General features: G+C 36.1%; 4 protein-coding genes across 4 annotated transcripts; 3 read left to right on the forward strand and 1 right to left on the reverse strand.

The window, feature by feature from the left end:
• Window positions 1-43,008: 43,008 nt before the first annotated feature.
• Window positions 43,009-45,754, forward strand: K441DRAFT_680957 (cysteine proteinase; the record flags this gene model as incomplete). The annotated part of the gene is made up of 5 exons (XM_067651421.1): window positions 43,009-43,086; window positions 43,327-43,407; window positions 43,464-43,832; window positions 43,884-44,517; window positions 44,574-45,754. 5 exons carry the CDS (start codon window positions 43,009-43,011, stop codon window positions 45,752-45,754), a joined length of 2,343 nt encoding a protein of 780 aa, XP_067499218.1.
• Window positions 45,755-46,595: 841 nt separating this feature from the next.
• K441DRAFT_667335 (uncharacterized protein) lies at window positions 46,596-47,406 on the forward strand. Its single transcript, XM_067649819.1, has one exon. It carries the CDS (start codon window positions 47,062-47,064, stop codon window positions 47,281-47,283), a length of 222 nt encoding a protein of 73 aa, XP_067499219.1. The 5' UTR covers window positions 46,596-47,061; the 3' UTR covers window positions 47,284-47,406.
• A 1,090-nt stretch (window positions 47,407-48,496) lies between these two features.
• K441DRAFT_708177 (uncharacterized protein) lies at window positions 48,497-52,562 on the forward strand. The gene is made up of 5 exons (XM_067653760.1): window positions 48,497-48,796; window positions 48,860-48,933; window positions 49,022-51,045; window positions 51,100-51,872; window positions 51,963-52,562. The coding sequence occupies exons 2-5, from the start codon at window positions 48,885-48,887 to the stop codon at window positions 52,189-52,191; spliced, it is 3,075 nt and encodes a 1,024-aa protein (XP_067499220.1). The 5' UTR covers window positions 48,497-48,796; window positions 48,860-48,884; the 3' UTR covers window positions 52,192-52,562.
• Window positions 52,563-53,737: 1,175 nt separating this feature from the next.
• Window positions 53,738-55,142, reverse strand: K441DRAFT_583090 (uncharacterized protein; the record flags this gene model as incomplete). Its single annotated transcript, XM_067644485.1, has 4 exons — window positions 53,738-54,268; window positions 54,324-54,501; window positions 54,556-54,666; window positions 54,721-55,142. The coding sequence occupies 4 exons, from the start codon at window positions 55,140-55,142 to the stop codon at window positions 53,738-53,740; spliced, it is 1,242 nt and encodes a 413-aa protein (XP_067499221.1).
• Window positions 55,143-69,764: the final 14,622 nt, after the last annotated feature.

Consider the following 69,764-nt stretch of genomic DNA (forward strand, 5'->3'; position numbering starts at 1 on the left):
CTTATATAGTTTATATATATAGCTTAATAATATCTACTTTGCTATATATTACCGTCGCTTATGCTTACTCCGTAATACTACATTACGTTAACTACCTATACTACTATTGACATGCAGAACGAACCTAAAACTCCTATAACGGCCGCCGGCATTATATCCGTACTTTAAGAATAATTAGAAGGGATACAGAAGTCTTTTATAAACGCCCTTATATAGAATTAAGCTATTTTAAATTAATAAGAAGCTAAATAAGAAGCACGATACTAGCAATTAATTAAGGACCTCCAAGAAGAAATCCGTATACTTAAGATGCCTATATTAGGGCCTTAAGACCAAATACTATCTCTAGAGATGAACACGCGGAACGTAAGCCCTAAACCTATAGCAGCTGTCCACCCCAAACTAACTACTGTACTATAATAATCCGAAAAGCTATCTAACCCTCTAGTATTTACTAATAAACGGCGAGAGCTCTAACTATTCCTAAGCCAGCTTAAGAATAAACTAACTAGTAATGCTAACCGTTACCCAACTAAAGCTAACCGACTCTATTACGCCCTAAGTTAACTAGGAAAAGAGGTAGCTGACCTTATTAAACCCCTTTAACTAAACTTAGTATAAAGCCTAGTTGTACTTCTTAAAGCTATATACGGTAATCTAAACCACCAAGCTATTGCTTAGAGAAAGATAAACTATATAGCTTAAGGAACAAAAAGTTTCCTAGTATACTTCTCTGAATTTAACCGTTACATAAGGGAGACTGGCTAGAATAACTCTGCACTGGTTAATAGCCTTATTAAATCCTTAAGCCCTAAGCTAAAAACCTCCTTAATAGGCGTAGACCTACCGGGAGCCCTTAATGCCTGCGTAAACGTTATTAATAAACGGTATAATAATATACTACGCCTAATACTAAAGCCTACTCCCTAATATAATACGGCAACCCCACGAATATTTACTAAGTTATTATTTTAGCCTAAGCACCCTAACGCTATAGATATTAACACTAGAACCCTAGAGTACGCCCTACTAGGGTCCCCTAAATAAGAAAGACGCATTAAACTAGGCCTTTGCTTTAAGTGTGGAAGTAAGAACCATATCTTAAAATACTATCTCGTCCCCTTACCTATGCCCTAAAACGACTTATAAATGGCTAATGTTGGCAACTATTTATCGCGTATAACCTTAAGCTATTAATTACGGCCCTTCTTATTTAGTTCCACCCCTTTATTTAGTAAGCACCGTTTATAAGGACGAAGCTCTAACCGACGTCCTATAAGAATCCCGTCCTAATTACCTCTAAAAGAAAGGTTTTGGAGCTAAGTCGCTCTCTAGGACGGCTCTGCTATAGGATCTTATTAAACGTATTTAACGTCATAAACTCTAACTCTTGGGACCGCAGTATAACTATTAACTGCCGCCTCTGGCAGAATAGTTAATAGGCTAATACTTAAATCCTAATTAATATAGGAGCTAGCGGTATAGGATTTATTAACAAAATCTTTATATAAGATAATAGTTTTACCCTAACCCCCCTCGACCGGTATATTAACGTATTTGGATTTAATAGCAAACGCACTATCTTAGGCCGTATTACCTACGTAGTAGCCCTAAGACTCTAATACCTAAACTACAAAGAATTAATTAAGCTTTTTGTTACTACCCTAGGTCACTTAATAATCTTTAGACAACCCTGGATAAAGCTATATAAAATAACTATTAATTGGGACAACCTTAAGCTTCTATTTACCGCTTCCCGTTGCAAGCAGAAGTGCCTTATAACTCGCTGCTTAGACCTAGAACTAAAATCTGAAAAATCTACTAGGATCTACCAGTTTAAAATCTCCATAACTGTCTACCCTATACCTAAGGAATCTACCAGATTCTATTAATATGAGAATTTCACTAACATCCACTAAGGATCTAAAAACCCTACTAAATTCCATGAGTTAGTACTAAGTACTATACCGCCCTAAGCCAAGCAGAAGCTTAAGCTTAATACATAAAAATACCAGAAGGACTGGCGTTCTACTATAAAAAGGATTTTTAAAGAACTCGAACCTAAATCTAATACTAACTCTATACCTAATACTAAACCTAAACCCGAATAAGAAACTATAGACAATCTAAAGAAGCTCGGCACCCTAGATATCCGCATAATTAGAGCTACCCCACTAGCGTAACTTGCTAAGAAACCCGAATATACAATCTTCGCTATTACTATAGCTAATATTAAGAAGGCCTTAGCACCAAAAAAGCACACCGACCCTACTATAAAGGTACTAGTAAAGTACTATAACCGCCTAGAGGTATTTTTATAGAAGGAAGCCGATAAGCTACCGGAACACCAATTATACAACCATAAGATTATACTTAAAGAAGGAAAGCAGCTTAGATTTAGACCCCTATACGGGATATCCTAAAACGAACTTTAAGTACTATAAAAATATTTAGATAAGAACCTAAGTAAAGGATTTATTAGAGTAAGCTCGTCGCCTATAACCGTATTAGTAATCTTTATTAAGAAACCCAGTGGCGGTTTACGCTTCTATATAGACTACCAAGCTCTTAATGCCGTTACTATTAAGAACTAATATCCGATCCCGTTAATATAGGAGCTACTAAACCGACTAAGTAAGGCTCGCTACTATACAAAGCTTAATATTATCTCTGCATTTAACCGCCTCTATATAGTAAAAGGAGATACATAGCTTATTGCATTTCGTACTCGGTATAGATTATTTAAATACTTAGTAATGCTATTTAGCCTCGCAAATGCTCCGAGCTTGTTTTAATATTACGTAAATAATACCTTGCATCCCTACCTAAATATCTTTTATACTGCTTATATTAACGACACCCTAATATATAGTAATAACCTGACCAAATATTAGAAATACGTTAACTTTATTTTATAAGCCCTATACGGAGCTAGTCTATAATTAGATATAGATAAATATAAGTTCTATAAAACGGAAGTCCTATACCTTAGACTCCTTATTTCTATAAACGGTATATAAATGGACCTAAAGAAAGTTAAAGTAATTATAAACTGGCAAGAATCTGAGAATATTAAGGATGTAAGAGCCTTTATAGGATTTGCTAATTTTTACTAACGGTTTACTAATAACTTCTTCGCCCTAGTTTTACCCCTTATTACTCTAACCTAAAAGAATAAAGCTTTTATCTTCGATAAGGAATGTAAAAAGGCCTTTGCTTATCTAAAGGTTATATTTACTACTGTACCTATACTTTAATACTTTAACCTAGAATAAATAAGTGTTATAGAAGCCGACTTATCTAATTATATTATTAGAGGTATTCTGTCTTAATATAATAAAGAAGGAGTATTATACCCCGTAGCATACTTCTTAAAATAACTAAGCCCTACCGAATATAATTACGAGATCTATAATAAAGAATTGCTAGCTATTATTAGATGCTTTAAGCAACAGCGACCCAAACTAGAAGGCGCCGGATTTCCAATTAAGGTCCTTAGCGACTATAAGAACCTACAGTACTTTACAACCACGAAACAACTAAGTTATCGTTAGGCCCGCTAGTTAAAATATCTATTACGCTTCTAATTCTTAACTACGTACTACCTAGGCGTTTAAGGTTAGAAGCCTAATGCCCTAACCTAACGCTTATAAGACATGCTAGCCCTAAAAGAAGCGCGCTCTTACTAAAATTAGACCCTACTTCGCCTTAAACTATTTAACCCTTCTACCAAAGACCTTATAGTATACGTCCTTAAAATAACTAATTAACTAATTAAATAAATTATAGTTAATGAATACCCAAATAACGAGTTTATCTAAAAAACGCTTAAGCTAATTTAAGATGGCGTTAGACGCTCTAGAAAGATTTCTTTAAGTAAATATAAAGCTTACGGAAGCCGCTTATATTACTAAAACCGTTTAGTTATCCCTAATTATAATAAGCTTAAGCTTAAGCTCCTTAAACACGTATATAATTTACCTATCGCCGGCTACCCGGGCTAAGGAAAACCCTTAGAACTACTCTAATAGGAGTATTACTAGCCGAATATATATAACACGACACGAAGGTACGTCTTTAGCTACTATACCTGCCAATAAGCTAAAGCCTCGCATAAGACGTATAACGGTCTTTTAAAGCCACTACCTATTCTAAACCAAAGATGGAAGGATATCTTAATTAACTTTATTATTAACCTCCCTAAAAGTAGAGGCTGTATAAACATTATAGTAGTTATAAACTAACTATCTAAGATAAGACACTTAAGCGCCTGTCCTAATATATTAACACCTACCATCGCCTAACTATTCCTAGATTATATATAGAAACTCCACGGACTTCTTAAAACGATTATCTCCAATAGAGGTAGCTAGTTTATCTTAGTATTTTAGAAAGAACTAACTACCCAACTTTATATTAAAGCACTATTATCTACCGCGTACTACCTAGGAACGGATGGTTAAATAAAACGCGTAAATACTATAATGGAATAGTATATTCGGATATATATGTTATATTTATAAGATAACTAAATTAACTGGCTCGCATTTACTAAGTTTACTATAAATAATTCCGTCTTAGAAACTACAAAAGTCTCCCCGCTCCTAGCTAATTATAGTTAGTACCTATAAATATGTTTTAAACCCTTTAGTAATATTCCTTACCCCGCTTATTACGCCTTATAAGTTATAAAAGTAAATAATTTTATAGAAAAGATGGAGGAACTATAATAGTTTCTTACTAATAAAATAATATAGACTTAATCTATCTATAAATCTGTAGCGAATAAGAAACAAACACTAGTACTAGCCTACTAAATTAGTAATTTTATCTGGCTAGATATAAGGAATCTAAATATAAAACGACCTACTAAGAAACTTAATTAGAAGAATGCTAGCCCTTATAAGGTTAAAAAGGTTATCTCCCCTTATACCTATCGACTGAAGCTCCCTAATACGGTTAAAATCCACCCCGTATTCTATACGTCAGTCCTTCGCCCTACTACCCCCGTATTAGACGCCCTGCCTAAATAGATATAGGACCCTCCTCTACCAGTTAAGGTAGATAGTAAGGATAAGTACTTTATTTAAAGAATTAATAATATTAAGTATAATAAACGGAAACGCTAATATATATATCTTATAAAGTGGAGAGGCTATACTAAGCCCTTATAGGAACCCGTTAACTCTATAGGACTTATATAAGCTATAGAAGACTTTTATAAACTCTACCCAGAACTACTATAGCCCTATCTCGCAGAAGCTTAAGTTTAAAGGGGGGGTACTATTATAGGACACCCCGTAACACCTTACACACGTCTACCTATTTTTACTAACTTAGCAATTAGAAACTAACCGTAAAATAGCAACCTAATAGCAATCTAATAGCAATCTAACAGCAATTTACGGCATTTTGCTATATTCTGCTAAGTTTTACTAGGACTATAACCTAAACCCTATTCTGCCCTATGTATATATTAACTAAGTAACTAAGTTAATAATATATGCCCTTTCTTCCCGTTTTCCTACCTTCTCTCCTTATGTAACGTCTTAACTTCTTATATAGTTTATGTACATAGCTTAATAATATCTACTTTACTACATATTACCATCGCTTATGCTTACTCCGTAATAGGCTCCTATTTTAAAGTATATCTTAAAATCTACTTCTATAAGCTAAGGGTATCTAAAAATAAGGTTATAACCTATAAAGTTAGCCACCTAAAAGGGTTATAGGCTAACTACCTTAGTACGGTTATATATGTCGGCCACTAATACTATAAGCTTATAGGTATTATATAGTTTAATCCAATACTTATCTAGAAAGCCTATAATAGGTTTCCGCCACCTTTACAATAGGATAAGTTTATACTCTTTTACTAAATTATATTATATAAGATTAATTTTAGCGCCGCTATTATATAGTACTTAGAATTAATATATCTTGCCTATAGGGTGTACCGTTTCTAGCTTAATAGTAATATAAAAAATCTCTCCTTCCGTATCTTACCCTAGTTATAGCTAAAAAGAGGTCCGCAACTAGGGCTTTTCTTTTTTTAGATTATTAGTGCGGTTATTACCTTACTTATTTTTCTAATAGAATCTACCCTTAGAGTTTTCTCTTAACTTTTTAAAGTGTTTCTATAAAGGTGCTAAATAGGTGTTAAGTTAGCCTTTAAAGTCTTTTCTATTACTTAAGGCCCCTAACTTTAACCCTTTTAAAGTTCTCTTTAAGAACGGCTTCTTTAAAGATTAGATCTGCCCTATATTACTATTAGAGTACCTATACTTCTAGTAACCCCTTAGCTTTTTACTAAAAGAGGTCTGGTTTCTTACTATATCTTTAGTATTTAAAACTACTCGTTTAAAATCCGTATATATAGTAATCCGCAATAGGGCTTCTACACGCTTTATTTTATTATAAATTACTAGCTTATTATAACCTAGATAAACCTAATCTTCTCCTTTTTATAAATACTACCATCTTTATTTTTAAAGGGCTTTAGATCTATCTATTAAGTATAAGTTTCTATAAAGTTTATAAACTAGCGAAAGCTATAGCGGTTAAGCTATATCCTATTTTAGAATAGCTCTATATTATTATATTATATAATATATGGATCTTAAGTCCAGTTCTTTAAAAAGGGTTATAGCTATGGCTATATAGTAATTTGCTCTTCATTAAGCTAATTAAGTGTAATCTAGTTTAGTAATTAGTCTTTAATCTTGCTAATAATCTAGCGTATATACTCTTTAGTATTATCTCGTATTATTAGCATCTTAAAGAAGTTATTTACCTTATAAACCTAATCGTCTAGCTGCTAGGCGTTAGGTCTATAGCGAAGTTCTAAACTACTAAAGGTTTTAGCCAGTTAGTCTATATTCTTTTTCCATTTATAGCGTAAATAACTCTCTAAGTCTTCTGTACCTCTTTAGGTAAGTACTAAATAGCCCCTAAAAAGCCCTTAGCCTTAGCTAGATTATAAAAGATTTTATTTAGCCTAGATTAAGTTCTATTAGATTTAAACCTGCCCTTAAAGGTTTCTAATATATTTATTAATAGCTTCTTTCTATATAACTTCTAAAAGCCTTACAGCAGCTTCCTAATATCTATCTTAAAGAGAATTAGTTTGGGGCTCTTAACTTTCTAACCTTAGCCTTAGGGAAGCTCCGGCTATAAAGGTAGTATTAGTATTAATAGCTAGTATAGATTTCCTAACGAGGCTTAGGTCTTAAGTTAGTAATTAGGTTAAATTACCTAAAGGGGTAGGCCCGCTTATCTTATAAGCAGTCTATATACCACTACTATACTAATTATAGGCCGGTAGTCTTCTGGGAGGGTTCTGGTTAGGTCCTTAGTTAAATATACTAGTGTATTCCTTTAGTATTTCTAGCTTAGGGGAAGGTCTTAGAGTTACCCCTAGCACTTAACCTTTTAATTAGCCTAGGTAGGGCTAAAGGGGTTTTAGTTACTTTTTAGTAGCGTTATAACCGTTATAAAGGGTATCTACGCTTTCCTTAGCGGTAACTATAGATATGCGAAAGTCTTTAAGCTTCTAGCGTATCTAAGTATTAGGGCTTATTTAGCCGTCTTATCTAGAGGTTTATATTATTACAATCTCTTACTATTAAAGAGACCTTCCTATTTTAGCGCAACGGCTTTTTATAAGGTGCTCGCGGAGTTTCCATTTAAGTTATTATAAGATTTTTAAGGGAGGACGGTGGTTATAAATAAAAGATATAAATAAACAATCTGATTCTTAAAGCTGACTATCCTTCTAAGAAAGAGTAGAAAGTAGTTAAATATAAGAAGACTTTATAGATAGGGGGCTATAAGGACACAGTTGTAAAATAGGGTAGATTAGTAAGAGAGACAAATCCTTAAGAAGGTAAGGCCTCTAGGATTGTAGAGACTATATACTATAAGTATATACCTCCGGCACGTAACTAGTAATTATCTAAGGGGCGTTTAGGGATTGTCCTAAGGGCAACCTAAAGTGTCTGCAATAATATCCCTTATACTAATATTATAGATTCTAATTCTAATTTAAAGCCTTTTATACTAAATATTTTTAATACCTAATAACTAAATCGCTATATAGCTAGAATTAAAGTCTACTACCCTAACTTAATTAAATACACGTATAAGAAGAGGTATAACTATATATTAAAACCCCTCCCCTAATAGGCGGAGGTGGTGCGGCTATAGTAGCGACGTCTAATATAATTAATTAACTGCGTTATTGCCTACTTGGTTTGGACGTATAATAACGCAATAGCTTAGCGTTAAGTAAAAGGAGGGAGGGGAGAAAGGGGAGGATATTAGGGGTGGCTTAGCCACTATAAGAAGGTTATAATATTAGTATAGTATTAAACTTTAAAAATTATATCCTGGGAGCTTAATTAATAACCCCTATATAAAATGTTAACAATATTTAATTATAGAGCTTTAAACTAGTAGATCTTTTAGGAATACCTATTATAAGTAGCTCTAAGTATAAAATCTAGAATATTTAGTAGTAGTATAAGTATAAAATAGGGTATATATTTGCGCTTCTAAATATTATTATATAACGCAATTTTTAGGTAATAAAAACTTGCTATTAATATTGCTTAACTAATATCTACTAGAGGTTCCTCTATCTTTTCTATCTTCTCTCTTACTAGTCTCCTTATCCAATACTATTTATATTACTACGTTAGCTAATAAATCCCTTAGTAGAGACTAAGGAGTATTAAAGTATATCTAGCTCCTATAAAAAGAAAAGAAAAGAGGGAGGTATAAAGGAGGGAGTATTTACAAATAAGAGGAGGCCTATAAGTATAAAAGATTAGGCAGCTATAATATAGCTATTAACGTTACTCGACTAATACCTACTAAAGGCTCCTCTGTCTATCGGCAAAATATAGTCCCCTCTCAATGGCCTCAATGGTCGGTCGTTGGCGCAATTGGTGCGCAGTTAAGGGCATTTGGCAACTCGGCCGACAAGCCTATGTCGTGTTTTTTTGACACGCAATTGACGCGCAATCGGCGCGCAATCTGCGCAATTTGCAATTTCATTATTTTACCTCTTACTTATAAAAATATTAAAGTCTTTTAAATAAGACTCCCCTTAGGTAAACTTTTTATAAAAAAAAAATTATTACGTAATTATTTTTTTATAGCGTTGCTAAGGGGCTTACTAGAGCCTAAGCGAAAATAAGCGAAAATTAGAAAATTAAAAAATCTGTTAAGTTACGCGCAGGTTAACTGTCAAATGCGCTAATTGCACAGGTTGGGTAGGCTCTATGCAGGCTGCGCGTCAAAAACGTCAAATACGTCAACGACGTACGCGACGTCGACTGCAACCATTTGGCGCCCAATTGACCTATTTGGCAGTATTTGATTTCACTTGACGGGTAGTGTGAATCTCAGCCTGCGGATATTTTCCCGATGTCCTTTTTATCTTCCCTCTTACCTATCTCCTTATCTAATACCGTCTATATTATTATATTAACTAATAAATCCCTTAGTGGAGACTAAGGAGTATTAAAGTACATTTAGCTCCTATAAGAGAGAAAAGAAGGAAAAAGGAAGATATAGAGGAGGGAGTATTATAGAGAAGTTGTTACGACCTTGCGCTACCTATACGGCAGGTATAGGTTAAAGAGCTTATAAGGTATTCTAACCGGCAGCCCGTCCAGTCGCAAGACACTACTACTACCTTTTTAGTAATTTGTATGGTTAAGTGGGTTAGGCTTAGGCATAATATAGGAGGAGACCTATAAGTATAGGAGATTAGGTAGCTATAATATAGCCATTAATATTACTTAACTAATACCTACTAAAGGCCCTTCCGTCCTTCCTATCTTCTCCCTCGCCTATCCCCTCATCTAATACTATCTATATTACTATATTGACTAATAAATCCCTTAGTAGAGACTAAGGAAAAGTATTAAGGCACCTTTAGCTTCTATAAGGAAGAAAAAAAGAAGAAGAAAAGGTATAAAGGAGGGAGTATTTATAGACGGAAGGAGGCCTTGTAAGTATATAATTTAGTAAATACTAATAGTATAAGATTCTTATATAAGATAGGCTTAATTACTTACCAAAATATAGGGTATCTCTATTACTATAGTGGCTATTATAATAGTAAAGACGCCTTAAATATTTAATAATCTAGACTTTAAATTACTAAAATCTAAATTTTTATTATAGGGCGTGTAATTAATAATCCTTAATAATAGCTGTAACTATATCTAATTTTTAATTTATAAATTAGCAGATCTATAAGTAATAGTTATTACAAGTAGCTCTAGGTATGGTATATATATAAAATCTTAACCATAGTATAAAGAAGTCGTGGCTGCTAATATATAGTCCTAAGTAGCATTATATAATAGAATTAGTTAGTACAGTTATATAGAAAGAAAACTAGAAATTAATTAGGGAAAAAGGACTTAAAAATTAACCACCCCTTACTAATCTTATTAATATTAGAGGTATAGCCAAGCCTGCTTATAGAGGGCTTCACTAAATATATATTAAACACCTTATATAGCCGCTATGGTAACTAAGTAAGGCTATAAGGCTAAAAAGAGTGTTCTTAATTAGGAATTATTATAATTATCTATATATTCTTAAAGGTTATATAACTTATTATATAAGTAACATTTCCGCCCTTTAAAAAAACTTATAAATTTTTAAAAATTAATTAACGCTATAGACAGTAGTGATATTAATCTAGTAATACTGACAATTCTCCCTATATACTATTATATATATATAACAGCTCTAAAAGCGGTAAGAAGGTAGAATATATAAGGTGGGTTAAATTTTAGAAAATTGGATTTCGTGGTTAAGCCGTTTAAAAGTTAGAAAACCAAGATAATTACTATATTCTCCGCTTGCCTCTAAGCTAGTATATAATTTCCTATTTAGGAAAAGTCATTTATAAATAGTTACTACTGTCTCTATATAAAATCTCCTTATTATATCTCTTTAGTCTTACTTATAGATAATTAAAATTATTCTATATTAAACCCATATTTAAATATAAGCCCTAAAAGCTTTTTAACTTATAAGATTACTATATAGGTTAGCCCAGCTATCTTATCCTTTCCCTTAATATTTAAAACTACCTAGTTAAGTATTAGGCCCTAGCTTTTATATATAGTAAAAGTAAAAGCTAAAGTAAAAAGAAATTAACGCCGTAAGCAAAAACCTTTTATATCCTCCTATTTATAAAATATAGAAAATATAGAAATAACTTTCTTATTATCCTACTAAGTAAATAGGGTAGGTTTATTATATCTATCTACCGTGACTAGTAATAACTAAGGCTGATCCTTTTTAATATCTATATATCCCTTCTATATAATATCTTTAACTATACTAGTAATACCATTTAATAAGCCTAGTTTAATCCAAATATTATATATTGGTATTACTTTTATATTAATACATAGGGCTAGATTCTCTATAGTATTACACTAATTAGGCGTAACTTCCCACGCACCTATAATAGTGCTAACTAACTTAATAGCTATTACTGGCTATAAAAGGTTATAAAGCTAAATAGTATTATACTTATCTATTATAGCGCGTATACTATATAGCCAAATTATATTATTAAAGTCCGTAACCTTATTAGTAGATAGGCCTTACTTATATTTAGTTAAAAAAAGCTTTTAGGTTGAATTACTTATAGAATTACTACATAGCTTTATAAGGGCGGTCCTAAATATAAAGCTCTTAGTATTATTACCACCCTACCACATAACTTAATCTAGGACGGCTACTTAGTTAATCGCCTTATAGGCTCTCTTTTTATAGCTAGCAAGCTCTAATAGCCTAGTAGGCAAATTGCTATATAAGGCCGCCTAACCTATAGGGGGGAGCTAATAGAAATCGCCTACTAGCAAGATATTTAAGCCTCTAAAGTAGTTATTATTACGCGTATAGTAGATTTAATAGGGGCGATAATTAATCTAGGCTAGATATACTTGCCTAATTATAGATTTCTTATTAAGAATAAAATAGTAAATATCCTTAAAAGCTTATTATAGATGCATAAGGCTAGTAGTAGGCAATTCTTTAAATGGATAATTTACTAGTAACCTTAATAGATTATATATAGTTCTGCCATCAATACTAAAGGCGGCTACTCTAGTAGGGGCGGCTTAAGCTAATAGTAACGGCTTACTATTAGCCCTTACTATATTATAGAACGTAGTAAAAAAGATAGTAATAAGATGCGATTTACCAGTTCCTACCTCTCTATTAACGTTAATCTATATTAGGGGGGGTGCTAAGGCCCACTTAAATCTGCCTACAGTAATTAACTATAATATTATAAATATAACGTATAAGGTAAGGATATGGATAGGGAGTCCAATAATAGAACAATAGGTATATTATATAGACAGAGACGAATCCTTAAGGGAAAAGGAGAAGTCTGTGTGCGAGGTAGGAAGGGTTTTCCCTAGGTATATATAGAGCACGTGCCTTATGGGTAAGTCACCCCTAGGTTGCCCTAGGGTCGCCTATACCTTGCGGCTATATAACTATCTACTTAGGTTTTACCTAATAATGCCCCCCCTTTTAAAAAGGGTCGTTCCCAATCCTTTATATACTTAAGCCTTAATAAAACCCCATAAAAAACCTTAGTAAGGAAAAAATTTAGAGGAAAAAGAGCGTTTTAATTTTGCGTATAGAGAGACGGGTAGTATATATGCGCGGCGCGAAGATATTAAAAAACTTTAACCACCAGTCAAAGTTGTCTAATTAGTTAGATTTACCTTGCTAAAACTCCCCCGCATTTAACTAAGCTAGTAGCGATTTTATATACCCGGTATAGAAAATCCTAATTAGTCTATTTAATAGGTAGAGCTAGTAAAGCTTAATACTGTTACCTAAATTTAGTAGACTAGAAATATTCTAAAGCTCGCTTATATAGGTAGGTCGCTAGTACCTTATAGGTAAGTTATAGGTTATTTATATACAGCCAGATTAGGACGGTAAGGCTATATACCTATTAGACCCGCTACTAACCTATACTTTAGCCTTATGCGTTATCTATATAGCATATATATAGAATAGTATATAAGTTATTAATACAGGTTACTACCAGTAGGTCACTAGCAGGTTATAAACCCCGGTTAAATAGACCCTAGTTATAGACGGGCCTATTCTCTAATATATAAACAATCTACTTAGCTAGCATAGAGTAACGGACTAGGTCTAAAAAGGGTACTTTCTAAATTAAAGTTGCAGTTCTTATAGCAATTGTTACTTGTTCTTTAATCTCTTAGGATATCCTTTACTCCACTTTAATACAGGTTATATTTTAATAGCGGCGCTTACTTTTCGCCTACGCTTTAGCTATAAGGCTAGGGTATCCCACTTGCGGTACTTATCTAGCAGTTATTAACAATTCTTAAGTTCTATCTTATATTTCCATTTATTATACTTATTTAACTATCCTAGCCATTTAATAAGGTACTGTAGTTATCTAGCATAATCCTAGTAGGCAACAATTACTTCTACTTCCTAACTACCTTCCTTAAGCTCTTTTACTACCGGGGGTTAAAACCTAGGGCGTAACCTATAGGGCTCTAGTAGGGAGATATAGAAGACTAGGTAGAGCTATATTATAGTAAGTAGGAGCTCTAGCTTATATACTTACTACCCTATACGCTTTAGAATCTAAAACGGTCCTATAAACTTATAGTTAAGCTTTTTATAGAGACGTTTTATATAGATGTTCTTAGAGAAAAGCAGGACTTATTTACTAATAGTAAAGTGTTTAGCTAGGTGGTAACAATTATAGTATTTTATTTAAAGCTTTTAGGCGTGCATTATTAACGCCGCCGCTACCTTATATATAAGGCGCAGGCATTATAAATACGTCTTTATAAGTTAGACATTCGTTAACTTAGATCCCTCTCTACCTTACTAGGCGTCTTAGATGCTATCTAGAACTCTATTTAGGATATTTAGTAGCTAGCTATAGGCGAGCTTAATAGGGGAACGCTTTATTATAGTATAGACCTTAGAGTTATAGGCAAAGGCTGCTTCTTTAAGTAGGGAGGCCTAATTAGACTGTTCCCAGTTTATAAATATATATAGGTATACCTTAAGCTCCTAGTTCTAACGCTTTATCTAACTATCTATCTATAAATAAAATATAGTACTAAGTTTACGTTAAACGCGGAGATAGTAGCATATAGTGCTCTAGTACTCGCTTATAAATACACTACCCCTATTAACGATAATATTGTTTAGAGGTCCTATTTACGCAAAAACTCTAAATAAGAGTTCTACAAGTTGCGTAGCATTAATTATCTTACGCACTAAATAATAGCGTACTAGCTTTGTAAAATAGTCTATAAGGACAAAAATAAAGTTATACTCTGCACTATTAGAAGTCTTAAACTCTAGGAGATCTATAATAAAGTTAAGTAAATAATACCGCTAGGCTTAAGTAGGGGCCTAAAGAGGCTATAGCTTACTATAGGGTTTATAGCGGAGCGATTTAGAGCGTTAACAGGCATTATAATTATCTAGATATTTATAAAGGTCCTAGGTAAGGCCGTTCTAAATATACTTTTGCGCAATTACCTTAAAGGTATAGTTAAAACTATAATGGCCGCCTATAGGATTGTTATAATTCCACTTAAGGATCTCCTATTATAATAGTATGCAATTCGGCACCTAGACCTTATTATTTTACCTTAAAAGTCCTTAATTATTAAGGGTATAGTCCTTATTACCAGTAGAAACTTATTTCTAAGTTAACTAATTATATATAGAGCGTATAAAGGCGTCCCTTTTTTATACTCCATAAATAAAATTAACTAATAACTTAGGGGGGTATTCTATAAATGCCGTTTCGGCTAAAGCAGCTACTATTACCTCTTACTATAGCACGAGACTCTGCGTAAAGTTAGTGCTAGTAAAGTAACGTATAATATATAGGTAACTTACTAAGTTGTTATAGGGGACCGTAGCCTAGGCCAAGGGGTCTTCCCTAGGGTTAAGCGCTATTAAGTTAGTTAAAGTAGTCTTAGAAAGAATAGTAGGACGCTCTAGTTCGCCGGCGCTAAGTTTATAAGAGTCACTTATATACTACACGTATACTACTTACTAGTTTAGTATAGTAGCACTAGGGCCGCCTACAAGGCCTATAACCTATAACTTTTACTATAATATAGGCAGTATAGCATTAAGGAGTGTCCTCTTACTACTATCTTTAAAGCCTTTAGCATAATCCAGGCGCCAAAATAGTATATTAGCGGGATTTGCTTTACCTAGCTTATATTTAATCTTAAAATTAAACTTAACTAGTTCCTTAGCGTACCGGGCCTAGTAAGTAAATAAGCTTTTAGTAGTTATAAAGTACCTAAGATTATTATAATCGCAGAGCACGCGCGTTATATACACGGCGTATTTAAGGTAATAACGCCACGTCTTAAAGCACTACACTATAGTAAGTAGTTCCTTATTATATGTATTATACTATACTTCTAGGCCAGTAAGCTTTTAACTACAATAAGCAATTAGGTACTAGTAGAGTTAATCTCCCTACCCTAAAGGCTATAGAAGTATACTACTATAAGCGTAATTAAAAGCGTTAGTAATTACCATTAGGGTTAAAGTGGCGAAGTAGAGGAGCCTATATAAACGTAACGCATAGCTTATAAAACGCCTACTGCGCGTCATTAGGCTAGGACTAAGGTTAATACTATTTAGTAGGCCCTTTTAACTTACGCTTTTACTTCTTCTCCCCATCTAACGTTAGGTTATAATTTACCTATATAAAATATGCGTATAGGGGGTATATGGTATCTAAGTAGTTCTAAATAAATCGCCTATAAAAGTTAGTAAAGCTAAGGAAAACCTAGATATCCCTATAGGACTTAGGCTTAGGCCATTCCTTAATAGCTTTTATATGGTTAGGGTCCATTATAATACCCCTAGGGGTAATAATAAAGCCTAGGAACTTAATATTCTTAATATAAAAGATATATTTTAATAGTTTGGCGTATAGGCCCTAAGCGCGGAGCTATTGCAGTACCTACTTAACGTGCTTAACGCGCTTATCCTTATTATTTAAGTTAATAAAAATATTATCTAGGTAAACTATATAGATAGTATCCACTAAGGTTCCTAGAGCTTTATAAATATAGCTCTAAAATATTATAGGGGTATTAGTAAGACTAAAGGGCATTACTAAGTACTTAAAGTAACTATAGCATGTCTTAAATGCGGTCTTCTATTTATCTCCCTTTTTAATATAAATCTTATAGTACGTATTACGAAGATCTAGCTTTATAAATATCTTTATATAACTAAGCCTATTAAAGAGTTCGCTAACTAGTAGTAGAGGGTACTGGTTCTTAATCGTGATCTTATTTAGGCGTCTATAGTCAACATATAGCCGCATTATACCGTCTACTTTCAGCATAAAGAGGATGGGCGCTTTAGTAGGTAACTTGCTAGGCCTAATCTAGCCCTTTTTAAGAGCACTATTTAGGTACTCTTATAAGATCTACAACTCTTTCTATAAGAGGTTATAGAGGGGCATTTATAGTAGCATCCTGCCTTCTTCTAAATCAATCGCGTGGTTATACTTAGAGTTCTGCAGTAATATGCTTACTAGCTTATTAAAAAAACATTAATTTCCTCCTTATATATATCTAGTAGGCTAGGGGCTACGGAGGTTAAAGTAACTATTATATAGTAGTGTGTTTCCGGGAGCTAGTAAAGAAAAGGGTGTATCCAATATACGTTTCGTAGGTATACTCGCACTAAGAGTATATATAGCTCTACTATAGTATACTTAATAGTTTCGGGTTTTTAATTACCTCCCCCTTACGTATAGGTAATCTGCGCTAGTACTAGAGGGTCTTTACAGGTACTTACTGCTAGTAACGGCAGGTCCTCTACTATATTTATAACCGGTATCTCTATATCTAGAGGGTCTGTATAGGTACTTACTGCTAGTAATAGCAGGTCCTCTATTATATTTATAACCGGCGTAAAAAAGGAGTCTTCTAGCTATAGCAAATAAACTATTTTACTAGCCTTAATATCTGCTAGGAGAGCGTTAAGGGTAACTATTTAAAGGCGTTTAGGGTTTAAAGTACCCTAGATAAACTATCTAGAACGAAAACTAATTAATAAATCTGCTTCCACGAGCTAATCCTATTTAAGAACTATATTATAACTATTAAATAAGCCGCCCTAAAAGGTCTGCGGGCTAATAGTGCAAGGGGTACCCTAGAAGTCACTAGTAGTGACTATTAGATTATAAGCATCCTAAATTATTATCTAGTTGCTATTAAGGAAATATATAATAGGTTTATATAAATATAGCACGTAGTATATAGGTAGGTTAAACCTATAGACAACATCTTAATTAATAAGGTTAATTTAGTACCCATTGTCGTATAAAGCATATAGGCGGACTTCGCCCTAGGGTATATTTATCGCAATATATACCATAATACGTTTCTTTTCTCCCTCTATATTAGGCCCTAGTTATAATTAAAAGAAATATACTACTAGGGCTTTAGGTTTTCCAAAGCCTAAGCTAACTTCTCTTTATTAGCCTACTTCTAGTATTCCTTATAGTAGCCGCCTATAGTCCTTTAACTTGCCTACGTAGTATCAGCGTTTAAGGGGTCCCCTAAGCTATCTAGCTTTTAGGTAGTCTCCCCGGGAGTTTACTTAAAAAAGCGTTGCCCTTTTTAGGTTCTGTTCCCTAAGCCTAACTCTATAAAGCCTATACTGCGACCGCGCTTTATACGTAATAATTTACCGCTGCTACTTATATAATCTTCCGTAAGCTTTATAGTATTAAGCAATTACTCTACACAGTAGATTTCGTTAAAGAGGTCTTTAACGGTTCTTACCCATTAGGCGAAGTTCTGGCGGAAGAGCTCTGCTTATAGGTAGGCTGGGAGATATAAGAACTAAAAGTCTACCTATTATTTAGGATTAACAAAAGGGGTATATAAAAAGAGGTCCTTTAAGCTACGTATATAGGCTAAGAAGACGTTAAACCTCTAGTTCTCCTTTATAACAGCCGTATAGTACATTATAGCGTTATTAAAGCGTCTTACTATAGGGTTCTTAATCTGGTCTTAAACCATAGTCTTAAATTTATCCCATAGTAAAGGACCCTTATCCTTAGTGCCTAACCGGCAATAAACTAGTTAGGTAATTGTCTTCTCTTTTATAAGACCTTTAATGGCCTAGCGCGTGCGTCGCTTACAGTCGTTGTCAGCGTTATTAACCTTAAATTGGTTCTTAACTGCGGTAATCTACCGGTTAAAATGCTATTAAGTAGTACCGCTAATATTAGGTAGTAACTTCTTAACTAGGGCGTTAAGATTTATTTGGCGTATACGTTTACTATATAACTTATACTCTTTACTAAAGAGGCAACAGGAGGGCTTTATTAAATCAATAATGCTCTATAAGTTAGCTATTTTCTTAGCCAGCTTATNTAGCTCCTTTATATTANNNGTATTANGTANNACGCTANTAACCTTACTAAGCTCCTATTAAGCCTAGGTATATAAGTTAAACTAATCTTTAGCGTTCGTAAATGTCTAATCGTTTTAAGATTTAGAAAATGGCTTAGATGCTACTGGTGTGCTTTTAGCGGTTTTGTCTACACTAGATCCCAAGGCGTTTTGCGGTTATATTGCTAGTGTATTACCATTAGGTATAGGCGTTAGTTTTCTTTTTAGAGGTATTATAGAAAAATTAAACCAGCTATCCTCCTAAGGGGATTAGTAAGGATTTAAATATAAGGTAAAGATATAGATAGAGAGTCCAATAATAGAACAATAGGTATATTGTATAGATAAATCCTTAAGGGAAAAGGAGGAGTCTGTGTACAAGGTAGGAAGGGTTTTCCCTAGGTATATATAGAGCATATGCCTTACGGGCGAGTCACCCCTAGGTTACCCTAGGGTCGCCTATACCTTGCGGCTATATAACTATCTACTTAGGTTTTACCTAATATAACGCTAACCTAATTATAAGGAGAACGGAGTTGCTATTTAGGATAGGCGGCTCTATAGTAAAGGCTATAGCTATACTTCCTATTAATAAGTCCTCTTATTAAGCTACGGGTATATACTCTAATATATACCTCAGTTATAGTTATAATTAAGCTCCCTATTACTAAGCCTATTAAAATCCTTAATTTTAACTCTATTAGTATTTTTAACATGGGTATATAGGGCCTTAAAGAACTAGTATAGTTCTAAGTTATCTATAAAATCGCCCTTAAACTCATTAATATTATTAGTAGTTTCGTAGCCTTCCTTTAGTTTTTAATTATATAAGTAGTTAGGCGGGTGCTAATAAGAGTTAATATAAGCCTAATAGGAAGCTATATAATTAGGGGCCCTAAATTTATTAGGATAAGTAGCTACTTCCTTATACCCCCTTTATAGGTAATAAAGAATAAGCTTTATATAGTAGAACTTAGGATACTATAAATAAGAACGATCGCCTTTATATTATAGAAAGTATAATATAACTTAAGGCCTTACTCTTAGCCGGCGCTTATAAGTAAAGTAATTAAAATAGAGTAGAAAATTAAGAAAAGTAATATCCTCTATCCTATCTAGGCGACGCTTATATTTCTTATAGTTAGACAGTCTGTGCCCTCTTAGTTACCTATCCTTAAGCTTATATATAGCGCCTTAATTATCCTCCTAGTAGCAGTTTAAAGTTACTATATTCCTTAAGCCCTTAAAAGGGGTAATATTAAAAAGTAGATGGTATACCTCCTATGCTAACTAATCGCGTTTAGCAATAAGCTTATTTATAAACTTAGTCACTACTAAACTAAAGGCATAAAGACTATTAGCGTATAGCTATATTAATTAGAGTAACTTTTAATAAGAAGTTAACTTCTTCTCCTCTTTACTGCAATATTTGCCTATATAGTTAACTATTACTAATATGCTTATAGCGGGCGATATATTAATAATTGCTATCCACGCTAGTATTATAGCTATATTATAGCTATTAAGAAGCTTATTATTACGTTATAAACAAAACGTCTAGTAATATAGATTTTAATTCTCTAATACAGCAGCCTTATTACGGAGAGAGCGTAGAAAGTAGAAGTAATACTTCTTTACTCTAGCGGATCCTTTCTCTAATCTTAAGTAGTAAGATTTAGTGCAATTATAGTGCTATTAAAATCGATTAAAGTAGGCAGTAAGAAGCTTACTAGTATTAAGTTATTCTTTATAGCTAAGAGCAGAAGGATATTAAAGATTAGGTTATCTAAATTAATTAGGATTTATTATAGATATAAAAGTAGCCTAGTACTTAGTAAAAGCCGCCCTTAATTTACTAGTTAACGGATCTAGCCTTAGGGCTATTAAACGCTATAAGAAACTATATATATAGCTACTACCTTACGTCTACCACTTATATTAGAACTAAAAGTTAGTGCTATTAAATAGACCTATAAGCACGTACTTCCTAAATAGATTAAAGCGGTAATATAGCCAGTAAGCAGCAATATATAAATTATTATTAAGGTTCTAAGAAGCAATCTAGTAGCGCTAAGCCTTATTAGTAGCCTTATATTTATTAAATAGAGGTATATAAGAGTATAGATTAGTAGCGCTAAGTATAAAGAATATAAACCCGCCCTTAGTAGCTTTAGTATAAGCTATAAGCTTATTTCTCTTTTACTTCTAGTAAGACCTAGTGCCCTTAAGCTCCTACACATACCATATTATCTTATTTAAAACCTAGTTACCCCTACTACTATTTATAAAATTACTAAGCTTATTTAAAGATAGACTATTCTTATTTAATTAGCCGTAAAGAAAGTGGGTAGCGTTAAGGGCTTACTCTCTTATAATCCGATTAAATATATAGTAGCGAAATAAGGGGTAGTGGCTAAACCGACTATCTTAATACTTAAGCATATACTTGGCGTACGCAGCTAGAGTAACTATATAGCTTTACTATAAAGAAATAGAGTAAAAAAGGCGCTGCGCATAATAAAGCTAGCTAATTACTTAGAGAGAAGTATTTATCGCATAGTAGGAACTTCTAGGGCCGCTTATAGATCTTATTAGTATTAAACCTTACGACCTAAAAGCTCCAATTTATTAAGGTAGCCACTAGATTAGGAATAAAAGCATTTAGTATATTACTGCTAAGCTTAGTAGCCCTTAGCACCTTCCCTTCTTATTAGTTCGTCTCTATACTAGGGTATTACTATACCTATTCTTTACTATATCGTCCTCTTCCATTAACTCTTTTATAACTTATACTTAGCTTATCTACTCCCTACTATATACCTAGGCAATATGCCTTATAATAGCGTGATAGGTAAGGCCTATTACTATTAAGGCTGTAAGGCTATAAAGAATAGACTTAAGAAGATAATATAAAAGAAGAATAGAAATAACTAGTGCTAGTTTTTAGAAGATATTACCTTAGACCCTACTAAACTATATAATTAGAGCCTTTAGCGTATATTAAAGTAGTATAGAAAAGCTATAAGGGAAACGTTAAGAGACCCTTATTTACTTATACTCCGCTAAATAGAGTAAAACTAGTATATAAGCTGTTGGTAGGGGGGTCTCTTTAAGCTTAGCGACGTGTCACGTGATAACGCGCGGGCCATTATGTAGATACCTTCTCGGGGCCTTTAAGCCCCTTAGATTCTTCCTTATAGAGTATTAAATATATTATTTCCATTAGCCTACTTAGTGTCTAATAGATTATAAGCCCTTTTACAGCTTTAATTAAAGCTTTATTAGCTGCTATTTTATTATCTAATTAACTAAGTTAATACGAACCTATAAATCCTTATATTTAAAGCCGGGTATAGTATAGTAGAAATTTATAATAAACTAATACGGATTGACGCTATACACAATATGGTTAAACTAATTAATTTTATAGTATGGCGGATACAGTATTAAAAAAAGGAATACTATAGCTCCCTTAGGGCTGTTCCTATATTAAAAGGGGAGGGTAACTACAAAGAATGGTATTGTTAAATTATATAACGACTTAAACTTTAAGGCCTCCTACTGCTAATACAAGGTACGGCTATAGAGCCACTTTTAGGGACGGATAAGTATAGAGACTGGTGTTATAAATAGATAATAGGACTTAAGATAATTAAGGGCGTAGTATTAGAATTAATTCGCGATTAACTTGCAGTATTAGGCAAGCTGCGCGACTCTATTAAGGACTTACTTAATTTAATTTAATTACTATGCACTATATAAGGTCTTATTTATAACTATTAAATATAAAACTAATATCTTAATCTTAACCGTAAAGATTATACCTTACTTAAAGCCTATATAGAAGCCTTTATCTTAGGTATAAGGGAATTAAATATAGCGTTAATACCAATATTAAAGACGTAGGCGTGCGCCCGATTGCTTTACGCAGTAGAAAAGGATTTTTCTATTTAGACAGCTAATTGTTAAAAGGTAGCTAGGAAAGTTATAAAAGAGGACAACCTTATAGATAAGAGTTGTACTTAACTAGCTACCTCTGCCGCGATATTCTTAGTTAGCAAGAAGCCACCTAAAGAAGATTAGTTAAGACCTAATATAGAAGGTTCGATATTGTTAAAGAAGCCTAAGTTCTGCGTATATTGTAAGAATAAATATCTTAGTAATAAAGATAAGTGCTTCTATCTCTAACTAAACCTTTAACCCCTAATATAAAAGCCTTCTAATAAGGTTATACTATGCGTAGATCTATCCTAGGAATTAGAAGCGACTGTACTAAATCTAAATCTATAAGTTAGGACGATAGGCAAAGGCTTAGTAGGAGGCCTATTTATTAGCAGTATAGCTATAGTTAATAACTCGGATAACTTAGATAATAGTAACTAAAACGAATGGTTTCTTAACTTCTATTCTAATATTACAATAAGCAATAATTAAAGCGAGTTTATTAACTATAAGACTCTATTAATACCTATCGCGATAGGAATATTAGAAGGGACTATCCATTATATAATTGGCAAAGGAACGGTGTATATACCCTTACTAATGGACGATAGTAGCACCTATATAGTGGCTACTAAGGCCTTTTTTTATATCTAAATTACCTTATAAACTCCTCCCAGAGTTAGCCCTTAAGAAGCGTAAGCAGCTTTATATTAGGCCTAATAAGGAAATAAGTGGCTATATAATTTAGAGGTACTTAAATAACTTAATTATAGGTAGAGCGACTTATACAAACGGCCTATACATAGTTTAATTGGCTTTAAAGCCTTAATATATTGCTCACGCTACTGTATAGCAGCTTAATATTAATATACTATATTAGCGACTAGGATATATAGGCAAGGATATATTACGGAAGGTAGCTAAGATAGGCGACTTTAACCTTATAGGCACGCTAACTTAATATAAGGCCTGTTACCTAGCAATGGTAAAGCGCTATGTCTCTTAAACTATACCTATACCACCTTAGCGGCCGTTTAAACGCGTTTATACTAATACTTTCTGCCTTACCCTAAAGGGAGTTGGGGGTAATAAGTATATAGCAATCTTTGTTAAAGCGCACGCTAGATATATATACGCCTACTTTGGAACTAAGAAGATAATCGCTGTAGAAGGGCTTTAAGAGCTTAATAATCTAGTGTATAATTAAACTTAACGATATATCGGCTTACTGGTAATTAATAGCGGTAGAGAGTTTAGTATAGCGGAGCTTACTAACTACGTTAAATTAGTAGGTATAAATGCACTGCGTATAGCTCCTTATCCCTCTAAATAGAATTAAACGCCTAAACTCATTAGAGGCATTATATTAGGCATAGCTAGATTAATAACGATTAAGGCTAATTTATTAGAATACCTATAGGACAAAGCTTATAAAATAGCGATTTAAATTTGGAATAGAATACCTTATAGAAAAGAGACTAGATTACCGTTTTAAATTAACGCTAAATACTACAACTAGCTATTTAAAATGCGTATACCAAATATATTATATCTATAACATTATAGTACTACTACCTATGTCTATATTAAAGGACTAGAGAGCGTATAGTTAAGGAAGCTGGCTCTATAAGCTAAAAAAGGACGTTTAGTTGGTTATAAAGGCAATAACGGTTATATCTATTGCGTTCGGATACCGACTAAGAATAAGATTATATAATTACGCGATATAATATTTAATAAGGCTCTAGATCTATTAATTGCTACACTAAAAGATAAGCTTATTGTATAGGAGCTAGAGCTAAAACTACTACTAGAACTATAAGGTTTAACTACTACTATAATTACTATAGTTACCTACCCTACTATAAAAGCACTAGAAGAAAAGGAATACCGTATAAATAAACTAGAAGGACTCTATACTTCTAACTTAGTACTAGAAGAACTAGGTCTAAGAGAGGCGACATTATAGTTGTCTCTCTTACTAGAACTAAGTCTATTAATATAGTCGAATTAGTTATTAAGTTGAAGCTCCTTAATGGAGTTAAGTGACTTACTAGCGTTAGTACTGGCCTTTAAGAAGGCGACCAATCTATATAGAGATATGCAATAGTACGCCACTATATTTTAAATAACCAATATATTTAATATAAAGGACGTAAAAAAGGCGCTATAAGCCTTTAAAAAGGCAGCCCGGAAATTAACTACTAACTCCCTCCTAGTAGGTAGGAAGACTATAATACCGTTAATTACTAAAAGCAATAATAAGGCCCATAACGATTAAGATAATATTAATTTAGATAATAATAGAGTCTACTAAATTAACAAATAGCTTAAGGGGGGTATAGAGATAGAGGATCTTCCTGTTGGAGTAAATACTTATAGCTAAAAGAAGAAGGTCTCCTATATAGTAATTACATTCTCGTTTTATATATAAATACAGCTAGCTCCTTTAGAATTTTATTTAGAAGCTCCGTATAAAATTAAGATACCATAAATATTAAAGGCGACTCTATAGTTACTAGAAGCTCCTTACTAGCGTTAAGTACTAATAGTTAAAATAACTTAATACTAGAAAGCTAAGACGTATTAATTAGTTAAGAGACTAAAAGGCGTATAAGTACTACTATTAAAGTTTATGTTTAACCTTAAATATAACGTATTTAGAGAGGTAATTTAGTATAAGGCACAGTGGGTTATATATAGTAACTACTAGGTAGCGAATATTAACTACAACTGTATATATATCGTGGTAGTGACCTTAACTACGTATAGGATCCTACTAGCGTTAATTGCGGTGTATAACCTTAAGGCTTACTAGATTAACGTTATTATAGCCTTCCTAAACAGCTTTATAAGGAAGCACTTAATATACGTACGACAGCTAAAAGGATTTAAAAATAACGACTGTATGTTGGTTTATTTATTACTATTAGCGACTTAGTCAATTAAGGTACGAGTACGGCAAGAGGGACGCGCAAGCCTATACAATTGGTAGTCTATAAACGAGGATCTAAAGCTAGAGAAAGGAAAGAAGACGGAAGGTAGCGCCGCTTAACGTTATATATAATCCTCTAGTTATATAACGGCAATTGTTTAAACCTATATAAAACTGTCTATAATTATCCGCTATAATCTACTAATATCTACTAGCTATAATCTACTAGTTTTTACTAGTTTTTACTAGTTTCTACCAGTTCCTACTAGCGCCGTAATATTACCCCCCCCCCTGAAAAAGCCTGCCCTTAGGCTTTATATATCCGCATTATATCCGTAGGGTATTTGTGTTTTTATACTTAATAGGCAGCTTATTGTCTTCGCTATTCTAGTACTCTATCTACTTATTAAGGTACTTTAGGGGTCCGGGTTTATTAGGGTAATAGCTATTAAACCTTTAAACCTTATAGGGACTACCTATAAAGTTCTATATAGAGTACTAAGTGGGGTTTAAGTTATATTCTTTTTAGCTAATATACTATTCTAATATTCCCCTTATAAGCTTATAGGCCAATATTTCCTTAATTTCCTATTTATTGTCGCTATTAACTTAGATTAGTAAGGGAAGTTTATTCTTTTATCTAGGCAATAGGTTATTTACGGCCTTTTTATAGTTTATTTAAAGACAAAATAGGGTAAACCTTAATTAAATCTAGGAGCTTTACTTTGTATAAGTTGTTTATCTTTTTAAAACCCTTATATAGTCTTGCTATCTAATAGTTTAGCCTATAGCTAGGTCGTTCTATCTTTTAGTTCTTTATTATAACCTAGACTATATCTCCTACGGTAAAGTTAGGCTCTTGCCTATACTTATTTACTTACTATTATATTAATTTCTAGGCCTTTTCTAGATTTATATAGGCTACTATCTAGGCTTCTTCTAAGCGCTTAGTATACTACTAGGCCTTCTTATAAGATAGTTTTTCGCGTATAGTTTAGGATTCTTCTAGTCTTTCTAGTTAAAGCTTATATAGGGTAAGTAGCCTATTTCTAGTTAAATAGAGGCAAATCCTATAGAGTTATAAGGTAGGGTCGCTTGGGTGTAGTCTATTAAGGGTAGAAGTTTAGCCTAGTTATCTTAGAAGTAGTTAATAAAGGGCCGAAGTCTCTAGTCTAAGTATTAATTTATAATTTCCGTCTAACTATTTATCTAGGGGTAGTATACTATAGAAAGCTTTAGCTTAATACCTAAAATCTAGATAAACTTATTCTAGAAAGCTAATATAAATTGCGGCCTATAATCGGATATAATAATATTTAGTAGTCCGTAGATTTAATAGATATAGTAGATATATAGTTAGGCCGCCTCTTTAATATTAATATTCTTATAATAGGGGATTAAGAACAGGCGCTTACTAAAGTAGTTAACTAGGATTATAACTATATTATATCTGTTACGGTCTATAAGCAGCTTATAAAAGTCTATAGAGATATACTACTAGAGGCATTCTAGTATTAGAAGTAGTTTTAATAGTTCTAGGGTCTTATCTTATAGGATTATAAATCTATAGCGGCTGTTACAGTTCCGTATATAACGGTTAACGTTTATAACTATTCTAGGCTAGTAGTAGTGGTTGCTAATAATTCTATAGGTCTTATTTTTTTAGGGTAGGCCGTAGAGACCTAGGTATATACTTTAGTAATAAGCCGAGTTTATAAGTCCTATTCCTTTACTACTACTAGCTATACCTAGTGCTTAAGTAGTCTATTTTTAAGGGACTATAGGCTAGTAACGTCCTTTGCCTTTTTACGGTACTTCTATAGAGAAGGGGCCGTACGGTTTACTTATAGCAGTTTATTAATAAGGTTAAGTTCTAGGGAGTTAATAGGGCATATTTTAGCTTCTAAAGATTTTATACCTAGTTCTACCCGTATTTGAGGGTTAAAGTATTTTAGTTATAGTAATATCTAGGTCTATAATAAGATCTTTACAGCCATCTAGTTACCTAGGTTTTATTTACGCCTTATAAAAGGATCCGTATAGTTTATAGCGCCTAGTCTATATATACTTAAGAAGTTAAACTAAAATAGGATAGCCGCCTAGTGTACCTATTAGGCTATAAGGGCCTTAGTTATTATAAAGTATTCTAGGGCCTTATAATCTAAAACTACCTTAATTAGCTTAGGGGTCCCCTCTAGCTATATACGCTAGTACTAAAAGCTAGAGATAATGGCTAGCATTTCTTTATTATATATATAGTAGTTTAGCTCAGCATCTATTATAGTCTTTAAATAGTATATAATAGGGTGCTATCCTCCGTCCAGTTGCTTCTAGGGGAAAAACTAGCTATTACGCTATTTAAGGTGTTAGTTTTTAGTATTAAGGGCCGTTCTAGGCTAAAATAGGCAAGTAGGGGAGCCGATAACGTAGTTGGTAAGCCTATAGGCCACATCAAAACCCCACCAAAAATTAGAAAATTTATACCTTAATATCTTAACAACCACTTAATAATAAATCCTAATCGTTTAGATTTAGACTTTTATATATACTCTATAGCTTCTATTAAAGTTATATAGTAAATAGTTTAGTAGTTTTTAAAATATGGTAAGATATAGTAATATGGCCTCATTTCGACCCCCAAATTTTAATCTCTTAAAAACTACCAAACTATTTTCTATACAACTTTAAAAGAAGCTGTAGGGTATATATAAAAGTCTAAATCTAAATTATTAGGATTTATTATTAAGTGGTTGTTAAGATATTAAGGTAATTTTTAGTAGGGTTTTAATGTGGCCTATAGGCTTATATAGCCCACAGGCTTACTGACTACGTTACTAGCCGTTTTTTAAGCTTACTAATGGTCTGCCTATATATAGCGTTAAAGTAAAAGAGCTAGTCTTTTCTAGTAAGACGGTTAAGAGGCTAGGCAATCCTACTATAGTTTTTAATAAAGCGTTAATAGAAGTTATAAAAACCTAAAAATAATTATACCTCCTTTACGGTCTGTAGGGGTGCCTACTAGTTAATTACGGCCGTTTTCTCTAGGTCGGCTTTAATTCTGTTTATACTAATAATAAAACCTAGGTACTTTATATATTTAATACTAAACTCTAACTTCTTAATATTAACCTAAAAGCTATCCTTATAAAGCCGTTATAGGACTTTATAAACGTACTCCTTATATTCTAGCTTATTCTTTAAGTAGATTATAATATTATCTAAATAGGCCGTATAGAAGTCGTTAAGGTAGTTAAAGAGTATATTATTTATATGCCGCTAGTATATAGCTAGTCCGTTAATTAGTTTAAAAGGGAGTACCTTATATTTATACGTTTCGTAATAGGTCTAAAATATAATAAGATTTTTAGACCTATGGTCTATCCTAATTTAGTAGAAGGCTTAGCGGATATTAAGCTTTATAAAAACCTTAGCTCTACTTATATAGGCTAAAGTCTTATTAAGTAGGGGTAGCGGATAGCGGTCCTTACGGGTTATATTATTTAGCTTATAGTAGTTAATACAAAAGCGGAGTCCTCTATTTAGCTTTTTAATAATAAAAAATAGGTAAGGCGAAAGGGGCTTAGCTAGGCTTAATAAAGCCCTTATTTAGGTTATTAATAAGATACTACTTTATAGCCTATAATTTGGTAATAAACTGCTTATAGAGGGGGCTAAAGCTAAGGGTATTTTCCTTGCCTTGCTTAATCTTAATCTTATAGTTATATAGTTAGTAAGGTGGAAGTATATTAAACGCTGCTTTAAAGAATATATCTTTGAATTTCTAGTATTAATAGAGTACCTTTTATTCTACTAGTTCTTTATTTATAAGCTTGCTTTCTTATCTACTAAGCTTACTTTCTTTTTTCTTAATTATTTAATTAATTTTATATAAGCTAGTTATAAAGGTAATAGTATTAGGCTAAACTAAATTCTAATAAAATCCTACAGCACTAATATAGTAGATATTAACTTGTTACGGATTCCGGCCTGGCGGCCCTTAGCGAGCCTTAGCACCCCACAGTATATAGTGTGCTAGTCCCTTCGCACCTCTTTACACCTTAGTGCAATATCCTGTTATATGCTATAGTTAATGCTACGATGTTTACAGAGCCTTCTGACCTCGTCCCGTAACAAACTAGTGGGAGGTTTACTAGTTTCTTTATAGATATTTATTAGGTTATATTTTACGGTATAGGGTTTATAGTCTTCCTTAGCGTATATTCTATTTTCTATAAGTTATCTTTCCTACCTATTAGTTTAGTATAGCGTCCGATATTTCTAGCTTTTTTTATAGCTACGTAGGCCTAAGTCCTCTATAATTAACTTAGTTAGGTTACTATTAGCTTTCTAGGTCTTTAATATAAGTAGCGTAATATAGCTAGTTTAGGGGTAGTATAGTATATAGATCCGTTATGGGTTAAGCTATATATCTTTCTTAAAGGCCTAGTCCCTATATATAGTATCTACTTAGTAAATAGTATTAATCTAGGGCTATATAAGGTTTTCTATTATAATGCTAATTTCTTTTATAAAAAAGGGGTTAGGGGTAGAGTTTTAGGCTAAATAAGCCGCCTACTCTATACGTTAAGCCATAAGCCTAAATAAGCTAGCTATTTTCTTTTTAAGATTATATTATAGCTTCCTAGGTCCGTAATAAAGAAGGGGGTATTATACTACCTTCGTCCGTTAACATGGAGGTAAATTTATAAGATAGTTATAATAGGTAGCCCTATCTACCTATTATACCCATAAATAGGAATTAGTTTAGGTAGTTCTTTAATAGGTATATTTAAAAAGTTAGCCAGCTTTATAGTATACTAGGTATCTATTAAAGCAAAGGCATTTACTCTAGAGTTAGCTAAAGTAGAGGTTAAAACTTAATATTTATTACAGAATAAAGTATAAGGGATAGTATAGCCTTTTTTACTAACTAGCTAACCTAGATTAATATATAATATATTAAATCCTTTTAACCCTAGAGAGGGGTCTTCCTTTAAAGTTCCTCTTTTTCCAACTTTATATTATTCTTCTAAATTAATAAAACCTCGTCTACCTTTATATTTATTAGGTAATCCTTCATACAATAGCCTTTCTAACTATAAAAGAAGCAAGCTCCTTAATTACTAAGGGCCTATATATAGGGTTTGCTATATATAAGCTAAGCATTTACTAGACCTATAGTAGGACTAGCTGTATAGCTAGCTGCTAAATTGGCGGCGGGCTATATGGGTGGTGTTATAGAGGTTACTAATTATGCTAGGGCATTGCAGGCCGTTCTTATATTGCTTATAGTTTAATTTAAAGGGTTTCTAGCTTTATACTATTCGGCATATACTTTAATTTAGTAAAGGCCTTAGTTAATAGCTAAGCATTAGTCTATAAGTTTCTTTAGCGTCTATATAGTAGTAAAAACTAGTAGTACGGCTCACTGTAGGTTTAGGGTAAGCTTGTTAAATAGGTCTAGTATTAAATCTTTTTAGGGAATTTAAGTCTAGCTAGCTAGGTATAGAAAGCGGGTTTAAAAAGCTAAAAGGTCTCTATTGTTTTTATATTTAGGCTTTTATAATTAAATTAGGCGTTTTATACTTTAAAGGGGTCCTTATAAATAAAAGATAGGTAAACAATTATCTCTTCTTGAGAGAGAAAGGGATCTGCTAAGTCCTATACATATTATAGACGTATATGCATCTATACGTCCCTGCCGGTATAGCTAAAGACATAAGCCATTTTAGCCTAAGTAGTAGGGAAGTAGTCCGCATTAACTTTAAGCTTATTCTATAATTAAAGCTTCTAATTATTAAATATAGGGTTAGTTCCATCTATAAGCAATAGGGGGTCCATAACCTTCGCGGACCGTAATAATGCTAATACTATATATTAAGCTAAAGTCTTAAGGACTATAGTAAGTCTCTAGGTATTTAATAACTCTTTACTAGGTATAGGGGGTTCTCTAGCTTTAAGCAGCTCTTAAAGTCGTTTAATTTTAGCATTAGCTGCAGTAAGCTCTACCTAAGAATTCGAGTTAGTTGCTATTTTACTATTAGAGGTATTTAAGGGTCCTATAGCTGCTTTGCCGGCCGTTATGTTTCTTAGTATAGTAGTATAGTTATTAGGGTAACTTTTAGTAGGATTCTATAGGTCTTTTTTTTTCTATTCTTCTAGTTCTGTTCTATTCTCTAAGTTCTAATAATAGCCTTTAGGTCTACTTCTATGTTCTATTTTTATTTATGGTCCTATAAATATATTTAAGTTCCTTCTTAAAAAGAAGAGTAGATAAGCTTTAGATAATATTAACAACTTAGTTAATTAAGGCATAAGCACGGTAAAAGAGACGCGTAAGCCTATATATATATAACTTTCTTTTAAATAGGAGCTATTAATTATAATATAGTGGTTCTAGATGGGCGACTAGGAGGCACTAAAATAGGAGTATAAGGAGATTAAGTAGTAATAGAGTAAACTAGGCTAGTAGGGTTATATTTGGAGGCGATTTTTAATATATTCTAATTATATATAGCTATAATAATAGAATAAAAAGCTATAATAGGTTAGTAACTAGTGTAACGTTTCCCGCCCTAATGTCGCTATTCGGCCAAAAAGATACGGAGTGCTTACGATATTATTTGTAAGCGCGGCGGGATCTAATATATGTACTCTTATAACTAGTTATAAATATATACCTATTATTTCCTCCTACTTCTTAATAGAAGGAGTCCCTCTCTTTTTAATATTCCTAGCTTTAAGGCTATACTTCTTTATATAGTTTTTAAGGGCACCGCAATCTCTACTCTTTTAAGCGCGTTATAAATATATTAGTAATATATTATTAGTAATGTATTATAAACGTTATTTAGTTATTTACTTACTCTAACGTAATCAATTAGTAAGTGGCGGCTATCACTATATAGCGGCCCTATTAAAAAACACGACGCGTTCTATAATTACTACTATATTAGCCGCGCTATAATAATAAAAAGCCTTATATAGAGAGGGCAGATTAATCCTAGCTCTCTAGGCCTATAAGCTAGGCTAAATTAAGACCCTTAAATATTAGCGACTTAGTTAATTAAGGTATGGGCACCGTAAAAGGGACGCGTAAGCCTATATAATTGGATTATTTATAAATAAGAATCTAAAGCTAGGGAAAGGAAAGGAGAAGAGGAGTAGCGCTATTCGATATTTTATAAGATCTTCGCGTCACGTGACCGCAATATATGGCAATCTGTGGCAACTTGCCCGTGCGAAGTTCTGCCAGTACTATAATATTACCCCCCCCCCTCTAAAAAAGCCTACCCTTAGGCTTTATTGCTAAAAGTCTTAGCAAGAGAATCTAACTAATTAGATAACTTTAACCGCCGGTTAAAGTTCCTAGATATCTTAAGACCTTATATAACTAAGAAATTTCTAGGGTATTTTTGTCCTTATGTTTTTCTAGTAGCTTATTATCTTTATTATGCTAGTATTTTATCTACTCGTCTAGGTACTTTAGTAGTCCGGGTTTGTTAGGGTAATAGCTATAAAACTCCTAAAGCCTATAGGGACTACCTATAAAGTTTTATATAGGGTACTAAGTGGGGTCTATGTTATATCCTTTCTAACTAATATAATACTTTAACGTTCCCTTTATAAGTTTATAGGCCAGTATTTCTTTAATTTCCTATTTATTATCGCTATTAACTTAAATTAGTAGGGGGGTTTGTTTTTTTGTCCGGGTAGTAGGTTATTTATAGCTTTTTATAGCTTATCCGGTAAGAAAATAGGGTAAACTTTAATTAAGTTTAGGAGCTTAACCTTGTACGAGTTGCCTACTTTATTAAAAATCTTATACGGTCTTGCTATCTTATAGCCTAGTTTACGGCTAGGCCGTTCTATCTTTTAGTTCTTTATTATAACCTAGACTATATCGCCTATAGTAAAGTTAGGCTCGCGCCTATACTTATTTGCCTGCTGCTTTATTAATTTCTAGGCCTTTTTTAGGTTTATACGGGCTACTTTCTAGGCTTCTTCTAAGCGCTTAGTGTACTTCTAGGCTTCCTTATAAGATAGTTTTTCGCGTATAGTCTGAGGCCCTTTTAGTCTTTCCTAGTTAAAGCTTATATAGGGTAGGTAACCCATTTCTAGTTAAATAGGGGTAAATCCGGTAGAGTCGTAGGGTAGGGTCGCTTGGGCGTAGTTTATTAAGGGTAATAGTTTAGCCTAGTTATTCTAGAAGTAGTTAATAAAAGGCCGGAGTCTTTAGTCTAAGTATTAATTTATAATCTCTATTTAACCGTCTATCTAGGGGTAATATGCCGTAAAAAGCTTTAGCTTAATGCTTAGGATTTAGGTAAACTTATCCTAAAAGGCTAATATAAACTGCGGCCTATAGTTAGATATAATAGTATCTAGTAGTCTATAAATTTGGTAGATATAGTAGATATATAGTTAGGCCGCCTCTTTAGTATTAATATTTTTATAATAGGGAATTAAGAATAGACGCTTGCTAAAGCGGTTAATTAGGATTATAACTATATTATATCTATTACGGTCTAGAGGTAGCTTATAAAAGTTTATAGAAATATATTACTAGGGGCGGTTGGGTATTAAAAGGGGTTTTAATAGTCCTAGGGTTTTGTCTTATAAGATTATAAACCTATAGCAGTTATTGCAGTTCCGTATATAGCGGTTAATATTTATAATTATTCTAGGCTAGTAGTAGTGGTTGCTAATAATCCTACGGGTCTTATTTTTTCTAGGGTAGGCCGTAGAGACTTAGGTATATGCTTTAGCAATAAGCCGAGTCCGTAAGTTCTGTTCCTTTACTACCACTAGCTATTTACAGTGCTTAAGTAGTCTACTTTTAAGGGACTATGGGTCAGAACCATTCTTTGCCTTTTTGCGGTACTTTTGTAGAGAAGGGGCCGTACGGTTTACCTATAGCAGTTTATTAATAAGGTTTAGTTCTATAAAGTTAACGGGGTATATCTTAGCATCTAGAGAGTTTATATTTAGTTCTGCCCGTATCTAGGAGTTAAGGTGCTTTAGTTATAGTAACTCTTGGGTCTGTAATAAGATCTTTACGGCTATCTAGTTATTTATATCCTATTTACGCCTTATAAGAGCGTCCGTACGATTAGTGGCGCCTAGCCTATATATAATTAGGAAGTTAAACTAAGATAGGGTATTTGCCTAGCGCGCCTATTAGGCTGTTAGGGCCTTTATTATTATAAAATATTCTAAGGCCTTATAATTGGAAACTACCTAAATAGACTTAGGAGTGCCTTCTAGTTAGGCTCGCTAGTGCTAAAAGCTAGAGATAATAGCCAGCATTTCTTTATTATGGATTAGGTAGTTTAGCTTAGCATTTACTATAGTCTTTAAATAGTAAGTAATAGGGTGCTATTCTCTGTCTATCTGCTTTTAGGAGTAAACGCTAGCTATAATACTATCTAAGGCATTAGTTTCTAGCATTAAGGGCTATTCTAGGTTAAAGTGGGTAAGTAAGGGAGTAGAGACTAGTTGTTTCTTAAGCTCGTTAAAGGCCTGCCTATATATAGTATTAAAGTAAAAGGGCTAGTCCTTATAGGTAAGTAGGCTTAGTGGCCGGGTAATTCTACTATAGTTTTTAATAAAGCGTTAGTAGAAGTTATAGAACCCTAAAAATAACTATACCCCCTTTACAGTCCTTAGGGGTACTTATTAGTTAATTATAGCCGTCTTTTCTAAGTCTGCCTTAATCCTATTTATACTAATAATAAACCCTAGGTACTTTATACGCTTAACACTAAATTCTAACTTCTTAATATTAGCTTAGAGGCTAGCTTCCTAAAGCCGTTATAGGACTTTATAGATATACTCTTTATATTTTAGTTTATTTTTAAAGTAGATTATAATATTATCTAGGTATACTATATAGAAGTTATTAAGGTAGTTAAATAGTATATTATTTATATATTGTTGGTATATAGCCGGTCCGTTAGTTAGTCTAAAAGGTAGTACTTTATATTTATACGTTCTGTAATAGGTCCAAAACGTAATAAGGTTTTCTAATTTAGGGTTTATCCTAATTTAGTAAAAAGCCTAGCGGATATTAAGCTTTATTAAGATTTTAGCTCTACTTATTTAGACTAAAGTCTTATTAAGTAAAGGCAGTAGGTAGCGGTCTTTAAGGGTTAAATTATTAAGCTTATAGTAGTTAATATAGAAACAAAGTCCTCTATTTGGCTTTTTAGTAAAGAGAATAGGTAAGTTAAAAGGGGCTTAACTAGGCTTAATTAAGCCCTTATCCAGGTTATTAATAAGATACTACTTTATAGCCTATAATTTAGCAGTAAATTACTATTAGAGGGGGCTATAGCTAAGGGTAACCACCTTGTCCGGCTTAATTTTAATCTTATAGTTATACAGTTAGTAAGGCGGGAGTATATTAAACGCTGCTTTAGAAAGGTATCTTTAAATTTCTAGTATTAATGGGGCAGTTTCTATTCTACTAGCTCCTTATTTATAAGCTTGCCTTTCTTTTAAGCTAAGGCTTCTTTCTCTTTAATTATTTAATTAATTTTATATAAGCTAGTTATAAAGGTAACGGTATTAGGCTGAACTAGGTTTTAGTAGAATCCTATAGCGCTAATATAGTAGATATTAACTAGTAGGAGGTCCGCGGGTTTCTTTACGGATATTTATTGGGCTATATTTTATAGTATAGGGTTTATAGTCTTCCTTAGCTTATATTCTATTTTCCGTAAATTATTCTTCCGGTTTATTAGTTTAGTATATTATTTAATATCTCTAGCCTTTTTTTTTATCCGATTGTATTATACTATATACAATACTGCGCATGCAGCCTCTAGGCTATGGCGCTATAGTTCTATATACATAAATCCTTTTAGGCAGCTTAATATATACTAGTAGCTATGTCCTAATAGTTTATAAACCTCTAGACTAGGGGTTTACTAGTCCTTAGTAAAATACTAAGTTGCCAATAACTAATAGGTAGTTTAGAAAAAATAGAAAAGACTATAAGAAATTAAGAAACCCTAACGCCTATCTATGTCCTGTTTGTAGTTTATTCTATCCTTTTACTTATCTCTAGCCTTCCTTTATAGCTATATAGGGCCTAAGTTCTCTATTAGGGACTTAGCTAGGCCACTACTAACTTCCTAAGTCTTTAGTGCAGGTGGTATAATATAAGTAGTTTAGGGGCGGCGTAGTATACAGATCCGTTGCGGATTAAGCTATATATCCTTCTTAAAAGCCTAGCCCCTACGCGTTACATTAGCCTAATAAATGGTATTTATCTGCGGCTGTATAAGGTTTTTTATTATAATACTAATCTCTTTTATAAAGGAAGGTGTTAGGGGTATAGTTTTGGGCTAGATAAGCTGCCTATTCTATATGTTAAGCTATAAGCCTAAATAGACTAGCTATTTTCTCTTTAAGATTATATTATAGCTTCTAAGGTCCGTAATAAGGGAGGGGATATTATACTACCTTTATTTATTAACGCGGAGGTAAATCCGTAAGATAGTTATAATAGGTGGCCCTATCTATCTATTATAACCATAAATAGGGATTAGTTTGGGCAGTTCTTTAAGGGGTATATTTAAAAAGTTAGCTAGTTTTATAGCGCACTTTATATTAATTAAGGTAAAGGCATTTGCTCCTAAATTAGCTAAAGCAGAGGTTAAAACTTAATATCTATTATAAAATAAAGTATAAGGGATAGTGTAGCTTTTTTTACTAACTAGCCGACCTAGATTAATATATAATATATTAATCCCTTTTAACCCTAGAAAGGAGTCTTCCTTTAGGGTTCCTCTTTTTCTAGCTCTATACTATCTTCCTAAATTAATAGGACCTTATTTATCTTTACCTTTATTAGGTAGTTCCTTATAGGGTAGCCTATTTAACCACACGAGAAGTAAGCTCCTTAATCGCTAAGGGCCTATATATAGGGGTTGCTATATATAGGCTGGGTGTACACTAGGCCTATAGTAGGGGTAGCTACGCGGCTAGCTACTAGGTTAACTATAAGAGTTGCTAATTATACTAGGGCACTATAGGCCGTACTTATAGTACTTGCGGCTTAGTTTATAAGGTTTTTAGTTTTTAGCCGATTAGCGCATATCTTAATTTAATAAAGGCAATAGTTAATAGCTAGGCAATCGTCCATAAGTTCCTTTAACGTCTATACCGTAGTATAAGCTAGTAATACAGCCTACTATAGGTCTAGGGTAAGCTTGTTAAAAAGGTCTAGTAGTAGGTCTTTTTAGGGGATCTAGGCCTATCCGGCTAGGTATAAAAAGTAGGTTTAAAAGGCTAAAAAGGTCTCCGTTGTTTTTATATTTAGGCTTTTATAGCTAAGGCAGGCGTTTTATACTTTAAAAGAGTCTTTATAAATAGAAGATAAGTATTTAATTATTTCTTCTTTAGAAATAAAGGGGTTTACTAAGTCTTTAGTGTATTATAGGCGTAAATACGTTTAGGCATCTTCACTAGTACGGCTAAAGACGTAGGCTATTCTGGCTTAGGCGTTAGGGAAGTAGTTTATATTAACTTTAAGCTTATCCCGTAATTAAAGCTTCTAATTATTAAATATAGGGTTAGTTCCGTTTATAAGTAATAGGGGATCCGTAACCTTTACCGACCGCTTTAGTACTATATAGGCCTTAGTAAATCTACTAAGGCGCTAAGATAGGGCCTAAAGGACTATAGTAAGTCTTTAGTTATTTAATAATAACTTATTATTAGATATAGGGGTATCTCTAGCTTTAAGTAGCTCTCGTAGTTATTTAATTTCGGTATTAGTAGCCGCAAGCTCCGCCTAGGGGGTTAAAACGTTAATTATTTTTTTGTCTAAAGTATTTAAGGGTCCTACAGCTACTTTATCTACTACTGTGTCTTATAGCATAGTAGTAGGGGTATTAGGTAATTCCGGGTAATTTCTTTAGGGGTTTTAGTCTGTATATGTCTTATAGGTCCTTTCCTTAGGGTTTTTTTTTTTAGGTCCTGTCCTTATGGTCCTAATAATATCCTTAAGGTCCTATTCTGTATTCTTATAGATATATTTAAGTTCCTTCTTAGGAAGAAAGAGTAGAGAGAGCTTTAGATAATATTANCGACTTNGTTAATTAAGGCATNGGNANAGNAAAAGGNACGCGCAAGCCTNTATAATNGGATTNTCTATAAACAAGAATCTAAAGCTAGGGAAAGGAAAGGAGAAGAGGAGTAGCGCCGTTCAATGTTTTATAAGATCTTTGCGTTACGTGACCGCAATATGCGGCAATCTGTGGTAACTTGCCCGTGTGAAGTTCTACCAGTGCCGTAATATTAAAGCCGCCGCGAAATTATATTATATGCCCCTAATAACAGCTAGGTAATGCGCTGCCAGTATCTAACTAAAATATGGTTCTTATATATTAAACCGCCTTTTTACACCTATATAAGAAGACAGTTTTAGGCAGTGAATCTTATTAATAGATTAACGCGGTATATTACCTAGAATCGAGACCGTATAGTAGATGGCCGGTATTCTAGCTACGCAGTCCGCTAGATTAATAACCCCATTACTAGTTAGCTAATATTAGGTATTACGGTTTATTAAACGCTATAATAACCTATAATCTAAATATAATTATAAGTATAACTATTAACGTGCAAAATGTAAGGATCCTATACTTATTTAAGGCTAGTTTAAACGCGTTTAAGACACTAAAATCTAATATAGGATTCTTAATAAGGATATTTAGAATTTTAATAAAACTGGCTGCTAAATGGGTATTATCATACTTGCTAAAGTTATTACTGGAACTAATAGGGCCGGCTAGCCTAAAACTATATAGCCAGGCAATTAAGAATGGGTTATAATTATTAAAACTATTAATGCCTAGGGGGTTATAATTCCACTACTTATTATCTTTAAGGTAGTAATATATTAAGCTACCTAGTATAAGGACGATATTATTCCATATAACTAGTTAATTAGCGTTAGTAATAACGGCTAGACAACTAATAAAATTGGCCTAATCTAGCTAAAAGAGGTATTCTATAAGCATATAAAGGATCGCACTATTAGCCGCTATTGGCTGTTAGTTCTTAATAGCCACGGCAGTTATATTAACCCTAAATTTAACTAGTTCTGCTTAAAGCACTAGATTATTATCCTCTGTATACTAGCGCATTTATTGTATTTACTATAGCCACTTAATATAGGCTGTTTTTTAGTGCTAAAGTAGGCCTATAAACGCCTTATTAAACAGCTTATAGGCCGTAGTATTAATTATATTAATAAATATAAATTCTTACCTCTATATAGGCAGGCTAGGCAGAAAGCACTATATCAAAATAATATATAGGCAGGATTTGTAGCCACTGGCCTAGTCCTATATATAGCCCTAATCGCGTACTAGTATAGCTATATACTAAATATTAGACGCTATTACCCTAACGTTATCCACTATCTAATATATCCTAGGTAGCTAAAACACCTTATAATATTACTAAACTATAAAAGCAGACAGCCCTACTAAATAGCTATCTTAAACGGCGCACGTATAGCCCACCAAGTCTAGCAGCACAAGCCCTTGGCTAGATTGTTAAGGCATATAAAATAGCTATATTAAGCGCTATACTGCTTATAAGTAAAAATAAGAAGCTATAAATAGAAAACTAGCGCTAGAAAAGGAAGAGGGCAAAGAAGCGCACGTATATAGCTAAAGGAGGTATTCTATCAGGAGCAGAAGGGGCCTCCCGTACACAAGCTGTCTAAAAGGGGGCAGCGGAGGGGGTAGCAAAGGCAGCGGCCGAGCGACCACAACGTGTAGTGCGTAAGTGCAGTATATGCAGATCAATAGAATACACTGCACGTATATGCCCTAGACGTCAGGCTAGCAGCTAGTAGATAGCTACACTAAATACAATTATTCGTGGTTGAGGAATTCGCATTTTTGGCGTCGCGTTTTCGGTTGGGGCCGCCACATACTCGCCCAACGCGCCAACCCCTGCGGGGTTGGCCCTAGCCAGCTCAACACCAAGGACCAGCTCAACACCAAGGACCAGCTCAACGCCAATTTTGCTACACAACCTGTATACAAGTTACTCCTAAGGCCGCAAAACACAATATATTTTAACTATTTACGCGGTTCTTGGTGTTGTAATAGTATAGGATCCAGCCACTATAGCTATAGAGGCGCTCCCTGCTTTAAAGCTTCAGTGGCTGCGCTCTAAGCGTCCTGCTTAAACTTCCTCATAGTAGCTCTACTAGCCTTCTAAGCCTCTGCCTTAATGCGCGCGTTAATAGCAGCGCAAGCGCCACGCGTAGTAATAACTCTACCCTTCTATACTACCTTTTGGTTTATTATTTGGCGGTACTATTACTATCTTACCGCAACTGTAAGTATTATAAGGTCCTCCTTAGCTAGGGTTTACAGAGCTATATTTACGTTAGTAACGTTAAGGTATTTAAGCAGCCTAAATTTATTTATAGGCCTACTACGCTTAGTAGCCCTTCTTAGCTTTATGCTTCATCGTTTATAGGATTATACTATTATTAGAGTAGGCGTGGTAGGGTTAATTATAGGGTTATCGTAAATATTAGGTAGTGGCGTTTAAGGCTAAGAAGACTCTACCTTTTAAAGCATAATCTTAGGGTTGTATGGGTATAGGCTAGCCTGCTCTTAACTTAACAGTATAGAGCGTTTCTTAAAGGTTTATCGCCGTATAGAGTTAATAGCGTAGAGAAACTCTATCTTGTTAAAATCTATATACCTAGTCCGAGTTACTACCTTAACAGCTTGCTTATGGTGGTGCTTAAATGGTTAAAATACGACTACGTTGCATGGCTATAGGTTGTGGCTTATATAAGGTAATAGACTAAATGGTATAATTTTATGGTCGTTGCAGTAGTTAAGGAATTCCTTTGTTAGGTATAAGCCGTAGCTATTAAAAATTAGGAGCCGGTAAGCGCTATACTATCACTTTACGCTCTACTTATTAAAGTGCTTAAGCTATTTAATTAAGAGGGTGTTATTTAAGTATCCAGATGGCGATGTACCGATTAGGTAGTTGTTAGGTAGCGCGGTGGTAGTATACTATTACTAAAGATGGTAGATGCCTTGTATAATAAGGAGCGGAGGTAAAACCTTACTATTAGCTAAAATAGTCTCTACCGACGTAATATAATTGCGATTTAACTCTAATAGCAAGAGGTAAGCCTTTTGGTGATCTATAGTAATAATCTACTGGCTACCGCCTATACTAATTCTAAAGCTAGTCTCGTCTATGTTATATATATCTCCCTAAATAATACCATACTTATAGACCACGGCCTTAAACTTGTTGAAATAAGCCTTATATACCTCTATACTATTAGCAGCAACCTAATTAAGCTCCTTTAACTTCTGCTTAACGCGTTTATAATCTGGGTAGTAGCCAGCTAGCGCGTAATAAAGTGCTGCCTAAGGGGAGGTGCTTTACCGTTAGGGTGGTTAAAGTTAAGGATACGCTAGATAGCACCTTTTAGCTGCGGAACTATGGCTAGCATGCCTAATTTATTATAGCAAGCAATATAGGACCTAACTGCTCGCTCCTGGGCGTCGTTTAACAGCTTATTCGTACTAGGGCGGTTGCTTTTGCTCTATCGGCCTCTAACGCGTCGCGTAAGTCGATCGTACGGCACGTGGAATTCACGCGAAAAAGACGCAATATTAGGCTTGTTAAGACCCTCCATTGCATCTATCGCATGCTCTATACGCTGCTCAATAGAGCGATAATCTCCGTACTGTTAATCCATAGCGTGGTTGTGTATTATAGGGCGTTGAAAATAGATGGTGTAGCAAAATTGGCGTTGAGCTGGTCCTTGGTGTTGAGCTGGCTAGGGCCAACCCCGCAGGGGTTGGCGCGTTGGGCGAGTAATGGCCGCCACTTGCTGATCGATCACGTTATATAGTATCGGATTTTCTAAATTAGGTAAGACATTATACTAATAGAAAACCTCCCCTATAGTTAAATCTACCCCGTTATTATGCTAGTATTATATTAGGAACGTGTTCTAAATATATTTAGAAATACTTACTATAACAAAAGCATCTACTCCTTTTAGAGCCTTTTTTATTTTAGGTAAGCTTTATAAACAGCCTAAACTATTAAAATACGTTTAGAATAGCTTATAGATAGCTTATATGGCTCTTTAAAGTGGTAGCTATTATATTTTAAATTATTTTAGAATGAATTTGAGATAGATCTGTGATAAAAGGTGGTGTAGAAGGTGAGGTTAAAGTGAGAGATGGAAGATGAGATTTGGTGGTGCCGACCTGTACGCACACGGGCCCTGGATCCAAACCCAGCGACGATCAGCACCAGCGACGATCAGCACCAGCGACGCAGCGGCTACCAAACATCCCTTCGAGCTTCTCGACGGTCAATTGTGCATAATAATTACCCTCACCACTGGAGACTTTCGCGGAGCGTATTTCTCACATCTTCCTATTCTAACCCAGCAAACCTACGCCGCCTCTTCGTAATCGCAATCCTCATCAAAACGGCGCCGCCTACCCCGCCGCTCCCGCCGGCCAGCTGGCCGCGCAGAGCATTCCAGCAGCTCAATCGACAGCTTAATGGATGTCTACGCACGGGTCAAACGTCATGAATGGCATGTCGAGATTCCTGAGCCGGCGCGAAAAGAATCATGAGAAACACAACAGCAAGGGCTCCCGCAGTAAAGTATATCTACCTTTCCTCCGGTCTTCTTCACCACCTGCCCCAATATACTCCACAGATGGTTCAGGGCTGCCAGATGAGTTCGTTCGGAAACGATTCGGATCAAGCAGTTTCGGCAGCCGGCGTAAAATTCCATGGTTGTTTTCCGTATCGCGCTCTCAAGAGCGACCTCCCTCAGTTCAACTCACGGCGTGCTTCGTACAAACTTTAACTGCTAACTGCCTTAACTTCTGTACTCTACAGTCTCGGCTAGTTCCCACAGAATTTTATAATATATTCTCTAATGAAGGCGCTAAAAAGCCGGACAAGGAGGAGGAGAAGAAGGTGTGTTCATTTTAGGGCATGCGCACTACTAGCATACACTTGTTAATATATCTCAGGTCAAAGTACTCGTTCAACGGCTCAATTCTGTCGGCATCACTATGTTTGGAGAAACTCAGGCCGAATATGCTCTCACCAAAAACCCTGACAACAGTGACAAGGCTTTCGAGCTCCTCGTTCTCGCTGCGGACTCGTTTGATGGAATACTGAAGGAATATGATCCGAACGTCACGATGTTGGGCGCAGAAAACAGGCAAAATGTTACTTGCTACCTCGACGCGTTGCTCTTTGCAATGTTCGCCCGGCTAGACAGCTTCGAAGCGATGCTCTTCGACTCTTTCACAGACGAACCCCGGAAAAAATTGGCCGCCATGCTCCGATTGTGGGTCAACCTGCTTCGAACTGGCAAGCTTATCACCGTTGACCTTGTAATGACTTTCATGGTCCATGAATCTACGAGTATTACTGACTATGACTAGACTAAACATCTGCAAGATGCCTTGGGCAAATGTGGCTGGGAAGAAGCGACGCAGTTGTGTCAGCAAGACGCGTCAGAAGCCTTTACGTTTATTACTGGAAAACTTGAGCTGCCACTACTTACGTTGAAGATGGACATATATCATACCGGCAAAGAGGATGCTGCAGACGACCATAAATTCGTTAATGAGAGATTGCTCGAGGTTGCTATACCTAGTGAGCGCGAAGACGGCCGAGTCATTACCTTAGAAGACTGTCTGGAGACATATTTCAACAACAGAATTGAGGTAAAGCGCCATCTTCAACGCCGGAACACAGCGCAATCCGTCAGATCCACGGACACGGACAAGGGTCAAACCATGCATATCGAGGCTGCTGAGGTCTCTTCAGGGCCGAATTCGCCAACTATCTCGACCCCTGCAACAAGTCTTGCACCCATATCACCCATTAGACCCGTTGACGGACGGCGGCGAGCAGATAGCATATTCAGCGAACGATATGTGGAATCTAAAGAATTTTCAGAAAAAAAGCTATTGGAAGAAATGTCAACCTACAGTGGAAATGGCCGTCCAAGAGGGGGTTCTCTTCTTAGGAAGGAAGTTATGATGCCCGCTTGGCAATTCTTCAGTTTGATCCGTGAGTGTCGTAGTGTATTCTATGGAGGCTCTGTCAAATTCTAACGTATTTTCCAGCCTGGTATACCGACAATGCGCCTACTAGCGACGCACAGGTCGCCGCTCATTTCTCTGCGAAACGACCGGTCCTAGGGATATGTCTTAAACGATACTCAATGCTTCCCAACGGCACTCCTCAGCGTCTGAGTACCTATATTGATATACCTCTTGAGATTGGATTGCCGCATTTCATTTCTGATGACCGCATGGAAGAAGAAGGCCCTCTATTTGGCAACTTCAAGCTATCTCTCCAATCAGTCGTTTGCCACCGAGGCGTTTCCGTCAATTCTGGTCACTACGTTGCTTTAATTCGCGCTAATGTGCCAGACCCATGGCCTTCCAAAGCAATGGATGGGCGGCCAGGAAGTTCAGAGACTGACGATGCTCCTAATGCCTGGATGCGTTTCGACGACCTAGCAAAGGAACGTGTGATAGATGTTGACATTAAGCAAGCACTAAAAGACGAATCACCATATCTTTTGTTCTACCAAGTCCAACCAGTCGATGAGGAATTGGCCAGAGGCAATCCGCCTAGCTATGCTAAGGCACAGTCTGAGATGGCTTCTGTAGATCCATCTTTAGAGACGCTTACTTCTACCGATGCAGAAACTACTATCGATGGGATGGAATGGGATCGTTCAGGCACTGTCGACCTTTCACACCTGGATGCCAACGGCCCCGATGAGGCTCCTAGCCGCACGAGCATGTCAAGTAACCACCGAAGCAGTGTTACATTCGAAGACCTAGAGGGAAGTCTGAATGGTAGTACGCGAGGCCGCGCTGCTCTCACCACNCCTGCCGATGAATCTAAACCGAGTTTTCTCTCGGCATCGAGGCGCGGCTCAAAGGTTGGAAAGAAGACCGGCAGTAAGAGCCGTCCAACGAGCCAGAGCGGCGAGAGTAGGCTCGGCTTTACAATGTCTCGGCTATCAAGTCGGAAAAGCAAAGACAAGCTGCAGATCTTGGACAACGCCACATCAGATGAACCCATTGTTACCGTCGTTTCCGTCGGTTCCGTCGCCGAAGATGCACCAGAACCAGCACCCCAGCCAGCGCATCACATAAAATACTCAAGCCTAGGCGGATCGAAGTCGACAAAAGGCAAGGAGAAAAAAAGGCTGCGAAGCTCCAGTCGAAACCCTCCTAACACAAAGAACCACCACAAGAAGCCACCCGACCGTGAGTGTATCGTTATGTGATTATTGGCTTTCGTGAATGTTATTATCAGCACTTCGGGGTTCGATTGCAATAATAGCGGGCGTTGTGGTTTTAAGATAAAGGATATTCTCACAACCCCTCATTGAGGGACTTCACGCTCTGTTATTGGACCTTAGTAGATACGATACCTGTGCTGAAAGAGATCCGTTTTTGCAAGTGCAAGAATTTGGCTCCCTTCTAAGTTGTGAAATGAGTTTCTTACCCACGAGATAGGGTAATGTCTGTCTACGGCTATTAATCCGGTTTGTCCTTGGTGGTACAACTCAAGAATAAAGACAGTCTGCTTAAGAGATCTAGGGTACTGTTAGCCTGTTACCGTGAACGCTTATTCTTTGTATAGTGAATTAAGGGGTGATAAATTGGAAGTTAGGAAGAGGTTAAAAGATTCAGGCGTCCATCCGCCCGTAGCATTTTCCTGCAATATCCCATTTAGGCATGGCGGCTCAATATTGCCAAGACCTAACCCCAAACGAGGAAACTCAATTTTATAGACTGTCTCCCGCCCCTCTGAAGGCCTTCAAACCTTACTCTGCCTGTTTGTGACTATATTATTGTCTGTGGGTGGTTGTCCAACTGTGGTGGGCACCACGAAAAGACCCAACGCTACATTTCCACTCTTCCTATTAATGACCCTCCATCAAAGGAGTAGCAGCCGGATTCTGTTGAGTAGTAGTAACCCTTGGTCATAGACTCAGTGTCGTCATCTGTACGATGGTATTTACCAGTTGGTTTCCAAAGGAAATTAACACCCTAGGCCTGCAGCTACGCAAGAGGTCAGGTTCAGAAATACGAGTTCATGTTGCCAAAGCGGAAATCACGAAACCTTTGAATGTTTTACAACTTCACCAGTCATGTTAGTTCAGGTTGATTATCTGCCCTTGGATTTGAAAGGCCAATTTGTCTTGAAACTATATAACCGGTGCTCCCAACGGAGTTTCGGAAAGATGAACATATTGCTCTCTAGTGTCGATCGGAAGACCAAAAGATAAAAAGAATGATGACTCTGTCTCATTGCAAGAGGCTCTAGAGCCTCACTATATGCACTAGATAGGTGGCAAAGACTGACGTCGACACTGACATCGATTTGAAACTGTTACCTCATTGCCACTTGATCGACATTGCTAGTAGGTAATGAAAAGGTAATAGAAATAGTATGAAGTCATAAGGTGATAGGCAACTAGAACAGGAACAGGGTAATCATCAAAATCCGACCTGGATCGACATCTAGACACCTGAAGCCGAGCTAAGATACCGCCGAGCGGTCCTCGATGGAAGTTTGTCCGACCTCATGCACAAACTGCAAACAATCGAGTTTTTTCCAGAAGATGATGAAGACAAAGATTGGAATACTGCCGAATATGAAGCATATGTGCAGTACCATTTCCAGTCATTTTACGAGGTGGAGACAGGGGTTTATGACAGGATGAAGGATAGACGTGCCTCGACTTATTGCGCAAATTCGATTACCCGAATTCCGTTACTCACAATATTCTTCGCCCGAACCGACTAGCAAGCTATTTGAGTGTCCGGGAATTCTCTCGGAGTACATTGAAGGTGGAATTCTCATGGACGACTTGATTGAACAGCCTGAGCGAGTACCGAAGGAAGTATGGTAATACATGATGGAAGACGCCGTCCGCATTGTCAACCTGATAAGCGACCGAGATATCCACAACGGTGATGTCGCATTGCAAAATGCCATTGTTCGGTGGGATTCAAATACTAGCAAATACAAGGCTATGATGATTGATTTTGGGCAATGCGTCCTTACAAATACAACCCACGACAAATGGGGATGGAGGAGGCAGCAACAAGCCAGGATGATGCAGGTGGGAGGTTCGGCTTGTCATCCCATACGCGGCTGAGAAAGGCGCAATAAAAAGTGGCCTATGCGCGAACACCAAAAATATTAACACCTCGATAGGCCTTTGCTAGCAGGAGCACCTTAGTCAAATTAAGCTATAATAGAGTTAAATATATATTTGATTCGAACTTTATTATTATAATATCAGGCTTTAATATAGGGCTTTAATATATTAATATAAGGTTGAATTTCAAGTTTGTGTACGGGCCTTCTTATTGCGCCTCAGCCGCGTATGGGATAATCTTCGAAATCCTCTCGAGAGGCGTGAAATCGGGCAGCGGCCAGGGCTCTGGTGGTGGTTTTTTTGCAATCCGATTTGGTTGAACATTATAACGAGTCGGCTGAATAAGGTCTATATCATCGGAAGCACCGGGGTGAGGTTTGTGAGTTCGGTTAAGGCACTAGGGCAGAAATTATTAATTAGGCCTGCACCATTAAAACGCAAACCAAATTAACTAAAAAAAGTCGTGAATATAATAGCGAAGACCTTACTTTAGCCCTGCCAAATATAGATAATGATGAAAAATGTCTTTGTTGTGGATATGTTGATGGCAATTTAAATTTGGTAGGTGTGGCAAGACCGCACTCACAAACCTCACCCCGGTGGAAGTACAATTGGAAGGCGTGGTTGATAATAATCTATTGATTAAAAAGACTGTACGCGTTGTTTGGTGTTCTGCACGGACCGCTTACTCCGTGGACACCGACAGGGATAACTAGCGTCAACTCCAAGCCAGGAAATTTCTTATTCTAAAGTGGTCACGTGAAGACGCGGCTGCCTACCATAGGAAAAAGTTGATCAAAGCCTTTTCCCCTCCAGATCTTGCCGCGCTCTTCCTTTGTAGATGGCAGAACGGGCCACTCAAACGCCATAAAACTCTACTCCGGCACTTCTTCAAAGTTGTTCATTACTTCATTTGCCACCACCAGTGCAGACGCGAGGATCAATCCTGTCCAGTAGCGCGCACTTCCACCGACGGCGCGCGACCAAAGCGAAGTCAGGGGTGGGCTTTATCCCGCTTCCACACAAGACTTTGACCTCGTAAGACCTGTCTTCACACTCCTCTCGATTAGATCCCGAGGCCCATTTGCCTTAAGTTTACCCTGCTTGAACATTGTCTTCACTTGCCAATCCATCCCCCAAATCAATTTCTTGAAGGTCTTTAGGCAAACCACCTGCAGCCATGCTCGCCAATCCATCCCCCAAATCAATTTCTTGAAGGTCTTTAGGCAAACCACCTGCAGCCATGAAGCGACGACCCACCCGACCCGCCCGCAACGCCAAACGATTCTCTTGTATGCCAACATCTCGTGTCAAGCCGCCCGGCCTATCTTCATTCGCGGTTTCTTTTCAACCACCTTCGCTTTGCTGACCATTTAACAGCTGAACTAGATGAGATTTCGGCGACAGCCATCAAGGCCGCCGATCAAAGTTCTGCCTTTTTGTCAACTCCAAGGCTACGAACGAGAGCATCCCGCATTTCGATCCCAAACAGTACCGACATTGAAGACGACTCATCCAACGATCCACCACGAAGCATATCAGCATCTCGAAGACTTTTGAAAGAAGTCGTCATAACAGCAAAAATGGCTCCTTCCACGAACAATACGAAACGAAGGCTACCTGTCGCAAATGGCTTTTCGGCTGAAAGCCCTTCTTCTCTATCATCAATCGACTCTGCGTTCGTAGATGACTCCACCGAGTATGAGACACCTGGCACCAGTATCTCGACTACACCGGCAACATTGTATCGTCGCAAAACTCGATCCTCTATCAGTACTCAGGCTCCAGGACTGACACCTGGCGCTGCTGGTAAGCGTAAGAGGTCCCGCCTTGCCATCGAGGACACAGATGAAGACGATCAGGATGAAACAATGGATACCTCTGCTGACGCTCGGCTAGCGAGGGTACTTCAAGAGGAGGAATACGGCGGTTCAAGTACGAAGCGTATCAGGTCAGGCTTCAACTCATACGAACCTGTAGACCATACTGATCCATCGGGAGGAGATGACTTATCTCCCGCCATATCTGGGGCATCGTCCAGCTACTTCGCCAAGCCAAAGAAGCCGTCCGCAAGTTCTTCCAAAGCCAAAGGGAAAGGTCCAGCGACTTCACTAGGCCGGCGCCTTCCGACTCGACCAGCAGGTTCAAGCGCTCGAAAAGCAATTGCAGAACTTGATAATGATCTCTCGGCCCTGAGTTCCGTCCCAGATTCAGACGATGACTTTGACCTTGAAGATGAGTCCGCCCTCAGCATCGAAGGCGAGAGTGAAGATGACACACTTCTCATGAGCCTTACGTCTGGTTCTAACTCAGCACCAGCTTCGGCTGTGGACTTCATATCTAATGCGCGCTCCGCAAAGCTAGCTCGTGAAACTAGAAAGAGAAGGAAGAATAAAGCGGACACGACTAAAAGACAGAGGAAATATGCTCATATTCAAGACCGCTGGGAGAGGAAGCGAGCAATGAACCGTGATAGACTTGAAGAAGCCCATCCGAAGCTTCAGACGATGTGGAAAACTCTTGAAGTCGTTCCAGTCCTCGAGGTTCAAAAGGCTGAACAGCCTACAGCTATTACCCGCAAACTCAAGTCGTTCCAGCTAGAAGGGCTGAGCTGGATGACCAGGCAGGAGAAGACTCAGTACAAAGGAGGCCTTCTTGGCGATGAGATGGGTATGGGCAAGACCATTCAAGCCGTCTCTCTAATCATGTCAGATTATCCAGCGAAAGATCCAACATTAGTCGTCGTGCCCCCTGTTGCTCTCATGCAATGGTCGAACGAGATCCGCGAATACACCGACGGAAAGCTGAACGTCCTTGTGTATCATGGTCAGAACTCGAAGGTCAAGAACATGACCGTTAAAGAACTGAAGAAGTATGACGTGATTATGGTCTCCTACAACAGCTTGGAATCCCTGTATCGGAAGGAAACCAAAGGCTGGTCCCGTGGCGAAGACATTGTAAAGGAAGCATCGCCTCTACATGCAATCAAATATCACCGCCTCATTCTCGATGAAGCTCACAGTATCAAGCAACGCACCACCGGTGTGGCCAAGGCTTGCTTTGCTTTGAGAGGAAGCTATAAGTGGTGCTTGTCCGGCACACCAGTTCAAAACCGCATTGGGGAGTTCTTCTCTCTCTTACGGTTCCTTGAAGTCCGACCTTTTGCTGACTATTTTTGTCGATCCTGCGATTGCGAACAGCTCCACTGGAAGCTAGACGATGATCATATGTGCGTTGCTTGTAAACACAGCGGCGCTGAACACATATCGGTGTTCAACCAGGAATTACTCAACCCAATCACCGGTGATGATCCTGAACTTCGGGAGGATGCCCTCTCAAAACTACATATGATCACAGCTCGTATTATGCTACGACGAATGAAACGTGATCACACTTCTTCAATGGTGAGTGAATTGCCGCTATCTCTGTTTTTAAATCATGAACTAACTTGTCTGTAGGAACTTCCACCTAAAGAGGTTGTTATTCACAACGAATTCTTCTGCGAGATCGAGCGTGATTTCTCTTCTTCCATTATGACCAATTCATCGCGAAAATTCGACACCTACGTTGCCCAGGGTGTTATGTTGAACAACTACGCCAACATCTTTGGTCTCATCATGCAGATGCGCCAAGTTGCTAACCACCCCGACTTGCTACTGAAAAAGCACGCCCAGGGTGGTCAAAATGTTCTCATCTGCAATATCTGCGATGAACCTGCTGAAGAGGCCATCCGTTCACGATGCCATCACGAGTTCTGCCGCTCGTGCGTCAAAAGCTATGTGCAGTCTTGCGAAGGCTCAGGCACCACGGCTGACTGTCCTCGTTGCCATATCCCACTAACCATAGATTTCGAGCAGCCAGATATCGAACAGGACGAGGAACTTGTGAAAAAGACATCCATCATCAACCGCATCAAGATGGAGAACTGGACTTCATCGACTAAGATCGAGATGTTGGTCTATGACCTCTACAAGCTGCGAAGCAAGAAACAAACGCTCAAGTCTATCGTCTTCAGTCAGTTCACGTCGATGCTACAGCTTATCGAATGGCGTCTGCGCCGTGCAGGGTTTAACACAGTCATGNTAGACGGCAGTATGACGCCTGCGCAGCGCCAGAAGAGTATTGAGTATTTCATGAACAACGCAGATGTTGAAGTGTTCTTAGTGTCTCTTAAAGCGGGTGGTGTTGCCCTCAACCTTACTGAGGCTTCGAGAGTCTTCATTGTGGATCCGTAAGTCTTTTTCATGGTTACCCTACCGTTCCTTAGTCTTTTTTGCTTAGCATCATATCTTTCAGAGCCGTTCGCTAATATGTCCTACAGATGGTGGAATCCAGCCGCTGAATGGCAATCCGCTGACCGCTGCCACCGCATCGGACAAAAGCGTCCCTGTGTCATCACCCGGCTGTGCATCGAAGACAGCGTCGAGAGCCGCATGGTCTTGCTGCAGGAGAAGAAAGCCGCCATGATCAGCGGCACAATCAATAACGATAAGGTCGCCATGGACAAACTGACCCCTGAGGATCTACAGTTCTTGTTCCGCGGTACCTAAAAGGAAAAAATATGTGGAAAGAGAAAATGGTGGTAACGGTGGAAGAGCTCAGGTGGGCTTTATTAATGCCACTACGGATATGAAATTGAGGGACCACCGCGCTTGCCTGGTGGGCTGGTAGAGTAACCATTGTATTTGCTTCTTCAAAAGCATGAGGTATCTCCTTTGAGTTACATATTTCCGCTCACCTACATGTAATTCATCAACAAGAGAAGAGCGTATCAGCGCTCTGCTCTGCTTTCAGGCATGGTATACTCTTCACTTGCTTGAGACGGAAATCGCTGCGCGCATTTAGTAGATAAAACATACACGACTTCGAGCACTTTAGTTAGATAATATGAGGCGGTAAACACTCAAAGGAACCATGGCCCAACCTGCAGCTTTCAAATTAACAATTGCACTTCAAACGCTGTTCCTTTACATACGGCCACAGGTGAAGGAAAACAGAAGGTCCCGTCCGCTCCCCTATACTTAAGTCTTCAACCGGCGAATCAGTAGTTAGGTGGGTGACCACTAGCGAATCCTCGCTGCTGTATGTTTTTATTCTTTTCCTCTTCTAATTAACTGGAGCCTTTCCGATAGATTTCTTTTTCAACCTCTTAAATTTCAGAGGTCTTGGCATAAAAACCCCAGGCGTGATCGGCTTAAGCGTTGCGAACGAGCTATTGAGGCATCTCAGATAAATATGCGGAACAGCTTTATAGTTTCTTTGACAAAACCTTTGCCTACTCAAAGATTTACTAGAATCTCTTATAACCTTTGTTTGCTACACGGCTTGAAGCCGTTTACAAGGGCATGACGGGAAAGACCATGCTGACAATCCCATCGCATATCCAGCTCCTAGGAAGGGAACTCACATGCTGCTTTCGACCGTGAACAATGCCTCGTCGACCGTATAGTAACCCGAGACACCATCCAAACCGATACCAGCCCATCCCAGCGCCACTAGCTTCACTGCCGACACCTCGGTATCTGGAAACGAGAAGTTCAGCGGCTGTGATCAAAATAACATGTGGCCGCAGACTGAGGATTATAATTTGAGTAGGTTTTCAGGATCATGTCATTTTTTTGGTATTTGTTCTATCCTATACCTGTCAGCCCTAAAACTATTGTACGATGTTGAGCAAGAGTACTGTACTTCGGGATTGAGGATATTATTACATGTGACAGTCATTGGCCCAGTAGAATAGGAACAGGATGCTTTGGATCAAGGTTTGGTCTTTGGACGTTCAAGTTTATTTATGCATTTATGTCCAATTGGATGCCTGTATATACGATGGACGAGCTACACAGTGCTCTTATCAATATTCAATATTAGTATAAGGCCGTGTTGATATTGAATATATTAGGGCTAGATCAAACGTACCTGTGACTCGTCCACCGTGTATATATAGCTTCATTTTCTTCGTAGATCAATCTACACACGAGTCCTCTTTTTCTGACCTGGTTTTTACGGTCGGCATCTTGCTCATCGATTGGTCTCTGCAAGAGAAAATGGATCAATAGTGTAAAGCCTTAACCTCAGCCTGGAAGATGTTCGTGCATCTTAGTAAAGCTCACCGTCGATATAGAAGGTGGTAGTGACGCTTTCGAGCGGATGCAGTCTTACGTGTGGTGGTGCTTGGAGATACTTGACCTCAGGAGGCTGTATGTAACCCGTCATCCAACCTACGGCCCTTCGTCCGCATTCTTTCAGCACAGAGTTGAACAAGGATATCATGCCTGTTTCTGTACCGCCTAGGTTTAGCAGCTCGAGATTCCTATCCAGGACCCTGAATCGCGAGAAATAAAAAATTCTGCTTAGCGGCTGTAGGATTAGGTTCCCCTGGACGAGCGGTGCATTGCACTCAGCCTCCTTGCGCTCCGGGAGATATCTGGCATCATCAGACCTGCCGAAACCCGCGTCAAAAACCATCCTCATCGTGACTCTGCGGCCTGGTCGAAAGTATGTTTGGAATGGATTGCGCCGGTCAAGGTCTGTATGCAGGTAGGCATCCTGTAGCACATACTCTCTGTTTTCGATCTTGCGAAGACCCGGAACACTCTTGAACTTTAATTTTAGGATTGTGTCGAAATCCTAGAAATACAAAGTTCAGTACGTATGCGCGAATGATCACTGTCTTATACCATACCTCCCAACTATCTATCCATTGAACTGGGACAGGGAATAATCTTCCGTGAGCATCCTCGAAGGTGACTGGTTGGTCGAATTCCACTTGACGAGGACTCAAAAGCCCAAGTAGAGCCTCATATATTTGAAGGTTGGAAAACATGATTATGGTCATAAGTGATTGGAATTCCGTCCAACACCTTGACAGATTATGTTAGCGTAAGAGTCCCATAGTCGAAGAAGACATCTCTTACCGAGCTAGAGATTTTAGGATGATAGCTTGTATTGTTTTCTGGTAGTCAACTTTTGCCTCTAGACGGATCAATGTGGAAGCAGTGGCGTTATTCGTAGCTATTGTTGATCCCCTACTGTTGTTAATAATTACTTGTCAAGAGCTAAGAAATTCGAGAGATCCATACAGCATGACCTGCATCAACATGATTTGTATCGCGGCAGTATGGCCCTGTAGCTCCGCCCGAAATCGTCTCACATCTTTTTTAGTATATAGACTCCACTGAACCTTCCGCAACGCGTCCTTCCATTTTTTCAAAGAACCGCCCGGTTGAAGCGAAGGCTGGTACTTCAAGATCCTGGATAAGAAGCTCGAAATCGTCTGATTACACTCTGCTGCAGCTTTTCGAAGTGCGGCCTTCTGAAAATCACTGCCGACCCCGAGATCTCGGACTTGCTTTAATGCTGCCTCGAGGTTTTCGAGTTCTCGGACGAGCTCACTATACTCGGCGCTCGACCCCGTGCTATCCTTCAAAGCAGCGATAATTGTAGCAACCAGCTCGATACCAGAGATAAAGTCCCCTACCGAAATGCCAAATGGGAAGACCATGATGAAAAAAATAGCAATCTCTTCAGTTCTAGTGGTTAGCGTGCAGCTACTTGGTGTCGACCGAGTGGCAATTACGAATTATCGTCGCCAGCATCATCGTCAGCATCATCGTCAGCATCATCGTCAGCCCCACCTCAGCAACCTCAGACCGTAGAATCAATTAGCGGACTTGCGTATATCCGCAAGCGGATATCGCTAACCTTTTTCGTCAAAGGGTTGATTCTATGGTCTGAGGGACTTTCCAGACTTTATTAAGCGACGCGACTTATTTATATGGGAGCTATATACAATCTTCAATGAAATTGTTAAAGCTACCCACGTAAGGTCTAGGCCTGCGTGTAGGCTTAAAATAATCGCAAGAACTAGATCTATTAATAATGGATTTTTGGCTTTTATTACGACATTATAGGTAATATTGGGATTCCTAAGAACGGATTTTTTTTGGCAAAAATAATTTTAACTTTAGGCAGTTATAGGCTACCGAGACTCCCTACCTGACGCACGGCCCCACCTGACGCACGGTTTTCCTATACAAAATTGCGATTTTTAGGCAACTTTAAGTATAAATAACTTAACAACCACAGGCTATATTAATATAATATTTTATAGCTTCGATAATAGGTATATAAAGTTATTTTATATAAAAAGTGTTTTTAATATAAGATATTAATCTCCTATATAAATATAAACTACTTAAAAAATAATAAATAATATACTCTTTTATATCAAAATATACTTATAGCCATATAAAAACTATATACTTTAGTTTAATAGTAATATTATTACTTTATTCTTTTATAATTATTATTTATAAGGCTTTTTTATTAATAATAATTCATTGCTTAACGTCCGATTCGGATCCCTATTGGGCCTACGCGGACTACTCCTTATATACATGTGGGGAGAAAACTCCATTTGAGAAAACCCCGTGATCCATCTCCCCGCCTTTTGGGACTCGCCTGCGAGGCGCCNGCGAGTCACCTGTGGTGCTCCTACTACCTTACTTTTTGACCTCCTTGGGAACCACTGCTGCCGTAATAAGCCTACGGACGCGCTAGTATCGCAAACTTTACTCTACTACTGTAGAGTTATCAGGGGGCGCCCATTGCTCGCCCCCCTACCCTCTATTACTATTTAAGGCTTTTTTATTAAAAAGAGTACTTAGTTTATTAATTAAAGGGAAAATAATAAAAATCTTAGTTATTTTATTTAATACTATTAATATTAGCTAATAATAAAGTATAATTATTATCCTTTTAGAAGTATATAGGTTATTTTTAAATACTTTACTTTTATAGAGGAAATTAATATTTTATACTAGAAATATATCTTTAAAAAAAACTTAATATACTAATTCCAATAGATAAATTTCGCATTCCGACGGAGCTCTTACTGTACCTGGCCCAAAAAGACTAAAACCAACTAAAAAGAACCCTGAAAAACACCTAAAGAATCCCCCTAAGATATATATATCGCAGGGAAGGCATATATTAACCGACGGTGGCTCGCACTTACGCGTAACCGCTAGATCTACGCCTAATAACGGCCCTCTATAACAAAGATGGGCGAATACCATACTATAAAGCAGAAACACCTCTATTAAGAAGGCATCTAATAAAATATAAAGCCTACTAGATACGTCTAGTATCTAGAATTATAGGGGAGTAACTATTAGCTATAATAAACTAATATAGCTAGTAGAATGGCTCCGCCAGTCTAGTAAACCTTAGGCGCCCCTCTAGTAAACCCTTAATTAAATCCTCTAATAGCTAAGTAAAATTAAAAATAAATAAAAACCCCCCTTACCGGCGAACCGCACCTAGGCCGCTATAGCCGCACTTCTATAGTATAGGGAACCTACCCCCCTTAAAATAATAACTGGGTATATAATTATAATATAACCAAATATAGAAAAAGCAGAGGGGCTTAGGGGATAATTAGAAACAGAAGTCCTTATAAAGATTTAATAAAGAGGTCTATAATATAGTCGCAGTCCAACACCTTAGAAGCGGTAATATTAGAGTTACCCTAAAGGACTAATAGGTAAAGGAATAAGCCGTAAGGGCAGGGGATAGGCTAGGAGAATGTATTAGTATAAAAGTGCTCTATAAAGACTACCTAGTTAAAGTCCTAGCGGTTTCTATAAGCCTTAGGGTAGAAAAGGGATGCTAGGCGGACAATATAGCAACTATATAGGAGATAGTAAAATATATAGAACGCCTTATACTAGGCCTTAAGATTACCTAAATCTAATAGCTTTAATAGGAAAATGTAAACTAAGTAAATAATAAGAATAATAAGAGGATATAAGGGTCGCCAGAAACTCGCTAGGGAGACGCCGATTAAATATATAGCTCCCTTATTATTAGCATATATATACCAGGAATGTAAAAACTCCTTATCTAAAAAGGAATAATTATAAATGGCCTTATATATAACGCAAGGCTCTATAACTATAGATTACGCCTAGAATAATGCTACCGTTATATATAATAGGGACATACCTAATCCACATGCGCAGTATAGGTATGCTGCGGCTACTATATAGGCCCCTATAATATAAGATACTACTTAAATTAAGACTAAATAAAATATATAAACTACCACCGAAGCACACATAAGGCGTAGGAGAGAGAAGACTATATTAAATATAGGAGGCGGAAGGTAAGGGCTTAACAGCTACGGGAATAACTGTATGCTAGGTTATATAAATAAAAATAATAGGTAATAAGCTAGGGGGACGTAGGTGCCTTTTTAGCGTTTTCTACCTTTAGTACTAGGGGGCTAGGCTAGCTATCCTAAGCCTTAACGGGCTAGAAGCGGCGCTACGCGATATTACTAGACTATATAGGAATATAAAGGTTATAGGGGACATAAGGGAGAGGACGCCCTGTAAAAAGACCCCTATAGATAGCTATAGTAAGCTTAAGACTAGGATAATTAAGAATTAGATTTAACGCGGTAAATATATTATTTATAGCCGACCTACTAAGGGTATATAGCTAGCTAGTAAGAATAGGGGAGGAACTAGAGATAATAATAGATTTAGATATAGAAGCGCTAGTAGGAATATAAGATACGGAAATAGAAAGCTTTATATAAAATAAGTAGTAACTAGGGTATAGACATAAGAGATAGAAGTTCTAAATATCCTAAAGAAAGTAGAAATAGAAGAAATAAGGAATAAAAAAGAGGCGAAGGACCCTTACTAGGGGTCTGCTACCTATCTATTATATAGTATAACTGCGGCAATATAAACTACCGTCTTATAAGGCCTTTACTAGATAGTCTAAACCTAGAGAAATACTATATCCTTACTATATAAGAGCCATACTATAATACTTATATATAATTAATATACTGCCCCTAAGGATTCTAGCTCCTATATAAACTAAAAGCAGCTATACGCGTATGCTTTATAATTAGTAAGGCTATTAGCCTATCTATAACGGTGCTAGTACGCGTTACCTACCACATTTAACCAATTAGGATTTTCCATACCCGGTATAGAAAATCGCTATTAGCTCGCTTACCACTAGCGCCTTGGCGGCCCTCGCGATATATCTACCTACTGCCCCTAAACGATTCTCCTTCTTCTTCTCCTTAGCTTAGTATCTTTACTAAATAGCAATCCATAAGCTTCGGTTTAGAGGCATTTATGCGAGCCGTTACATTATACTAAGCTCTCCTTACACTACCTGGGAAGGCCTTAATAATATCCCACCCCTAAAAAAGAGAAGATCTTCGTCTATAACGACGCGTCGACGCGCTATACTTAGATATTAAAACAACTCTATACTGCCTGCGAAGGCTTTAATAATACCCTACTTTGCGAGCTAGATAGGACTGGACCTATACCCCCCGGAATTAAAACCGAATTATACGATTCCGATAAACCCTAAGAAGCTAATAATAGCACCTAAAGCGAGCTTATCTAAAAGAGCTGCCCTAACCTAAGAAGAACACAAGATTCAATTGGGATCTAAAATTAAAGATAATAATGACATTATAGACGTATATAAGCAGATTCGTGCCCTGACGGCCAATTAAGAAGCCGACCGTCTCTAAGCTTAAAGCATATAGGAGACCCTATAAGAGATCCTAGACAGCCTTATAGCTCTTTAAAGCAGCTTAGCTCCCCCTTTTAGAAGTCCTAGTTAACCTATTTACTTAACTAAGGATAATATACTAGGGAGTACGGAAACGATAACGAAGTAATTGAAGTCCGTTAAGCTCCCTAACCCCCAACTACTATTTAACAGGATAGACCCTACCTTTAAGAATTGGAGGATTTAAATACGAGGAAAGCTCCGCGTTAATTATAACTATTTCCTTTCTAAAGAAGCTAAGATACTTTACCTCTTTAGTTAAACTACTAGGGATACCTAAAAGCACCTCTAAGCTAAGTTCGAGGACAAGTTACCTATTTAGTTTATATCTGTTAATAAGATACTATAGCACCTAGCGGCTATCTATGTAAACCTGAATAAAGTACGCGACGCTAGGTATAACTATAATCGCCTAATAATAAGACTAAACTAATTCTTTACTAAGTTCTAGACCTAATTCCTATACCTAGCAGGCGAAGGCTAGGTCCCCCTTAAAAACTACTAATTAGACCTATATAATAAACTAACGGTTTAATTATAAGAGAAGATTATAGTAGCCCTAGATAACCTACTAACCTACTAAAGACTTATAGCCTAATGTCTGTTATTAGATTTAGAACTACGGCGAATTAATACCCATACTAATTAGTAGAAGAAATCCCGCAGCGATTAAAAACCGATAATTATACCCGCTGGGGCTGGCACTAGAAAACTAGTAGAAAGCACCCCTATACCTAAGGTAGGTATAACTGCCCTTTAGCGGGCCTCTCCCAATTAACAGCGTGCTACGCCCCCAACTAATACCCACCGTAACACCCCGATTGACCCTGCTACGGCCACATGCTTTAACTGCGGAAAAGACAGACACTTTACTTTGTTTTACCTGGAGCTAAAAGATATAGGCGATATTAAGGAGATGGAGAAAGGAGAAACGTCCGATAAGTTGGGAAAAGAAGAACCCTAGGAAAAGACTCCCCTTTAGGGTACCCTATTAACCTTAAAGAGATTAATCTAAGTCAGTTAATAGGTGGAAAACACTTTACGGTTCTATATATAGTATCTTAAAATATATATAGAGTTAACACAACCGCCCTTATTAACACTAAAGTAAATAGCTTTGCCTTTATAGATACTGCCTATATAACTAATATTACTAGGTTCCTAAATATAAAAGCCACCTAGCTAGAGAAACCTATTTAAGTAAAAGGCTATAACAGCTAAGCCGGTAAGCCGGTTACCTATATATTAAAGTTATATATTTCTCTTAATAGACGACGCCTATATAGTATACCCTTCTATATCTTAGACCTAGGTTCCTATAATATAATCCTTAGTCGGAAATAGATATCCTATTTTAATATCTGGCTAAACATACGATAAAGGCAGCTTATTTAGCTAAAGAATAAACTAAAATTACCCTCCTTTATTAAAGAGATCCAAACTAACTATAGGATATTAGCTATAGAGGCGGATCCTACCTATAAGTAGGATATTAGGGACTGGGACCTAGCCTTTATATAGGAAGACGCCTGTCGCAAAGCTAGTAAGAACCCTATACTAACAAAGATACTCTCCCGTAGTGCTACGGTTAAAAAGGACTCTATATATAAAAGCGGAACGGATAATAATGTAGAAGTCGCCTAAGTTGCGAAGACCTAACCTATTTAGAAGAGGACCTATTAATAGGATACGAGAGATAACCTCCGGAAGATATAGTAGGAGCTAAAGGGAGGAATAAGAAGGTTAATACCCTAGAAGCCTTAGAAATTACATACACCCCTACTATCGCGTAACCCCCCTATGTTGGATATCGTGGCTATTAGTACTATAGGGTTCTACTTTAATATATACCAGAAGGATAATGAGGTTTTTATAACTAGCTTATACGAAATCAACCGGATTATTAATAAAAAGGAAGAAGGGTTAGCTAAGGAAAGTGACAAGGAGCTAGTTAAGCGCCTCCTTCCTACCTACCTCTTAAGCTATAGAGACGCGTTCTTAAAAGCAGCTTTAGATATACTACCCCCTTACTAAACGTACAATTATAAGATTTAATTAAAAGCCAATAACTCGCTAGAATATAGCCCCCTCTACTAATAATTAACGGACAAGCTAAAGGCAATAAAGTAGTACTTAATTAATAACCTTAATAAAGGGTTTATCGAGCCAAGCCAAGCCCCTTTTACTTCCCCTATCCTATTTGTAAAAAAGCCTAATAAAGGCCTTCGTTTTTATATTAACTATTAGAAGCTAAACGCTATTACTTAAAAGGATCGGTATCCTATTCCTTTAATTAATAAGACCCTTATACGTCTAAGCTAGGCAAAGATCTTTACCAAACTTAATATCCGCTAAGCTTTCTACCGAATTAGGATAGACCCCGCATCTAAAGATTTAATAACATTCCGTACCCGTTATAGGTCCTATAAATATAAAGTCCTTCCTTTTAGGTTAATAAATAGGCTGGCTATATACCAAAGGTATATAAATAATGTCCTTTTTAACTACCTTAACGAGTTCTGCACGGCATACCTAGATAACATCCTTATATACTTAGACGATAAACTTAAGCATAAAGTTTATATTAAGAAGGTCCTAGAGAGATTACAGAACGTAGGCTTATAAGTTAATATTAAGAAATATAAATTTAGGGTGAAACGCATAAAGTACCTTGGGTTTATTATAAGTATAGATAGGATTAAAGTTAACCCTAAGAAGGTTAAAGTAATCCGTAGCTGGAAGCCCCCTTATACTATAAAGGGAATCCAGTCCTTCCTTAGTTTTTATAATTTTTATTACCGGTTTATCCGTAACTATAGAGTTATAGCAAAGCCTCTTATATAACTTACCTAGAAAGATACGCCTTTTATATTTAATAATGACTATATAGAGGCCTTCGGAGAGTTAAAGGATCGGCTTATCTCTTCTTTAATCCTATGTTATTATAACCTAGATCTTAAATTAATGCTAAAAACGGACGCTTCTAATAGAGTCGTAGTGGGAGTCCTATTATAGTTATATCCGGACAGTAAATAGTACCCTATCGCTTTCTTTTTAAAGATAATAGATCTAGTTAAGTATAACTACGAAGTACACGATAAAGAAATGCTGGCTATTTATAACGGAACCTTATAGTAGGAACTACGATGGGCTCGTTATTAGGCTAGGTGTGTAGGAAATGCAAGTATAAAAGTCAACAACGTAATAACAACTGGTGGAGTGGTTGCCCAATAGATTAACTCTAATTATATTCTGAGAATTACTATAAGGAAGGAACTATCTAGGTAGGGACTAAGAGTCCTTAAATACACAACCGTACTCCTATAAAATCCTTCTTGTATATAATATACGTGTGCTCTATCCACTCTATTATAGATCCCATAGATCGTATAGATTATATAGATTACCCTACGTGACCTTAGTTACCACTTCTCGTTATATAGTTCTATCGGCTCCATTTTAGACCGTGCTTATATTAACCAACTAGCTTCTTCCGTCTCTTCTCTAAGTAGTTATAATATTATACTTAAAGCGTCCGTAACACTATCTCCCTCCTCTTTATCTTCGTCCTTAAAGATCCCTAATATCTTTAAGTCGTTTACTAGAGGTATAATATCCGTCTAATTAATTTGGTTAATATTATTACTTATTATACCTAAAGCAATTTCTTCTTCCTTAACCGCTCGTCGTATTCGCACTATTACTGCGATATTATCTCTTAGTAAGATTATACCGTCTTTATATTCTTATTGTTTAAAAGAGGGGTTAGTTTATATTGCGTTGGCGAACCTATCTTTATAACAACCGTCCTCTTATTTAGAGTGTACTAAAGCAAATATTTATTCGTCCTGCGACGTTCGCTCTATCTCTAATGCTAAATATACGCGACCTACTATTCTTAATAGTCGTCTAGTTCCCTAATTAATTTGTCTTAGGGTTTTATATTTAATCTACTGCTACACGGCTAGATAATAAACTGTCTATTACTTTTACTAAATTGCGCCGTTTTTAGGACGCTAAACGGGAGGCTGCCAATGCTCAGCAACGGGCCCTTAAGTCTCGTCTTACGGCGTCTGCTTAGTTAATCCGTCTTAAGAAGGTATATAAGAAGGTTTGTTTTAAGGAGTAGAAACTTATAAAATAAGGTTTATAGGAACTTAGTAATAAAAAAACGGATTCTTTTCTAATAGAGAAGGAAATAGATCTAAGTAGCTTGGCAACTGCTCTTCCTAGGTCCCCCTTAGGTAACTTATTCTTTAGCGATCCTTTTTTTTTAATGCTGCCTAACCTAATCTCTTCTAATACTTCTATACCTTTTCTATAGCATTCTTTAAATTTTCTAGTAGCTCCTAGGTAGTCTTAGTGTAGCCTATCCACTTAACCTTATACTATATTTTATCGTTAATATCCTTATAGCTAACAATCTTTAAAACTTACTATTTATCTTTTTCTTATCCTCTATACGTGTCTGCTTCGTAGACCGGTAGCTTAATATTCCCGTATACTAGCTCTAGCATTATAATATACTATATAGGGTAGATCTTCATTTTAGCTAGTAGGTTTAATTTAAACGTAACCAGTAAAATCCTCTATATAATTTTAAAAGGTCCTAGTCTAACATAGTCCAACTTCTTGCTTAGTCGTTAACTCTTAAAATTTTTGTATAGTAGCTATACTTTATCTCCCTCCTTAAGATCTAGTCCCTTAGATCTCTTAGCATTATAGTACTTTTTTATTCTCTCTTATACTTTCTTTACTAATTCCATAAGGTCTATATAAAGATTCATTAACGTCTTTATTCTTTCTTTAGCTATACTACTCGTTTTCTTTACTTACCGTAGTAACAACGATGTTCTTAGCTTATATCTGTAATTTACCTTAAATAGTAATATGCCTATTCCTTCTTAAGGTATTATATTATATATAAACTATATAACTAATAATAGTAATACCTAATTATTCTATACATGATTAATATAATGCTTTAGATACTGCTCTAGCGTCTAATTTAATCTCTCCGTTTAACTATCTATCTACAGATAATATACGGTAGAAGTTACTGCTCGAACTCCTTACTCCGCCAAAAATACCTCCTAAAATACTACTACGAATCTTAGATCTCTATCCAATATAATCTTACTTAGTGCTCTATATTTTACGAATACTTCTTTAATATAGATTCTAGCGACATCTTCTGCTGAGATTTCTTCTGTATATACTATAAAGTATCCCCACTTTATAAGCTTATCTACTATTACTAAGATCGCGTTATAATCCTATCCGGTAATAGGGTCCTTTAACTTTAGCAACTTAACGATAAAGTCCTATAATATAACCTCCTATAGTTTATACCTTATTAGTTTATTCCTTTAGTAATCTAAATACTCCTTTATAACCTTTCTAGCTATCCTCTAAATTCTATTAATAATATACTCCTTTTAGAGTCTTAACACTAAGCCTATAGCTCTATTGTATCCTTAAGTTAATCCCTTATAAAATTCTTCTATAAATTACTCTACTATGCTTCTTAAAATATACTTTACTTCTTAATTTTTATATATATCCATCTATAGATCTTCTAGCTATACTTCTAGAATTCTTTATACCTAAAAGCTCTCTAGTGTCCCATAGACTTTCTCTAGCTCCTTATCTTTCTAAGTTGCTATAATTTTCGGATGATTATACCTAATTAATCCGTCTATGTCTTTTCGCAGTAAAGCCCCTAATGGCTTTTCGTTATTCTATAGTTCAGCCTTATAACTTAGAGTATCTGCTCACGTGTTATCTGTACCCTTAGTATACTAAATCTTAAAATAGTATTCTATAAGCATCTCTGCCCATCTAACCTATTTTTAGTTAAGTTCCTTTATTATTAGAAATCCTATTAGGTTCTTATAATCCGTCTTAACTATAAATAGTTTTTTTATACCTTATAAGAATACTCTCTATTCCTTTAATACTATAACTATACCTAACAACTCCTTATTATAAATGTCATAGTTTAACTCTAGTAGTATTATCTTCCAACTATAGTATACTACTAGGTGCCATCTATCTTAATACCTTTATATAAAGTATGCCCCTAGTACATAGTCTAATATATCCGTCTCTATAACTATTTCTAGTCCTAGTTAATAGATTTTAAGAACTGGCTCCTAGGTAAACAACTCTTTAACTTTCTTAAAGAGTTCTCTTTATTTCTCTCCCCATACCCATAGTTCTTCTTTCTTTATTAATCGCGTAAATAGCTTGATATCCTTTAACTACTGCGCTATAAACCTTCTACAGTAATTGCAAAACCCTAGAAATAATCTTAACTGCGTAACATTCTCTAGTTCTTGCCAATTCACTATAGCCTTAATCTTCTTTAGATCTATACTAAGTTGGCCTAGTTTAATAATAAATCTAATAAAATTGGTCTTCCTAGTAAAGAACTCGCATTTTTTAATTGCTACTAGCATCTATTCTTCTTATAGTCTCTTTAAAACCCATTTAACGTATTCCCTGTATTCTTCCTCGGTTATTAAGTAGATAATAATATTATTAAGGTATACCATAATAAATTCATCTAAGTATTCTTCTAATATATTATTAATATACTTTTAGAACGTTACTAGTGCGTTTATAAGCCCGAATTACATAACTAATAGTTTATATAGTTCTTCCTTTAACCTAAAGGCTGCCTTCTATTTATTGCCTTCCTTAATCCTAATCTAATGGTATACCCATCTTAGATCTATCTTTATAAAGATTTGCGCGTTGCCTATCCTATCTTAGATTTCGCTAATTAAGGGTAAAAAATACCTATCCTTTCTGGTAATGCTGTTTAACTATCTATAGTTAATATATAGCCTTAGTTTACCATTCTTCTTTAGTATAAACAGTACTAGATAACCCGCTAATAACTGCGATGGTCTAATATATCCCTTTTATAAGTTTTCCTAGATAAACTCTTTTAATGCTCTACCTTCTTCTTCGGTAAGCTTATAGATTGGAAAAAACCTTAAACTTATTCCTAGTTTTAATTCTATCTTATAGTCCTAAGCTGTATACTTTAATAGCTTTTTACTTTCTAGTAACTATAGTTTCTTGCCATACTTATAGTATCTTTTTGGTATGTGACTTAAGCCCCACTCAGTCTCTTTATATATTACTCTAACTTAGTACTATACTAACTTAGCTTATTATTGCATCTTACGGCGTTAAGTATCCCTAATATTAACCTATCCTGTAATCTAATCGATTTTTAGATTATATTCCTATAACCAAGGCATTCCTAGTACCGCCTTATCCCGTCCTAATAGTAGGATATTAAAAGACATCTTAATTTATCTTCCTTTAATAGTTATCTAAATAGGTCCTATTCTAAGATTAATAATCCCTCCTCTATAGGTTATTAGATCTCCTAAAATCGTAACTAATAGGTAAGGTTCCTCCTTTTATCTATAAGGTAATCCTATCCTTTTAACTACTGCTAGCGAGATATAGTTTCTTATTGCTTCACTATCTATTAATGCCTTAAACTGCTGATCTTGCCAATTAACTTGTAAATTTAGGTGTCGTCCTTAAATTCCTTTAAGGGTTTAAGGCTTTACCACTAATTCCCTCTAGTCCTATGGGCCTCTACTTTTCCTAACTATTAGCTACTTAATCCCGTTGCACTTAGCTTATTCTTTAGCTAATACCTAGTTCGCTTTTTGTCTTTAATATATTATAGACACATATTCTCTAGGCACTCCTACTACTATTATCCGTCTAAGCATTCTTCTATAAGGAATCTTCCTGGTTAAAGTACTAAGCTTCCTTCCTCTTAGACCTCTATTAGATGCCATCTATATATATATTTAGCATTCCTATACTATCGCTTATTTATTATCCAGTACATCCTTATAGGGTATTTCCGATTCTTTTCTTTCGGATTCTTATATATTTCGCATATATCGTCTATATACGCAATCTATAATAACGTATAGTATACTAGGTGCTTTAGGTCAACTCTTAACTTATCTTTATCTTTAAGTTTAAACCTTTATTATGCTAATCTAAACGTTATAACTTTATTTATAGGTACTAAAATGCGTCTCTTACTTCTCTAGTCCTCTAACCGTTTCTTTAAATCCTTTAACATTATAATTAAGGCTCCTTTAATATAAGTTATAGCCTTTTCTATAATTGGGTAGTCCTAAATAACTCTTTTATCTAACTATATATAGAAATCTTCCTACTCGTTATTATGCCTTTGCCTATACCACTTTTAGTATAGCTGCTAAAGTGTATACGGCTTATCCGTAAGGAAGTATCTTCTTATTACTGCGTCGTGACAGCCCTTTATATATCGTTCTTTAAACCTAGTTAGGATTTCTAGATCCTCTTCATCTTCCAGTTTAGTAAGCCACTTAGCTCTTAGTGTGCCTGCTCTCGGCCTATTAGTAATTCTTTATACTAGCGCTCTATCCTTTATACATCCCAATATACTAAATCTCTTATCTAGTTTCTATTCTTGCTATGCAATAATTCTTACTCTAAATTCTTCTATAGTTTCTTTTAGTTTGCGCCTTACGCTTAGATCCTTAAAGTTATCTTACTTCTTAATCTTAATATTAACTTTTCGATCTTTAGTCCAAACGCCGTATTCTACTAGTAAGTCCTCTAAGTTTATATATTCGTCTCCTAGTCTAATTGCTATTTATACCGCAGATTCTCTAATCTATAAAGAAGCTCCTTGCCTCTTATTTATAGGTGTCCTAATTTATACCCTAAATTCTTAACTCCTTAGATTCTTTAATCCTAAGCTTGCTTTTAACTTAAGCTTAGCTCTAGCCTTAGTCTAACTAGGCTTACTTAGTGTTCTCATCTCGTCTTAAGAGTCTTAAATCTCACTTATCTCGTCTTAAGAGTCTTGTGCCTTAAGGAAACTTCATCCTAAGCTCATTTGTATGTCACTAAACTAAGCTATTACTCTACTCCATCGGTTATCGTCCATTGTAGGTCCTTAAGCTTGCCTTATCTCGTCTTAAGAATCTTAGTTATCTCTTATCTCGCTATAAGAATCTTAAGCCTTTAGCCTTTTGCCTTTATTAAGTGCCAAAGTAGTTCGCTGTCCTACTTCTCTTATGTCTCGCGAAGCGATAGACATTGTATCTAGTGGGGTTTCGATCCCTACTAATATTCCCTATTCTATAGTGGAATTATCCTTTACCTCTATTATAACATCTCCGATAGCTATATATTCCCAGTAAACCGCTCTTATTACCTTATTGTTATAAAATGCTTCGCCTATATTAAAATTATTATCCTTAATATCTAATCTGCGAGCTGGTTTATTAGTTCCTCTATATCCTATAGGTACTAGCTCTTATAGCTAATAGCTTGCGCTATACTTAGTATCTTTATAAATTTGGTATGCATTATTGTAATAAAACGTAAAACTTTTAATTAAACACTCTTTTGTTCCTTATAGCATATTATCGTCCCTTTATACGTATATATCGTCTACTAGTCTTATACCTTTTACTATATAGTAACTCTGCCCACTTTTATAGTCTCTAATATAATAACCTTATTTTCCGCAATTTATATAAGCTCCTTCTTTAAACTATTTTTCTTGCTATAGAGTCCGCCTAAATGTCTTCTACTACTAAGATCCCTAATTCGGCCTCTGCTTCTTAGACCTTTAATTACTTAATCCTTATCTTCTAGGTTTCTACGGTTATTTACTCTATCTCTTATAGGCTTCTTTAGTACCACTTAGGTCTATTAGCTCTACGCCATACTATAGTTTTTAACTTAGCTTTTATTATTATGTGCTCTACGCCTTATATAACTATAAAACTCTATCCTAGCCTCTTTTAGCCTGTTCCCTTTAGTAGATCTAATTATTAATCTTAATTACCTAATCTATTAGTTCCCTTAGGGTATCCGCATCTTCCATTAGGATAATCGCGTCCTAAACTTTAGCCTTAAGTCCCTATTTATACTATACCATAAGCGCCCTATTATTCTACTCTACTTACGTTGCTAACGTCTAGAACTATATTATATACTTAATTGCTAAGGTTTATTGCATAATATCTTAGAGTTTTCTTTCTACCATAGTCACTGCCTCTGGGTCTCTAAATATCTATATAAGTTACTTTACAAATCTATTCCAGCTTAAGAATATAAACCGTACCTCTTAGTTCGTAGTTGTTATTCTATTTACCTGGATTTCTATAAGGTAAGGCTCAAACTACTTAAGTGCTCTTCCTATTAGAAACAATCCTACGTATACTACTTAATCCATAGGTATTACCAGCTTAGCTCCCTCTTGCGCGACCTTAAAGTGCATTTATATAAGAAATCCTTTAAGCTTCGATCTCTCCCCTAAGTATCTTTTAATTAATAGTAACTTAACCTTTACTGCGCCTATCCCGTTAATCCTATTTTCTAACGTTGCATTATTTTCTATTAACTGATCAACTATCTCTTATAGCTGTCCGACCGTTATAGGTTGCTATAAGTTAGTATCTGCTAT

The sequence above is a fragment of the Cenococcum geophilum genome (genome assembly GCF_001692895.1).
Source record: "Cenococcum geophilum 1.58 unplaced genomic scaffold K441scaffold_54, whole genome shotgun sequence".
Taxonomy (NCBI): Eukaryota; Fungi; Ascomycota; class Dothideomycetes; order Gloniales; family Gloniaceae; genus Cenococcum; species Cenococcum geophilum.

What these genes read in the sequence shown, in the direction of transcription:
- K441DRAFT_667335 (XM_067649819.1), top strand. Translation starts at nt 47,062, where the DNA reads ATGCACAAACTGCAAACAATCGAGTTTTTTCCAGAAGATGATGAAGAC.